Source organism: Ciona robusta, unplaced genomic scaffold, assembly GCF_009617815.1.
Source record: "Ciona robusta unplaced genomic scaffold, ASM961781v2 AP042742.1".
Classification (NCBI taxonomy): Eukaryota; Metazoa; Chordata; class Ascidiacea; order Phlebobranchia; family Cionidae; genus Ciona; species Ciona robusta.
Window position 1 is genome coordinate 171104 of NW_028323121.1, and position 72089 is coordinate 243192.

General features: G+C 35.5%; 6 protein-coding genes across 6 annotated transcripts; 2 read left to right on the forward strand and 4 right to left on the reverse strand.

The window, feature by feature from the left end:
• Positions 1-4757: 4757 nt before the first annotated feature.
• LOC149723804 (52 kDa repressor of the inhibitor of the protein kinase-like) lies at positions 4758-6194 on the forward strand. The gene is made up of 2 exons (XM_089893414.1): positions 4758-5665; positions 5731-6194. Exons 1-2 carry the CDS (start codon positions 5534-5536, stop codon positions 5941-5943), a joined length of 345 nt encoding a protein of 114 aa, XP_089749540.1. The 5' UTR covers positions 4758-5533; the 3' UTR covers positions 5944-6194.
• An 8983-nt stretch (positions 6195-15177) lies between these two features.
• LOC149723805 (uncharacterized) lies at positions 15178-18481 on the reverse strand. The gene is made up of 9 exons (XM_089893427.1): positions 18350-18481; positions 18117-18290; positions 17927-18063; positions 17737-17839; positions 17588-17680; positions 17204-17525; positions 16880-17144; positions 16659-16825; positions 15178-16597 (listed from the first exon to the last, which is right to left on the reverse strand). Exons 2-6 carry the CDS (start codon positions 18270-18272, stop codon positions 17283-17285), a joined length of 732 nt encoding a protein of 243 aa, XP_089749553.1. The 5' UTR covers positions 18273-18290; positions 18350-18481; the 3' UTR covers positions 15178-16597; positions 16659-16825; positions 16880-17144; positions 17204-17282.
• Positions 18482-18551: 70 nt separating this feature from the next.
• On the reverse strand, positions 18552-26513 carry LOC149723806 (uncharacterized). The gene is made up of 3 exons (XM_089893440.1): positions 25672-26513; positions 24980-25088; positions 18552-18787 (listed from the first exon to the last, which is right to left on the reverse strand). Exons 1-3 carry the CDS (start codon positions 26101-26103, stop codon positions 18552-18554), a joined length of 777 nt encoding a protein of 258 aa, XP_089749566.1. The 5' UTR covers positions 26104-26513.
• On the reverse strand, positions 18851-24411 carry LOC149723807 (uncharacterized). Its single transcript, XM_089893428.1, has one exon. It carries the CDS (start codon positions 24317-24319, stop codon positions 23633-23635), a length of 687 nt encoding a protein of 228 aa, XP_089749554.1. The 5' UTR covers positions 24320-24411; the 3' UTR covers positions 18851-23632.
• Positions 26514-33093: 6580 nt separating the features above from the next.
• Positions 33094-35571, forward strand: LOC149723808 (uncharacterized). Its single transcript, XM_089893426.1, has 6 exons — positions 33094-33338; positions 33520-33924; positions 34077-34263; positions 34577-34834; positions 34916-35087; positions 35221-35571. The coding sequence occupies exons 2-6, from the start codon at positions 33790-33792 to the stop codon at positions 35504-35506; spliced, it is 1038 nt and encodes a 345-aa protein (XP_089749552.1). The 5' UTR covers positions 33094-33338; positions 33520-33789; the 3' UTR covers positions 35507-35571.
• A 2007-nt stretch (positions 35572-37578) lies between these two features.
• LOC149723809 (uncharacterized) lies at positions 37579-40140 on the reverse strand. The gene is made up of 3 exons (XM_089893429.1): positions 39348-40140; positions 39215-39289; positions 37579-39160 (listed from the first exon to the last, which is right to left on the reverse strand). The coding sequence occupies exons 1-3, from the start codon at positions 39521-39523 to the stop codon at positions 38881-38883; spliced, it is 531 nt and encodes a 176-aa protein (XP_089749555.1). The 5' UTR covers positions 39524-40140; the 3' UTR covers positions 37579-38880.
• Between the last annotated feature and the right edge of the window lie 31949 nt (positions 40141-72089).

The window sequence follows — 72089 nt, forward strand, 5'->3', positions numbered from 1 at the left end:
ACTTTTTCAGCCTATGAAACAAAGTTCTGATCGGCTGTATAACGATTTTGTCCAAACACATAATAAACGCCATAAACATGTGTTTGACCATCTTTTTGGTATAAGGGGAAATAATAAATACTGTATTAGTTTATAGTGATATGTATAAATTTGTATTTTATGCTTTTGTCTATGTCAAGAATATCATATTTGCAACACATGCGTTTCAATAAATTTCAGCAAATTCAGGATAAATGACAATGCAACACTTTAAAACTAACAGACTTATTAACTTAATAAATGTCACATTTATTAAAAAATGCTGTAAGGTATTGTTAGTCGACCCAACAATTTATATTTTTAATTTGCTCAGCTTCACTTGTTTTTTGTGAAAGGCATAAACTTCTAGGGATGTGCTGAAGTTGAAAAAGCTCGGGTTCGCCGAGCGCCGAGCTTTAACGAAAAGCTTTAAAGCTCGGCACGAGCCCGAGCACCTATGACGTCATCAAGGAGAAAGGCGTACGAGAATGCGTTCCTATTCAGCCGAAAAGCGCCGCTAATCAAAATAATACAGAACAGGTGGTTTGCGGTTAAAGACGGGTCTCGCTTTTCATAATTCCTACTGTTGCAAAATGTAAAAATTCATACAAAAAATATTTAATTAAAAAATATTTATAACTGTTACAGCCAGTGGCACAACTAGCAAGTTTCTACGCATGTTCATCTTGGATAATGTAACGATTAGTTACGTCAGAATAAACCTTTACGATCGTTACATCACAAACGAGATTGTTGGAAAACAATCGTGTTTTATTCGCTTCCATACGATCTGTTGTTTGTGTATAATTTTTGTTTCTGATGATTAGTTTAATGCAGGTAAATCGCGATTATGTGAATTTTAATTGGTGCAAATATAAGAGCGAGGAGCGACGCTATCAGTAAATTGGAACCAACATATATTGTAATATGATATTACAAAGTATCGTCCCGGTCGAGCTTGGACAGAAGCCAAAAAACATCGTTTGATGGCACCGCACGAGAACCAGAGTTTCATTACGTCATTTTTCACGAGAATAAATTCACAACGATTGCTTCGTTTGTTACGTGTGGAATGTATGCTACCGCATGCGTCTTCCTTTATTTCATACGCCGGCGCAGAGTGTAAAAATGTGACTCTGATACACGATGTTTCGATCTCGTGGTTGGTTGGGCAGTTAGCACATTCCTCCCGATTGTTATATTATAAAACGTCATAATTAATAGTTACGTTGCGATAGGACACGTGACGTAACAATTGAATGAAAAATTGTTCTAATTCCAAGCGAAGGAATGTTATATTGAATGCAACGCGTGTGTGTGCGTCTTAGCACTTTCTGGCTGCGTGCGTGTCTGCGGTAAAGGTGGCATAGGGGTTGCAAAACCCTGTGGTTGCAACCATAGGGGTTGCAGCAATTTATAATATTTCATTATAAAAAAGTTTAGGAGTTTTTGGCTTTTTATTTAAAATGTGATACGAAAACATTGGGCGCTTGTGTAATTCGACACCTGCTGTAATTCGATACGGACAAATTCGCTGACGTTGCGATTCGTTACTTGCGAGAGAGCAAATTCAAAACGAACGAAAAATAATTAAGGAGAAAGCTACGCTGACTAGTCTCGTTATCTCTTAGTAGCTTCACTTTTTTCATTTTTAATATTTTTCGCTCTCGCGTGCAACATTATAGCATAAGGCTCGGCGCTCGGCCCAGTTTTCAGCCGAGCGCCGAGCGTCAAAAAAGGAGACGCTCGGGCACGAGCTTTTGAGTTCGGGCTCGGCTCGGCACATCCCTATAAACTTCTATACTTGCCGGAAGCACATGTTCTTAATAAATGTCACATTTATTAAATATTGCTGTAAGGTATTGTTAGTCGACCCAACAATTTATATTTTTAATTTGCTCAGCTTCACTTGTTTTTCGTGAAAGGCATAAACTTCTATACTTGCTGGAAGCACAGGTTCAAACTGGAAAGGAAGGCTTAAAACATATTGCAAGTGAACTAGAGAATCTTTACAAATGCCACATCATCAGATTAAGTTATTGTAAAGTTTTGAAAACCGACAAACTTAAATAATGTTATACATATACAAACAAATTTAAAAATAAAACCCGCAAAAACAAATACCTATGCCGAACTTTTATATACCTTGCATATTTTTTCATTGGAGTTGAATAACTAATCGAAATTTTTCGGTTTCCGGCTATATCCGATCAAAGCATGTATATTTTACTAAAAGCATTGATTCTCGAATCGGGCCCACAGAAATAAAAAAGAATAGAACGCGCATCTCCAATGTCTGTAAAGGAGAGAGCTGGAATGGTATACACGGCTACCGACTAAACTAGTCGCCGCCTAAATTTGATTTTACTTTTTTAGTCGCCCGACTAAAATTTAGTCCGCCGATTTCGACCGACTAACCTTTGTAATAATGCACAGAAACTTAGTCGTTATTTCGAACTCATGTAAGCATTTCGAACTCATGTAAGCAAAAAGGATCTCCCAAATTTCCGTTACTTCAAACTCATGTCATCATTCCGTTATTTCGAACTCATGTAAGCAAAAAGGATCTCCCAAAATATCATCTACTTGTTGCGTTGCGCTAACCTTTTGGGTGACTTTACTTGAACAAAACCGCTGAGTCATAGCTGTTCGTAGATTTTCTTTGAACAAAACCGCTGAGTCATAGCTGTTCGTAGATTTTCTTTGAACAAAACCGCTGAGTCATAGCTGTTCGTAGATTTTCTTTATTCCAAACCCCGGCCTCCAACCCGTAGGCCATCCCCATACGCTTTAGTACTTCGATACTGTTGCGGATCTTTGATATTAATAACAATCACTTGCGACAAACGCGGCATAAAAATCAACATCGGCGACGCAGCACGTGAAATCTAAACAGACTTTAGTTTAGAGGTAATTCAATAAAATGTGTACGTTTAGCACTAACCTCCCACAGCTTCAAAATTTCATTCGATTTGCATTCTCCAAAGTTATTGCTGGACAAACACTGCTCTCTGGCACATTGACCCTTTACGTCTCGCACGCTTACTCGAACGGGTCAAATCTGATTGCTCATACAGTGTAGACCGTCTGAGCTCGAACGACGTCTGCAATTTTTTTAAATATTTAATCTAAGTTAACAACAATTTTTTTATAAAAAAGTTACTTTTTCTAGTTTAACATTAGATATAAACATATGCTGAGTCAGCATATTCTGGTATATAATCGACACTATCGAGCACAAATGTTGGAATTGCCACCCATAAAGCATTTAAGCTCGGCTTTCCAGAGAAGTGAAAGCCTACTGTCTCTGTAATAATATGGATCAAGCATTAGGCTATATAAACAACAGGGTTCTGCCAAACCTAAAATCAAAAGTTCAATGCATCACAATTCTGTTTCAAGACCGGATTGCATATTGACTAGATATTTCTATTGCTTCAGTTATGTTTTACAAATTCTTTATGGCCACAAGGTTGTGCACACATATTAACGGTATAATAATAATTTCATTTACACACATTACCACACCTACACATGAACATCCAGCAATCACATAGGCCATACAAAAATTAAATCAGTTTCCTTCATTCTTTTAGACACATCAACATTAATTAAAGGAAAGACATTGTTTAAAGATACTGCCCCCACAAGCAGTTTTATATACTCAATGAAAGCTTTACACCTACACATGAACATCCAGCAATAACATAGGCCATACAAAAATTAAATCAGTTTCCTTCATTCTTTTAGACACATCAACATTAATTAAAGGAAAGACATTGTTTAAAGATACTGCCCCCACAAGCAGTTTTATATACTCAATGAAAGCTTTATCTGTTCTTTGTGTAATCTCGTATTGGTGATGTAAACTTTGTTTACGTTTTTAAGATAATTGCAAGTCCTAATTTTTTATTAATACGTTTCGGATTGTTACCTTCTATTGCAGCTTGCAGCTACACTGTTGGTAACAAACTTTCGATTGAACGTAGCTACATAATATGCTGGGTGACTCACAATTCTGTTTCAAGACCGGACTGCATATTGACTACGTTCAATTTCTGTCTCAACATGAAATTTTTACGGTTGTCAGACCGCGCCACTATGGTTTTTCTCCATAAAAAGTTTCACTGCTAGGAACTTTGTAATATGGCTGAAAACAAAGTATGGATGAGATAAAGGCTTTAAAGGAAATTAGTTATCATGTCTGGTGCTGTGGCACCGCCAGGTTAATTAATGAGGTTTCCAACCGAAAAGGGGGTAATTGCATTTTACCAATTTCATTTTAATACTTTTTACTTGTAGGGGGGGGGGGAAGAGTTTCAAAACCGCAAATTCGACCGCTGGAGTAAAATAAATAGGCCGTGGCGCATTTTTGCATGGGATTTCCCATTATGAAAAATACCACTCAACTTTGATCGTTTCCAGCTTCCGAAAAAGTAAAGAAAACTCAAATTGTATTTCTGATTTGGTATAATGAATGCTTCTTTTTCAAAACCGTATAAAGCAAACTTGTAAAACATTGACCTTATATTTCAATTTTTGATTGCACGTAGCTACATAATATGCTGACTCAGCACTTTTTTCTTATTAGTTTGGTATAAGCGCTTTCTTTATATAGAATGTTCATTATGCCTCACTGATACCTACTGCCAGTGGCGCAGCCAGGAAAAAAAAAAAGGGGGGGGTTTCAATCTTTTTTTTTTCAAAACCCCCCCTTCTCGCTTGAAAACCCCCCCCCCTTTCTTTATTCTGAACGGACGGAAGAAATCTCGGACACTAATTTAGAGCGATATAATGTTTCTTTATTCTGAACGGGAGAAATCTCGGACACTAATTTAGAGCGATATAATGTTTCTTTATTCTGAACGGGAGAAATCTCGGACACTAATTTAGAGCGATATAATGTTTCTTTATTCTGAACGGGAGAAATCTCGGACACTAATTTAGAGCGATATAATGTTTCTTTATTCTGAACGGAAGAAATCTCGGACACTAATTTAGAGCGATATAATGTTTCTTTATTCTGAACGGGAGAAATCTCGGACACTAATTTAGAGCGATATAATGTTTCTTTATTCTGAACGGGAGAAATCTCGGACCACGTTGTGGGAAAGTTAGCACGCGACGTCAAACATTGAGGTCAATATTGGGGACAAAAGAGATAAAATATTGTTAAATATTCTTCTGGAGATAAAATATTGTTAGATCACATTAAAACTTCCCCGCGTAATGCAACCTACATTAGTTGGCAAGTCCAGAACGAAATTATTAATTTGTACGAGAGCAGCATTCGGCAATGCATCGTGAACAAGGTGAAAGATGCGGTCTTTTACTCAGTTCTAGCAGACGAAACTAGCGATGTTTCGCTAATCGAACAACTGTCTATTTGTGTCCGTTATGTGGAGGTGGCCAACGACAATAAACCAGAAATTAGAGAAGACTTCTTGGGTTTTGTGGCTGTGGAAAATATGTCAGGACATGCGCTTGCTAATTCAATTATTGAAACGTTAAAGATATGGGGGCTGAAATAACTTTCTGGCAAAATAAGTGGAAGAATTCAGACGTTGGCAGCCTGCCAGTAGATATTTTAACTTCATTGGCTTCCGCTAATCCTCAGTTCTTTCCAAATATACATACACTTCTGAAAGTAAGTAGCGCGTTATTTCTTTTTCGTTAAGTGACCTTTATCCACGAACGATTTGTATTTTTTAGATAATAGCGACCCTTCCTGTAACAACATCATCGTCGGAAAGATCGTTTTCAAAGTTAAAACTGTTGAAAACATACCTTCGCAGCACAATCGGACAGGAACGCCTAAACGGTCTGGCATTGCTCGCAGTTCATCGGGACGTTAATATCGATTCTGACGAAATTGTTATGCAGTTTAGTCAGCAAAAAGCAAGAAGACTAAAGTTACTTGTGTAAACGTATTCTTTGTATACAAAAAACGTTTGATACTTACGTTATCGCGTAATAAAAATCTCGTTTTCGTTAAAGGTTTGTTGGTTTTGTTGGTTGAAAAACGATATTATCAGATTTCAGAAGCATAGTCCACAGCCTCGACGTAGTGCATGTTTTAATTAAAACGAACCTATACGTTTTCAAAGTCATAGCCGCATAAAAAAATTTTGTAATTCTCAAAAAAAAAAAATTTTAATTTTCAATTCTCAAAAAAAAAATTTTTTTTTTTAATTTTTTTTTTTTTTTTTATAAAAGGGGGGGGTCGCGACCCCCGAAACCACGACCCCCCCCTTGGCTGCGCCACTGCCTACTGCCCTTTTTTTTATAAAAAAGCTAGTTTTTCGTGTTTAACGTTAGGTATGAATATATGCCGAGTCAGCATATTCCGGCATTTCACCGACACTATTGAGCACAGATGTTGGCATTGCCATCTGGTATAAGCGCTTTCTTTATATAGAATGTTCATTATGTCTCACTGATACCTACTGCCCATTTTTTTTATAAAAAAGCCAGTTTTTTCGTGTTTAACGTTAGGTATGAATATATGCCGAGTCAGCATATTCCGGCATTTCACCGACACTATTGAGCACAGATGTTAGCATTGCCATCCATAAAGCAATCAAGCTCGGCTTTCCAGAGAAGTGAAAGCCTACTGTCTCCGTAACAATATGGATCCAGCATTATAGGCTGCATAAACTTCTGCCAAACCCAAAATCAAAAGTTCAATGCATCACAATCCTGTTTCAAGACCATGAACTGCGTATTGAGACTAGATGTTTCTATTGCTTCCGTTATGTTTTTACAAATATATTATGGCCACAAGGTTGCACACACATTAACAGTGTACAATACGTTGCAATTTTATTTACACACATTACCACACCTACACATGAACATCCAGCATTTTATTTACACACATTACCACACCTACACATGAACATCCAGCAATAACATTAGGCCACACAAAAGCTAAATCAGTTTCCTCCATTTTTTTGGACACATCAACAGTGATTACAGGAAACACATTGTTTAAATATACTGCCCCCACAAGCAGTATTATATACTCAATGGAAGCTTTATCCGTTCTTTGTGTAATCTCGGTAAACTTTGTTTACGTTTAAGATAATTGCAAGTCCTAATTTATATTAATACGTTTTGGTTTGTTCCCTTCTAACGCTGCTTGCAGCTGCACTGTTGGTAACAAATGATCTCAAAAATCGAATTCGTATCTTTGTTCAAGCGTTTTTTTTAGATTACTGCTTCTCCCAATGAAAGTTTTGTTTGTCACTTGTGTAATCCCGTCTTGGTGATGTAAACATTGTTTACGTCTTTATTATGTTTACAAGTCGTTATTTGTATTATTATTTTGCGGTTCTAGCGTTGCTTGCCGCTACTTAATCTCACTGCTGAATTCGTATCTTTTTCAAAGCGATTTTTGCATCACTAGTTCCTGTTTCAGACAAAACAGTACGGACAACTGAAAAGACAGAGATGTGCTTGTAATATTTTATACTGCTACAATATGGCGTTGTTGAAGTTGGTTAACGTCTCCACTGTTTTACACCTTTGCACTGCGAAGGTTCTCCTGTGAACACCTAACGATCACCCATACAAAGCGACCCCATGGGTGTGTGGGGGAACAGCTGAAATTTTCATTCCTAAACTTTAACATCCAAACCACTCTTCTAAAAAATTGTCAAACATAGACTTTATTATATTTTAACTTTCGATTGAACGTAGCTACATAATATGCTGGGTGACTCAGCACTTTTTTCCTATTAGTTTGTTTGAAGCACTTTTTTATATTAGAATGTTCATTACGTCTCACCGACTATACATGTTTTACTCCCATGGCTCCCGACCCCCAACATTAGTTTGTTTGAAGCACTTTTTTATATTAGAATGTTCATTACGTCTCACCGACTGTACATGTTTTACTCCCATGGCTCCCGACCCCCAACAATTACTCCACTGCACCCGACCTTCATCTCTATGTAAAAAATAGATTCTTTTTAATGACTTTCCAAGATACGCGCATTCAACGTGTAACAACAATTTAATTTCTGTCTCCACATGAAATTTTTGCGGTTGTCAGACCGCGCCACTATGGTTTGACTTTCCAAAATACGCGCATTCAACGTGTAACAACAATTTAATTTCTGTCTCCACATGAAATTTTTGCGGTTGTCAGACCGCGCCACTATGGTTTTTCTCCATAAAAAGTTTCACTGCTAGGAACTTTGCTGAAAACAAAGTATGGATGTGATAAAGGCTTTAAAGGAAATTAGTTATCATGTCTGGTGCTGTGGCACCGCCAGGTTAATTAATGAGGTTTCCAACCGAAAAGGGGGTAATTGCATTTTACCAATTTCATTTTAATACTTTTTACTTAAAGGGGCAAAAAAATGAGTTTCAAAACCCCAAATTCGACCGCTGAAGTAAAATAAATAGGCCGTGGTGCATTTTTGCATGGGATTTCCCATTATGAAAAATACCACTCAACTTTGATCGTTTCCAGCTTCCGAAAAAGTAAAGAAAACTCAAATTGTATTTCTGATGAAGGGGCAACGAAAAAAAATGAGGTTCAAAACCGCAAATTCGACCGCAGATGAAGTCGTCCGCTTCAAGCGCAGTCGTGTATATTTTAGTTTGAAAATCTTTTCACGTGACTTTTGATTTTGGAGCCGCAGCGAATATATTTTTAAAACCTTTTTATGGGTGCATGCTACGTTATTATAATTCTGTTTATTTTGAAAAATTAGTGTATATTTCAAAGTTTTTAATCATTTTTTTATTGTGTATTTATTTCTAATGAGGAATATGGAAATAAACAAGAATGTGGAGGAGAAGGAAGAATTTATTGTTAAAGTAAGCTAAAGATAATAAAGATTCGGTGTACTATCTTAAGTCTGTCGCAACCCTTGTTTTATATTTACACTTCTTTGTTGATATTTATATAGTTAAATAGGCTATCTGAAATTATTTTTATACTAATTCTAGGCTAATATTGAAATTTATCACCAATTACAACAAAACAAGGGGAGATTGGGCACTGAACATTAGATTTGTCTGGAAACCATTTTGCATGTATTATCACAATAGGTCCTTCCTGGATTACCTAAAACGTTTTCTCAAATTAGTTTTGTCCATTTTCTAAATGTTAATACGAATATAAACCCCATTCGTGATATTAAATATATGCAGCACTCCGTGACTTTTTCAAGTATAGGCAGACGCACAATCACAAGAATTTCTTATATTTAGTTATTGATTATTTGAATAAATACAACTTATTCTTGATGGCGGGTCAACGGCAGTCGTTCTAATACAAGTACCTTATTGCAGGGTTCTAGAGTACTCCTTTAGCTTGAACCACTTCCAATTTTAGTTTCAAAAAGTTCCATAGGCTTCACTGATACCTGCTGTCTAATTGTTTTTGCGAAAAAGTTGGACATTCGTGTCAAAAATCAACTTTAAAAATGTGCGAAAACATGCTTCGTCACATCAATTCGGCTGACTTGTGTAAGCTTAACGATTTATTACGTTACAATAGCAATATGTTGTCATTATAGTGATATATTGCGTACGTTACGGAACGTTAAAGCCTTGTTTTTCGCACTGTTTTATGCTAGTGAAAACCATGCTGTAACCCCTAACAAATTATGTAATCTGTAACGTAGAAATCAAACATAACAATGCACATTCTATGACATAATCATCTAACCTTTGTTTAATTCATTACAGCACGTGTGGAAAATACGATGACGCAGCACGTATTTGCGCATTTTTATAGTTAACTTTGCGGTAATCATAATGCTTCATAAAATAGACCTAGATAATCCTATTCTGCTAATGTTGCTGCTACACATAATGCATTTTGTTACATTTATTTTTAATACATTTCAGAATCAGTATATAAAAGGAATGAGCGGATACAATCTGTTTTGCTCAACAATTACAGGAAAAAGTAAGTATATTATATTAATAATAGTGCAGCAACTCGCTAATAAACTGTATATATGTGTATTGGCTAAAGTGCTTAATGCATTAGCTTCTCATTTTTTTCGTAAATTTTAATTTAACTGTAATAATATGATATTCTTTATAATCTTACACTTGCTCTGCAAAAGGAATTTATGAAAAGTGAAGCCAAAAAACTTCTTTTCACTATTGTCGGAACGATGTGTACTGGCGTACAATGCTGAGTACCAACAAAGCGCTTTTTGTATATAGAAATTCAACATTAAACAAGAACAACTTAAAAAACCTGAGTTGCTGGATTAGTTTAACAGAAATACTGGCGTACAATGCTGCGTACCATCAAAGCGCTTTTTGTATATAGAAATTCAACATTAAACAAGGACAACTTAAAAAACCTGAGTTGCTGGATTAGTTTAACAGAAATGTATTATGAAGTCATGAACATTAAGTGGTACTATCTAAGATAATAGCATCGAACTAGCATACTGCATAGCCTACCAAATTCACCTGGACAATTAAGAAGGGAAAATCTATGGTAGCGGGGTGAAAACTAACGAGGGACGCAATTATGTTGTCATCATTAACCAGACCATATAGAAGAACCAACCTATATGTGCAAAGTGGTCAAACTTGGTTATTTGCTTTTTCCAAGGCCTTAATAAAGAGAGATTAATGTCTGTTTAGAGCAAGAACTGAATCCAAGGGACGTTGTGTAAACATATAACGGAGTGGACTTAAACTTGGTGTCAAACAGTGATAGCAAAGTTTTAAGAAATGAAAAGTACAGTAAATGTGGCATTAAAGATTATCTATTGATTTAAAAAAGACAATTAGACTTATGCAGCAAATTTTTAGAGCATCCAACCCACACAGATCAACTCCTAATCAAATAAAATTGTACACCTCTTTCAGTTTATTTTTGGACATTTTAATATGCATACATCATTGGTTGAGTAGTAAGCAAATAGTGTGTCACAGATATTAAAGAATATGGAATATAAAGAATATATTAAAAAATGCTGTAAGGTATTGTTAGTCGACCCAACAATTTATACTTTTAATTTGCTCAGCTTCACTTGTTTTTCGTGAAAGGCATAAACTTCTATACTTGCCGGAAGCACAGGTTCTTAATAAATGTCACAGTTATTAAAAATTGCTGTAAGGTATTGTTAGTCGACCCAACAATTTATATTTTTAATTTGCTCAGCTTCACTTGTTTTTCGTGAAAGGCATAAACTTCTATACTTGCTGGAAGCACAGGTTCAAACTGGAAAGGAAGGCTTAAAAAACATATTGTAAGTGAACTTAGAATCTTTACAAATGCCACATCATCAGATTAAGTTATTGTAAAGTTTTGAAAACCGACAAACTTAAATAATGTTATACATATACAAACAAATTTAAAAATAAGACAATTAGACTTATGCAGCAAATTTTTAGAGCATCCAACCCACACAGATCAACTCCTAATCAAATAAAATTGTACACCTCTTTCAGTTTATTTTTGGACATTTTAATATGCATACATCATTGGTTGAGTAGTAAGCATATAGTGTGTCACAGATATTAAAGAATATGGAAAACTCTGGAACAGTCTAGATGAAACAGAAAAATTAGAATGGAAAAATAGAGCAAAAGCTCAGATAAAATCTGAAGAAAAATTATCAAGTAAACAAAAAGTTTCATGGCGGCGGAAGTATTTGAAACAGCTTCATGAAACGGTCAGTTGTTGTCTGTTTAAAAATTATGTATTGCCAGTATAATTTTTCACTATCTCATTAAATACTGCTAGAAGTCGATTCAGTTTTATTGTATTTATTTAAAAGATTTTCTATAGGATAGGCACTACAAAACAATAAGAAGGAAAAATATTTTTTCAGTGTGAAGTCCTTGGAAATTTAGGTGTGGAAGTTGGAGGTCTGATCTGTTTTAATGAAAATTATTCAGTTTTTGGAAGTAAAAAAGCAGAAGAATTTTTTAACAGCCACCCAGAATTTCTAAGGCAATATTTGCGCTTTTTTCATTGGAAGGTTTGTAGTTTTACGGAAGATGTAGAAAAAAACAGCCACTGCAATAAATTTTATTGTATAAATTGCTGAATTATTTTAGATAGTTCTACTAGCCGCAAACTGGATGTCAAACAATTGCAGAAAGAAGTGCAGAATATTTTCAATAAAAAGTATTGTAAGTGCTGTAATTCATAGCTGGCATCAAATGTTTTTTTTTAACAACAAATCTTCAAACCAACAGCTACTGCTTTTGGAAAAGAAGGGCTAAGAATGAAGTACAAGGACCAAACTTCTTTCAGGGTGTTTGGATTACCAGAGGGCATACCATTGCGCAAGCCAAGTTCTTATGGCATTGCAGCATGCCAAGAAATTATTAATAAAGAGGCAGATATTACTGTAAAGCCTATGTATGTATTTAACGTAGTTAAGCATCTTGTTTAAGGACAAAGTTTTTGTTAGGGTTCCTAAGTTTATTTTTTATATCTAGGTTAAAACTTTTTTAATCTTGGCTATTGCTTGTTTATGTTTGGTTTATCTGATAATAGCAATAGATATGAATTATTATTGTGATAAATGCAAGGCGTTTTTTGCAGTAGCAGTGAGAACAATTTGGAACCCCTGAATGAAGTAGAGATGCCTATATCATGCTGTTCGAAAGAAAATGTGAATCCTGGACTTTGCACGAATGATGATCGTCCAGCATCTTTCAATGATGTCTTAGCCATGTTAGAGTTGGTTTTCTTGTTTCCATCATACTTACCTAACTTCAATTCTTTCTTTTGCGGTGGCACAAGTGATGATGTAACATTGGTTCCATTAAGTCAAGAACTCCAGTTAAATGAAGATGGTGACCCGATTGTTACATGGGCTTGGAAGTACCTTCGAAAGTTGTTAACAGTAAGTAATTAGACACGTAGTAGCCATATAGATCCCTTTTTGTCAAACAGTTGTTCTTGTTATTTCGGTTCAATTTTCCGCATTAAAATATGCCTAAAATCTTAAACTATTGATGCAATATATTTGCCTAATTCTTGAAAATTAATTGTTATCGTCTTATGCCAACATAAGACAAACGATACAATAGAATTTCTCCTTACTCTAACACGAGAACTCTTCTATCTTGTTTTAACAGGCGTATCATACGAAATATAATCAACTATTTCTATTTTGTCTAAACGTTGCTGGTGGAAACTTAATTTCTGTCTTTCTTAACTTATTGCTTGGAAACTTCCATTTCAGAAACCAATACTGTACTTAAGCGAGGGAAAGAAAAACAAGCATTAAAAGCTAAAAAAGCTAAACTTTGTAAGTTTTTTTCTGAGTAAATAATGTTAACAGTATATTGCTGCAAAAAAGCGGCATCATGTTTGTCCGGCGCCCTGGCAAAGTGGTTAGCGTGCCGTAGTCACTAATGGGTTGTCCAAGTTTTCAGCCATATATAACAAAATGAAAAAATCCCCCAAAAAATAATCACCCACAAAGTAACATACATGGTAACTCGTAAGCTGGCACGAGGTGTATTAACACCGTGATAACCTACAACCCACTTTTATAATACATATTTTACGCCTAACTATTCGCCTGTTTTTTTAATTAAAACAATTTGATTCTGCTAAAATTATCAACTAGTAGTACCAGGAATGAGAGAGATAGTACATTAATTGCACCTTGTTTTATTTTAGCTGCTTCTACACTAAAAAATTTAAAGAAGGACCAAAATAATTTCTGTTCGGGATGTTGAGATTTTTATTTTATATCCGAAAAGTATTTAGATGAAGAATGGGTGGTGTGTGATTACTGTTGTAGGTATTATCATGAAGTAATCATGCACTTGCAAATGAAAAAAATAAACTTTACTTCCCTTGTTATTCTTTAATGAAATTTGTCTGAATATACGCGTCCGGCTCTGTGGTGTAGTGGTTAAGCGCCTGCTAGTGGGTACCGAGTTTAAAGCAAGGGTTGTCGCTGCCTCCATTACTGACGTGTGTGTCTTTGAGCAAGTCGCTTAACGGTAATTGCTCAAACCTAGTGGTCACATACGTGGCAGCTCGTAAGCGGGCATGAAGTGCATGCAACAAGCCACCCGTGTTAAAAAGACTACTTTTCCCGGCATGCAAGGATAAAGTAAGTTGTGTTCATTTATTCATACCCTCTTATCGACTTAAAGGTTTAATAAAATCATTCAGGTAGGTCTACAAGGTTTAACTCTATAATATTGTCGTAGGATAAATGGATATTATTTACCGCCAATGAGCATATGCTTTATTTTACAAAACAACGAAGTCTCTAAGGACTTTGTTGGGCTCTTTAATGTCCGCTAGATGTCGCACACACTTACACAGTACCCGACTAAAACACTGTCCGCTAGATGTCGCACACACTTACACGGTAGCCGACTAAAACACCGTCCGCTAGATGTCGCACACACTTACACAGTACCCGACTAAAACATCGTCCGCTAGATGTCGCACAAACTTATACGGTACCCGACTAAAACACCGTCCGCTAGATGTCGCACACACCTACAGCACGGTAGCCGACTAAAAAACCGTCCTCTAGATGTCGCACACACTTGCGCAAGGATGACACGCAAAATCGTGAAGTGTTTCATATTTAAAAGAACAGTGTTTGATTGTATCTTTTAATAAAATGCATCACCACACGTGGGCAATTTTAAATTCCGGGACAAACTGGTTAACCGGACGGGACGCCGGAACGTATGGCAAGCCTATATGGTGTTGTAGTTTGGTTGTAAAGAGAAATATTTTTCCATGCCTGTTACCAAACGTGCGTAGCCGCGACTATATCGCGCCGAACCATTCCTAACCTAACTACACATTGGTCAGTCGCACAATAGAAAGAATGTTAACGAAATTCATTTGTGACACGCACGCCGGCACGCACAATGAAATTATGAGCCACCTAGTTAAATCTGCAAGGACTCGAGGAATATGAAATAATACACTAATGTACCACTAAATGGCGCTACTTCATACAAGAACAAATTAAGTCGGATCATATCAGTATAGATGACTGACTGTTCGAGGGACCTTGGCAGTTCTCCGACGTCACTAGCTTGTTCTGAGTTTCCTACGGGCCACAGGAAATACTTCCTACGCGTAAATAATGAGGCGGAATCAAATCCTTGGTTGCAATAATAGTTGCATATAGCAAAAACATACGTGATCACACACGAGTTCTCATAAAATCTTCAGCAGTACACTTATTTTATTTAAACCAGAGTCAAAAGTATTTATCTCCGGGAATCTTTCCTTTGACATTGGCACGATACGTCGGCGAATGTTATCTTGTCACTTAAAATAACAATCGTGATCTAGAGGTTACGACTATTTCGGAACGCAAACCGGTTCGAATAATACTTGCGTCCGAAAGCTATTTCTTCGTTTAGTTTAGAATGAGTGAAAGGGAAAAGCGTCACGACTTATAGCGGGAATGGGAGACACGGTAAATTAGGGCCGTCTGAGAAAGTTAATGGGTTCGTGGGAATCGTAGCGGGACATATCCGCGCTGTGACGCCGACTCTGGGAAATGGGACAACAGGACGGAAGACGTTAATGAAATGAATAATGGACGACGTAAATAGGACGGGAACGATACAGCAATATTAACGATATGTACATTCATAACTGCCGGACTTACAACAAGTTATGTTTTGCCCTACGCTTTTTAATGTTAAAACGAAAAATTCTCGACAACGATCAAATAGAAGAAGCGGTGAACGTTCCGCAAAGGCGATAACTGAAAGAATAGCACGTTTGCTATAAAGAACGAAACCGTGTTTATATTATACATGTGAAACACTGCGCACCCCGTGCGGAAGTATTATTTTTTTACGCAACCGCCAGATGACGCACTAATAAATAAAACCATCATTCACTAGACCCCGATTATTTTTAAACATAACTTTCGATTGCCATGTACAATTATACAGAACTTCGATTGTCATTTCGTCAATACTTTCACCAGGGTATAATTTATTAAAAAAATATAAATTATAACATAAAATTTATTGCCACGTTTACTTAGTCATCATCACTGCCACTGTCATCGCTGGACTCGTGTAGTCTTTCTAATAAATTTTCTTTGTCCAATTGGTTTTCTTGCATTTCTTCTTCTAGTTCATCTTCACAAATATCTTCAAAATTTAAGTCATCCAACACTGGAGTTGTAATTAACCGCCCAGTGATTGGTTCAAACCTATGGTAGAGTTTTTTTCAGATCAAGTTCCATTCGCCACTGTTGACATCTTAAATATGGCACTAAATGTTTATAATTTGGGATTTTCTGTTTTTCCTCAAGTATTGTTACCAGACTTTGATAGTATGCAAGGCAGCTTGACATATCCCTCTTTACCATATCAATTTCTTCATTTGCTCGCTGAACCATCAGATAGGATTGTACCATTTTGTGATTGGAGATCATTTGGGGTGGTTGGCATGAAGACCAAATATCAGACGTTTGTTTAAATACTTGTTCAGAAGATAAAGAATCTGGGCTTTTTAATGACGGAATACTTTTCATTTCGTTATACTGTGCAATAATCTTCTTCATCAAGTTAACCACTCGCTTTATATTTTTTAGGACCCGATTTGAAACAGCTTGTCCAGCTAAAGTAATTTAATATTTGTTTAAATTGTACTTTCATTAAAGGAAAAATATTGTACTTACATGGATACTTTTTAACTAGACTGCACAAAAATAGTCGCTCAGTGTTTTGGGCATTTAGTTTAAAAATAAAGTTGCAGCGCTTTTTGTCTGTAGCAGATATTAGAACATCAGTTTCCTCAAATGGTATATCCGATTTTTGTTTTAGTATGTCAATTTGTCGTTCCAACCTGAATGATGATAAAATGACATCTCAAAGGTTTACAATGTAGAATATCTATTACCTTGTAATTTTCGCTGCAATTTTTAACATTTCATTTTCTTTTGAAGACTCTTTTTCAAGGAAACTTAATTGTTTTCTGTTAATCAAGCAACATAATTTATATTTTAAAAATATTAACATTAAACAAAGATTACTTTAAATCCTTCTAAGTTCATTCATTTTAAAAACACAGTCCTCAACATTTGTTAACGTATTTGATGTAACCGGATTGGCCCGAAATCCTTCTCTGTCCACAATATCTTGTATATCACATTGGCTTATATTACCTTTATAAGAACAAAGCATTAAACAGTGAAGGAATAATACCATTTAACGTATTTAAAACCTGGATGCGATGAAATCATGTTGTCCAATTCTAACTTTGAATAGGAATAAACAGCCTGAGCCTTTTTTTAGTTTTTGGGTTAAAGTAGTACCTGTAAAGAAAACTGTAATACTACATACGACACCGTGAGGTATAATAATAAAGCTTTTAATTTAAGCTTCAATCCATAATGTATTAAAGCATCCGTAAGCATGTCAGTTCTGTGTTCAGGTTTTATTTCCTTTGTTATGTTTTTAAATTTTCTTAAGTATGACCAAAGTCGTTCCACCGTTTCCTCCTCCGTTAAACCAAATCCATTTTTACGCCTTGGACTGTAAGATGCCTATTAAGTAATGTTATAATAAATATTATGTTCATATTAATTTTCCATTTGTTGTGAAATACCTGACAAACCATGTTATGTCCATAACCATGGAATACCGGAACAGCAAAACTAATATGACTCAACAATCTAGTTGCATCTGTATTTACTCTTCCCTGAGAATAAAATACATGTTACTGTCATTCCAACAAAACAAACCAAAAACTCTTACTAAATGGGCATTTAGACGACAAGCTATATCATAAAATACTTTAATACTTGGTTGTTCCATCTGCTTCACAATATTTAGAAGCAAATATACAGCAAAACCAATTCTGAAATAAATAAAGCATTTTAATCTTACTGTTTAATTACTGTAAATTTTCAATTCAAATTGATGTGAGAAGCATACTAAAACTTACCGCTCTCCATGTTGCATATCCAAAAACATTTTTGGGAACTCATGTCGGCAACATGCCCCAAATACACCTTTTATGTGAAGTTTACGATCTTTACTTTGGGATCGAATTTTGTTTCCCGCTTTAATATCACTACATGGCTGTGAAAAAATAAAATGTAAGAAAATTGAAATTTAAACTCAACAAAAAGTACTATTTTGAGCTTTGGAACTGTATCTGTGTAGCTGGATAAGTAGGTTTGAACATATTCACTATTTAAAAAAAATCTGTTAACATGATGTGGAGCCAGGCTTTGAGTCCCAAAAGCCTTTCTCCGTACAAGGCCGAAGTTGCCATCAAGACAAAACATGTTTTCACATAATGGATTCTTTAAAGCAATATCACACTTAATGAAATTCATTGATTTGATAAACCTCAACTACAAACCCCTTTGCATACAGGGCAGGATGTTTCATCGTCAAATTCCTCAAACTGGCTTGGCAATGAGTATTGTAGTTGATAAATATGTTGCCTATATGATTCTAATGTTTCATCTAGTAGGCACTTTGACAGATCCTTCACCTATAAAACAAAAATGCAATATTAATTTTGCTATACCATTTAAAATAGAATACAACAAATACTGTGTTTACATAAATGTTTGCAGTTGGTAGCCTATGTTTTCATAACGTAGCAGAAGGGAATTGCAAAGTCCTTCAGTGGACACCTGCTTCTCAAGACTGAGAATCCGTAGCCATTCCATTAATTTAACGCCAACCCCAACCTTGGGAGTAGTCGGTGAACAAGCCCAGATCTCAGATCTTAATAGTGTTACAGCTTCTTTTTCACATGCACAAAAACATACTGTAACTTTATGCTGGTATCCTGTAAAAAAATATTGCAGATATACTAGTTAAAACAGTAAAACCTAAAAAATAACAAATTGAATGAATGAATGAATGAAATTTATTTCGTCTCTTCGGTCACGATAGCGAAGAACAAGAGAGTTGATAAAAAGCGAAAAGACGGGTAGTAACGGTAAAACAACAGTTGTTAAAACACGCTTGTTGATAAAAAAGAAAGAAATAATGTTTTGGATAAAAGGCGTGACCGTTACACCCTACAGACGATACAATTTCAAAATTAATCAAATAACATTTAATTAAACATATTAAAGTTCTAATTGGAAGAAAAGTGTGCGTAAGGGCACAACCCGTACAATGGGGGGAGTCGGCCTTAAAGAAGATTGATCCAAAGATTGGAACATGATGGAAAAACAAAACCCCCAAAAAGAAATTCCACCAAAGTTTACAATAAACAGTTTCGAGTGCACACTTATATAGAATTTAGAAACAAGTGCATTACATTAATACACATCACAGTATAAATAAACATTGGAATAAGAACTTAAAAAAAAAAATAAAAAAAAGAACAAATAAATAAAAATAGTAATAAATAAGAAGCAAAAAGGAAAATGGGCAGCAAGTATAATGTCCGGTTAGTTGCAGATTGAGTTATGTTTATTGATTTTGAATATTAATCCTTGAGATGCCTGGAGCTCGAGTTCGTGAAGGGTTCCTTTTGATGTTGATTTGAACCTGCAATTTAGAGTGCTTGTGGGCAGTAAATCTGTTTGGGGTATGCTTAGGAGTTGAAAAGTTAGGAATACGATGGAAAAGATAAGAAAAGATATATAAGCAAGTATTGGAAAGAAGAGTGGACCAGCAGAATTGAATAAATGAAAAAATTAAAATATGAACAGAAATGAGTGACATGCAGAATGTGTGGTATATAAGAATAGTAATGTGAGCTACGGAAACAGTAGCTTGATGGACAGAGTTCTATTAGGGCCGGCACAGGGGAAATTAGGAAATTAAACAAACAAAACACAAGTGTGCCAACGGCTTGCCAAGTAATAGTACTCATGTCGGTGCATCAAAATGTGGTGGCAGTGAATGTAAGTGCTGTATCAATAAAGTAAAAGTCAGACCATGCAAAGTAGTAAAAGTCAGACCATGCAAAAAAGAATAAAAAATGAGAAGTATGGTGTTTCACAGTGGTCAATTTAAAATAAATCAAAGTATAAAGTGCAACAATAGAAAAATAGTGGTTATACATCCTAGTTATTTATATAGGAAAAAAAAAGAAAAAAAAAGTGGTTATTCATAGAAGAGAGGGTTATAGATTAAAAAAGAAAGGATGAAAGTGTGTGTTTGGCTAAAACGGTTTAAGTAGGTTTAAGTAGCTAAAACGGTTTAAGTAGTAATATGGTAAGTGTATTAGTCAGTATTTAAGTTAGTGTTTGTAAACATATGGTGTTTGACAGCACAGACAAATTTTTTTAAGGTCGCCATTTGGCGGATTTCTATTGGTAATGAAGACCAAAGTTTAGGACCAATATATCTAATGGATTGTTGGGAGGTAGTCTTGGCACAATAGGGGATGGAGAATTTGGCTTGACTTCTAGTTATTCGTGTAATGTGTGATGGTTTATAGGCGATGGAATGAAGCAGAGCTGTAGGTAGTTTGTAACTGTTACATTTGTACATTAGAGTGAGAATTTCCAGTTTATACATTTCCTGAATTGTAAGAAGGCCATGTTGTCTCATGATTTTAGTTGTGTTAGCCCGTTTATGTAGATTAAAGATCATTCGAATAAATTTGTTGCAGAGAATTTGTAGTTTAGCAATTAATTGATTGTTTCCATTACACCAAGTAGATATACAATATTTTATATGACTTAACATCATTGAATGGTAAAGTGTTAATAGGGATGGTTGGTTTATTAATGGTTTAATCTTTCGTACTATAGCCAAATTTGTTCGTAGTTTTTTAATTAGGTTTGTGATGTGATGTTTCCATGAAAAATTTTCACTGATTGTAACGCCAAGAAATCGAAATGAAGTTACCTGCTCAATTTTGTGATGGTTTATTTTGATTTCTATGGGAGTTTGTGATTTTTCTTTCGCAGAGTTTGAAAAGAACATAAATTTAGTTTTATCAGTATTCAAAATTAGTTTATTAGAACATAGCCAATTTAAGGTGTTTTTTAGGTCATTATTAGCATGTTGGCGAATTTCTGTCTTTGTTTTACCTGATATAAAAATACTGGTGTCATCAGCAAACATTATGCATTTGCTGTGATTTAAGCAGTTTGGGAAATCATTTATATAAATCAGGAATAATAAAGGGCCGAGTATTGATCCTTGTGGGACTCCGAGATTTATAGTTTTTTGGTTGGAGGACAAATGACTGTTAAATTCTACTAATTGTTTCCGGTCTGAAAGGTAACTACGGATCCAATTTAATGCAGTCCCTCTGATACCATAATGAGACATCTTTTGTAACAGTATTTCATGGTCTATAGTGTCGAATGCTTTTGACAGGTCCAAGAATAATCCTAGGACTGAATTTTTATTTTCTAGTTCACTAGTTATGGTATTTATTAACATGGAATTTGCATGATCAGTGGAATGACCTCTTCTGAAGCCGAATTGACAATCATGGAGTATTTTAGATCGAACTAGGTAAGAACAAATTCGTACATACATTAGTTTTTCTAACACTTTGGAGAATACCGGTAGTAGGCTTATGGGTCTATAGTTGTTTATATCCTCGGCTTTACCTTTTTTATATATTGGAATTATTTTGGAGATTTTAAAGGCTTTAAGAAAAGTTCCGGATTGTAATGATAAATTAAAAACATGCGATAGTGCTATCAAGATGTTATCAGGAGTAGATTTAATGACTTTGCCTGGAATGCCATCCATGCCACTACTAGACTTTGGTTTTATTTCATGAATTAAATTTTTAATTTCAGTTGGTGTTGTTGGAAAGATGAACATAGAGGTTGGTGAGCGGGAATGAAGGAATTCTGTATGGTGACTGTCTGATTTTGGAATACTTTTGACTAATTCTGAGGCTATGGTTGAAAAATGTTCATTGAACCTATCTGAGATTTCAACTGGATCACTTGTTTGTTTACCATCTATCATAAATGCTTTTGTGAACTGGGTTTTAATATTTCCAAGCAAATTGTTGATAGTTTTCCAGGTTGCTTTCATGTTTTTTCTGTTTGTATTAAATAGTTTTCTGTAATATTCTTTTTTACTGTTTACTACTGCATGATGATACTTGTTTCTGGCTAGTTTATATTCCGACTTACTTTGTGCTGTTTGTCTTAATATATATTTTTTGTATAACTTTTGTTTAGTTTTATTTAGTTTTGATATATTTTCATTGAACCATTTCATTTGATTGTTTATTTTTATGCTCTTCGCAGGAAAAGATTCATTAAACTCATTTAAATACTGATTTTGAAACTGAGAGTAAGCAATGTCTGGATCTGATTCATCTAATATAATACTAATATCCAGATTTAATAGGTTTTGGTTAAAACTTGCAATGTTACATGGGCTAAAACTCCTTGAAGTAAGTTTGGTCTGATTTATGTGAATTCTCGTGTTTATTGCTTGAATAACTGGCAGGTGATCTGATATTGAGTCTGTTATAATTGCTGCTTTAATGTGTGAACTGTTAACTGTAGTCCAGATGTGATCTATTGCTGTTGCACTTGTGTCTGTGATTCTAGTTGGTCTATTTATAATTGACTGATAGCAGTGATCATGCATTATCTCAATAAAATCAGATGTGTGTTGGTTGTTTTCATTAAGCAAATCATAATTAAAGTCTCCCATAACAATACATTTAGAATTTCTAGTTTCTAATTTGTCCAGTGTTGAACAAAGGTGGTTTTGAAATTCAAGATTAGATTTAAGATCTAATCCAGGTGACCTGTAGACTACTCCACAAAAAAGGGAACTTGTCTGTGACGGGTTGTTGATAGGACCAGGGTTAATATTAGTTAGGGTAACAAATAGGGATTCAAAAACTTTTTCCTCCATAATTGTACAGCATTGTTTAACTTGAAAATTTATTCTCGAATTTATGTACATCCCAACTCCACCACCTCTACTCTTAGTTCGACTGTTTGATATGAAAGTGTAACCATTTAAGTTGCTATAGGGACCTGGTTGGTTTCCTACTATCCAAGTTTCAGTCACTGCTATGATATCTGGTTTAAAATTTAATGAAGCGATTAGTGCTTCTAGTTTCAGAAAGTTGTTTGGGTTGGCCAATGATCTCATGTTTAGACTTAATGTGGTAAGTTTGTTTTTCGTTTGTATTAAGTGACGTGTACAATTTTGTGCTGTGGTGTAGATGTCCGAAGAATTTATACCATACAGCTCTTCCTCATTCTCATCATGTGGAGAATCATTATTTGTGAGGGTGTTGTTAAGTTTAACTGGATCAAGTGGGGTAATAGTTGGTGTGAGTGTAAAAAGTTCAAGAAGATCAGAATCGGATAGCAGGGAGAAGGGAAAGTCTGGGGTGATCGTACAGTATTGACAGGACCAGGCATCATTTACTTTGTTAGGGTATGTTTTTAGGTTAGATAGTGAAATATGGGTTGGGATTTTTTTTTGGCATTTTGCATGGAATCTATTGGAACAATTGCAACATTCAATAAAATTTTGATTTATCCGGATTAACTTGCTGCAACAGGAACAAAAAAACCTTTGTCGTGCATGCATTGAGTCAAGTAAGTTATAAAAACTGGCCAAGTGTCTATTAGAGTGACAGAAGCTGCCATGCCGTGGATGGTGTAATATTAATACATATATAGAAGAAAAAGAAAGTGAACACGACATACTTCAAACATTAAGTGGTTTAAGTGGAAGCTTTAGGAGAAATTAGCTTAGCAATATCATTAATATTATGTATGACTTGCCGTTTGTTGTTGAGGGTCACGTAGATGGTTCCATTTGAGGTCCAGACATTCCGGAATCCAAAAGAAGCTTTGGCCTTCTCGACGATCTGTAGTCTTCGCGATGTTAGTGACTCCGTCATCGACATTCCGGTTCCTTTCAGGTTTCTTTTCTGTCCGTAGACGTCGTTTCTGACCATCCTGCGGACAAATTTAATAATAATAGGTACCCTGTCCTTCTTTGTTGGCAGGACATGGGCAATATCAATGTCTGCCGGAGTTACTGGATATGGTAGGTGTAGTTTATTTAAAATATTTAGAACATAATGTAAAAAACTATTTCTATCCCCAGGTACTCTCCTGCTCCCATGAACGATGAGGCAATTACGGCGTCCATATTGCTCTAGATCGTCCAGCCGGTCGTCTGTCCTCTTTACAAGAGCTGTTAGGTCTTTCAATGATGTTTCTAGACCGTTAAGCATCTTGCGCATCTCTTTGAGTTCTGGTGACCCTGTAATAACAGCGACAGCAGGAGAAGCAGCATCATTGTTTTTAGAATTAGCATTATCACTTTCATACTTATCTTGCTTGTTCTTGAGCTGCAAGAACATCTCTTCAAAGGAGGCCATCTTCTCCAGGATCGCTTCCATAACTTCTTGGCAGTTCAGTGAATATATATTGGCACAGTTTTAAAACAGTTTAACCTACTCTTGCATATATATTCACCTTATTCAAATAGAATTTTATGAAATGCAAAAGTGATGTCATAGTTTATTCACATTTAAAATTATTGTACAGTCAAATTGCCTAATGTCAACGTTTAATTAAAATAATTGCTTAATCAGTTCACTTTTACTAGTCTCTAAAAAATGTTTTACTGTACAACTTTCCCCGCTTAAATAGATGTGTAACTACAGTCTCTACAGATATCATGCATATATATCCCAAGATTGCACATCTTGTGTCGAAAATTAAAGCATTTTGCAACAGGAGAACTATTTTTTTCCAAGCTTCGCAGTAAAGATCAATGCAGTAATAAAAGCAGTTATATTATGATGTTATCAACACCCAATCACTGTGTAATAGTACCTCACCATTACAATTGTATATTTATAGTATAAAATTGAAAGAAAATGGCTGCAGTAAGTCGTACTATATATTACAGCTGAAGAATATGTTCTAATTACAATTGAAAAAAATAAAATTTGTTTGCCTTGCTTTAGTTGCTTAATACAACCATTGGTTTAATCGAACCCTTTTATGGTCCCTATTAAAGTTCGATTTAGCAGGTTTAACGGTAGTTACTATACCTTGATAATCAATGACAGTCATCATTCTTTCATATCCAGTTGCACATGAATGAGAGTCATTTCTATAGATTGTCCTTGTTGGTACATCCTTTTTCACAAACATGTTGCCCTATGATTAAAGGTGGCTGTACACAGTATCGGGCATGCGAATTTGCATCGTAAGCAAACTCGCGTGCGAATTCGCATACGATTCAGAAAAACATTTTGTCCTATATCTATGTACACATTATCTGGTGTCGCGTGTGTTTGTGACAATGCTTAAGAAAGGAATTGAATTATGAATTCAGCATTTAGTATAGTAGCAATTTTAATTTAATTTCCGTATTTACCAAGACCATGCAGATGCAAAACGTATTTAACACACCAAATATACATTATTCTGGTAAAAATTAAATATAATGATTTATGTATTTCTTCGCCTAATTGCCATAACCAAAATTTTCATGCAACGACAAACCGCAAAATTCGGACAAAAGTAGAGCATGAGCTTCCTCGATACGGACGGCAAAAATCCGGTTCGGAATCGCTAATTGTGCGGAATCCGGATACTGTGTATATTACCTTTTTTTCGCGCCTTATCCTAATTCCGCATGCGGCAGCAAAATTCAGACAAAACGGACGAATTCGGATACTGTGTACAGCCACCTTAACACTATTAAGTTTTACTCACAAAATATAAATGCATTAAAAACCTGCCAAATATCGGGTCTGTGAAACCACTGAAACTTGTGTGCCTCAGTCAGACATTCATGGCAAAAATAGGCGTTGTGGCCACAATCCCGACATCTGTAAATTTCCTCAGTATAAGATGAACAGCTGTTATAGAATCTTGTCGCTGGAGAAAACAAGCTTACAGCTAAATTTAACATGGAAGGTTCAATATCTCTCCACCGCTGTCTTAATTTGGTACGCTTCTCTTGGTATGACAACGTATTCCTTGGTATCTGGTTAACACCAAAATCCATATTTGTAGGCTGATCTGCATATGTGGACTGTGTTGATGTACATTCTGACAAGTTATAATGTTCTGCAACCGGTCCAAAGCATTTCAAAAATGATGGAGTGCCAGATTTCCCTTTTTTGGTAAATGTTATTTCCTTGAACAAACTGCCTGTCTTTTTCATTCTTTTTCTAAATATACAAACAATTAATGACCTACTTAAAAATATAGACCGATAAATTTTTTATTGACAGACTGGAGTACATTGGCTAATGTATAAAATTACCATTATGTTACGCTAGTAACCATTCTTCATCTTTGCGTGGCGAAGCAACAGCAGTCATTATTTGGCCAGTACTTTCACTAATACACCACGGCATCAGACATAACATTTATTTTGGCCCAATGCATTTAAGGTCCCCGTAAAAGTAATACTAATGCAACATCATTATTTGATCTATATACCTCATTCTTTTGGGAGCCATCTTTAAACATCGGTAACTTCCATGAGGCTGATCAAGATACAGATTTGTAATAACGCTGTGGTAAATTATATCTGTACAACTGTGACAATTTATGACAAACAAACTTTTCATTAGTCTGTGATTAATTGCTACTACAATATATAGGCGTACAGGAAAACGTACATATAAAATATCACATGGGACAATACAAAGAAGGCGGAAATATTTTTCCGCTAGAGGCGGTAATTATTTAAATTAAAAAATACGGAAAAACGAACAAAACAGCACTACAAATTGTTAATAAGTGTAAAACAAATTAATTAAATAATAAAAAATACCTTTCTAAATGCATAAAACACTAGTAAGAACATATTTCCCACATTAGGTCGGTTATATACGCTCTTTCGTTGTGTTTATTGTCGTCGGGTCTGTGGTGTAGCGGTTTGCGTGCGGTCGTAAACTCTCTTTGTTTCATTTTTACCGGGTTCGAGTCCCGCACAGTGGAATACTTTTTTATATTTTTTTTCAAGTTTTTTTTGTTTGACGAGTTTGGGGTTAGGAGTTAGGGGTTAGGGGTTTATATCTTATGTGTATAAACCGTGAAACTAACTGCTCCCCATAAAATAGAGAAACGAATTTGTCATCGCTTCCTAGCGGAAAAATTTTTCCGTCTTCTCTGTATAGCTCCATGTTAAAATATCTACCTTATAACACTGGGACTAAATAAAAAACTTTAACAGACCAACGATGATATAAAGATCAGTAAATATTAAATATATATATATGGTTAAATTGTAATAAATATAAACTTTAAATAGACCGCCATATTATTTTACATTAAAGCCTCACGTGACGTGAAAAGATTTTCATACTAAAATATACACGACTGCGCTTGAAGCGGACGACTTCATCTGCTGTAATATAAAGTTCATATTACAGGACCGCTTGAAGCGCTAAACTAGACAATTTTAAGTCCGCTTGAAGCGCAAAAAAGTTGACGGATCGGGCTGATTGCCAACAAGGACATGGAATCCGGAGAACTTCCAAACTTTTGCTTTGATGCATGAAGTGGATAGCATTGATACTTTTAAAAAATCCTATATTGTAGATTACATATTTGACGTCATAACACTTTGTATTGTAGATTACGTATTTGACGTCATAACACTTTGTATTGTAGATTACGTATTTGACGTCATAACACTTTGTATTGTAGATTACGTATTTGACGTCATAACTTTTTGTATTGTAGATTACGTATTGTACGTCATAACATTTTGTATTGTAGATTACGTATTTGACGTCATAACACTTTGTATTGTAGATTACGTATATGACGTCATAACACTTTGTATTGTAGATTACGTATTTGACGTCATAACACTGTAGATTACATATTTGACGTCATAACACTTTGTATTGTAGATTACGTATATGACGTCATAACACTTTGTATTGTAGATTACGTATTTGACGTCATAACACTTTGTATTGTAGATTACGTATTTGACGTCATAACATTTTGTATTGTAGGTTACGTATTTGACGTCATAACACTTTGTATTGTAGATTACGTATATGACGTCATAACACTTTGTATTGTAGATTACGTATTTGACGTCATAACACTTTGTATTGTAGATTTCGTATATGACGTCATAACACTTTGTATTGTAGATTACGTATTTGACGTCATAACTTTTTGTATTGTAGATTACGTATTGTACGTCATAACATTTTGTATTGTAGATTATGTATTTGACGTCATAACACTTTGTATTGTAGATTACATATTTGACGTCATAACACTTTGTATTGTAGATTACGTATATGACGTCATAACACTTTGTATTGTAGATTACGTATTTGACGTCATAACACTTTGTATTGTAGATTACGTATTTGACGTCATAACATTTTGTATTGTAGATTACGTATTTGACGTCATAACACTTTGTATTGTAGATTACGTATATGACGTCATAACACTTTGTATTGTAGATTACGTATTTGACGTCATAACACTTTGTATTGTAGATTTCGTATATGACGTCATAACACTTTGTATTGTAGATTACGTATTTGACGTCATAACATTTTGTATTGTAGATTACGTATTTGACGTCATAACACTTTGTATTGTAGATTACGTATATGACGTCATAACACTTTGTATTGTAGATTACGTATATGACGTCATAACACTTTGTATTGTAGATTACGTATTTGACGTCATAACACTTTGTATTGTAGATTACGTATTTGACGTCATAACACTTTGTATTGTAGATTTCGTATTTGACGTCATAACACTTTGTATTGTAGATTACGTATTTGACGTCATAACACTTTGTATTGTAGATTACGTATTTGACGTCATAATATTTTGTATTGTAGATTACATATTTGACGTCATAACACTTTGTATTGTAGATTACGTATTTGACGTCATAATATTTTGTATTGTAGATTACGTATTTGACGTCATAACACTTTGTATTGTAGATTACATATTTGACGTCATAACATTTTGTATTGTAGATTACGTATTTGACGTCATAACATTTTGTATTGTAGATTACGTATTTGACGTCATAACACTTTGTATTGTAGATTACGTATTTGACGTCAAAACACTTTGTATTGTAGATTACGTATTTGACGTCATAACACTTTGTATTGTAGATTACGTATTTGACGTCATAACACTTTGTATTGTAGATTACGTATTTGACGTCATAACACTTTGTATTGTAGATTACGTATATGACGTCATAACACTTTGTATTGTAGATTACGTATTTGACGTCTTAACACTTTGTATTGTAGATTTCGTATTTGACGTCATAACACTTTGTATTGTAGATTACGTATTTGACGTCATAATACTTTGTATTGTAGATTACGTATTTGACGTCATAATATTTTGTATTGTAGATTACATATTTGACGTCATAACACTTTGTATTGTAGATTACGTATTTGTGAAAATTGTATAATTTTTTTTCGTAATAAAACCAATTTCGTGTTCGTTGATTTATGTATTATAATGCGATAGGTGAAATTTATTTCAATTGCTGCGAGGTTCGATATATATATCGTTAGAACAGTGTTAATTTCCGTTTTGAAATAATTTTTATTTAATAGCTCCATGCTTCCCACAAGCGGACGTAAAAAATAAAAACATGTGAAACGAAAATTGCCTCGATAACGTTTCTCTATAACGTTCAGTTTATGTTTCACGCAAAAATTAAACCGCTAGTTTTTGTTTCCGGCCGTTACATAGGAAGGTTTGTAGTTTTACGGAAGATGTAGAAAAAACAGCCACTGCAATAAATTTTATTGTATAAATTGCTGAATTATTTTAGATAGTTCCACTAGCCGCAAACTGGATGTCAAACAATTGCAGAAAGAAGTGCAGAATATTTTCAATAAAAAGTATTGTAAGTGCTGTAATTCATAGCTGGCATCAAATGTTTTTTTTTTAACAACAAATCTTCAAACCAACAGCTACTGCTTTTGGAAAAGAAGGGCTAAGAATGAAGTACAAGGACCAAACTTCTTTCAGGGTGTTTGGATTACCAGAGGGCATACCATTGCGCAAGCCAAGTTCTTATGGCATTGCAGCATGCCAAGAAATTATTAATATGCAATGCCATAGAAATTATTAATAAAGAGGCAGATATTACTGTAAAGCCTATGTATGTATTTAACGTAGTTAAGCATCTTGTTTAAGGACAAAGTTTTTGTTAGGGTTCCTAAGTTTATTTGTTATATCTAGGTTAAAACTTTTTTAATCTTGGCTATTGCTTGTTTATGTTTGGTTTATCTGATAATAGCAATAGATATGAATTATTATTGTGATAAATGCAAGGCGTTTTTTGCAGTAGCAGTGAGAACAATTTGGAACCCCTGAATGAAGTAGAGATGCCTATATCATGCTGTTCGAAAGAAAATGTGAATCCTGGACTTTGCACGAATGATGATCGTCCAGCATCTTTCAATGATGTCTTAGCCATGTAAGAGTTGGTTTTCTGTTTCCATCATACTTACCCAACTTCAATTCTTTCTTTTGCGGTGGCACAAGTGATGATGTAACATTGGTTCCATTAAGTCAAGAACTCCAGTTAAATGAAGATGGTGACCCGATTGTTACATGGGCTTGGAAGTACCTTCGAAAGTTGTTAACAGTAAGTAATTAGACACGTAGTAGCCATATAGATCCCTTTTTGTCAAACAGTTGTTCTTGTTATTTCGGTTCAATTTTCCGCATTAAAATATGCCTAAAATCTTAAACTTGATGCAATATATTTGCCTAATTCTTGAAAATTAATTGTTATCGTCTTATGCCAACATAAGACAAACGATACAATAGAATTTCTCCTTACTCTAACACGAGAACTCTTCTATCTTGTTTTAACAGGCGTATCATACGAAATATAATCAACTATTTCTATTTTGTCTAAACGTTGCTGGTGGAAACTTAATTTCTGTCTTTCTTAACTTATTGCTTGGAAACTTCCATTTCAGAAACCAATACTGTACTTAAGCGAGGGAAAGAAAAACAAGCATTAAAAGCTAAAAAAGCTAAACTTTGTAAGTTTTTTTCTGAGTAAATAATGTTAACAGTATATTGCTGCAAAAAAGCGGCATCATGTTTGTCCGGCGCCCTGGCAAAGTGGTTAGCGTGCCGTAGTCACTAATGGGTTGTCCAAGTTTTCAGCCATATATAACAAAATGAAAAATTCCCCCAAAAAATAATCACCCACAAAGTAACATACATGGTAACTCGTAAGCTGGCACGAGGTGTATTAACACCGTGATAACCTACAACCCACTTTTATAATACATATTTTACGCCTAACTATTCGCCTGTTTTTTTAATTAAAACAATTTGATTCTGCTAAAATTATCAACTAGTAGTACCAGGAATGAGAGAGATAGTACATTAATTGCACCTTGTTTTATTTTAGCTGCTTCTACACTAAAAAATTTAAGGAAGGACCAAAATAATTTCTGTTCGGGATGTGGAAATTTTTATTTTATATCCGAAAAGTATTTAGATGAAGAATGGGTGGTGTGTGATTACTGTTGTAAGTATTATCATGAAGTAATCATGCACTTGCAAATGCCAAAAATAAATTTTACTTCCCTTGTTATTCTTTAATGAAATTTGTCTGATTATTCTGTAATGAAATTTGTCTGAATATACGCGTCCGGCTCTGTGGTGTAGTGGTTAAGCGCCTGCTAGTGGGTACCGAGTTTAAAGAGCTACTTTGCGATTTTACCTATTTTTAGCAAAACATGAATTTTCTAAGATAAAATTTGGCGCTGATACTATTTTGGTGCCATATTTTGCCTAAAAACAAATACTTTTTGAGTTGTTGGTTAATTTTGAAAATCGGCCTGTTTAAGTCAGAAAAATTGGCAAAATTCCACGTGACGTCACAAGTCCTTTATTTTTCGCGCGAGTACTGCAGCATTGTGCACCAGAACGCTCTGAGGCTTTTTAAAACATGGCTACAACATCGTTACTGGAATCAGATTACAGTCAGCCATTTTGTGTTGTAATGCACTGTGATGCTGAAAGGGAAAAGGGGAAAGTTTCGTTGCACTACTTTCCTAAAAACAAAAAATTGCGACAAAAGTGGAACACGTTTGTTGGAGTGACACGAAAATGGAATGGCCCTAAGAAAAAATCGTGTATTTGTAGCGACCATTTTAAGTCATCGGATTTTAAAAATCGGATGCAGTTTGACCTGAATTTCGCTGATAAATTACTTTTGAATTCTGATGCCATTCCATCTGTGTACCCCAAATCCAGAAAATCTTCACTTCAAAACCTAAATTCCTATACAAGATGTGCTTTCTCAAAACGAGAAGTAAAACGAGTAAGTAACATTTTCCTAATGTAATAGTATGTAATTGCAGTTATTTCCAGATAAACTATAATGATCTAAAATGAGCAGTTAATTATAGTGATACAAGTTTATAGGTCAATTGTACAATAGCTACATTCAAATGCATCATTCTGTTAGTATTTTTCTAATACTTTAACAGTTTTACTCTGCAATTGTGTAGATTTTGGGGGATAGCACAGCCAGCAATGAGTCAACAGATCACATGGATAAATTTATTACTACCAGTACCAGTAGTGATTATATTGATGAAGAACAAGCAGTCATAGAAAAAGTGAAGAAAGTTATATGCTCACAGTCACAGGAATGTTTACAAGTCACAAGAAAAAATGTTGAATCTCAGTGTTCTCCTGAAAATCATTCTGTTTCTACGCAGACAAAGCCACAACTTAAAAATCAAGGTTTATTACAGATAATGATGTTGCGAAGCGGCATGACAGGGTACAAATTGGTACAGCGTACAGCTTTATTCTAGTTTATTATAGTATATCCGTCTTAGTTTGTGTTGGGAGGGTAATTAAAATTCAATCCACAGGATTCAAAATCCTCAGTGCTATTGCAGAATATGTACCTTATGGAACAGCTGAATATGTACCTACTGAAACAGCATTCTTGCTAATAATTTGACAATGAATTATAGGAACCCAAACCAAGCGTGTTTACTTGAAAGTTAAAAGAAAAAGGCATGCCTCTTCATCTCTACCACCTTGTTACGAACCAAATACCCCGGAAAAAATAAGAGTGATTGAAAGAGAGCTAGTGAACAGTCTGATTATTTCCCAAGCCCTGTAAAAACAAATAGGTAAGTACAGTACTATATCCAATTCATTACTGTTATACAAAAAAGTATCAAAGAAAAGAATTTTATAGTATTGGTATTCATAAAGGAAAATAATCCATCCAGATCAGCTGATGATTTTCTTCAAGATGCAAAGTATGTTGTCACAAAGTCGAAATTACATGAATTATTCCAAACATGTTCCATTTGTAGCTCAGATTGTGTAGTTGATTATAAGTGCAACGGAACATGGTTAACAGTAAGTTTTATTACTTTTGTTTGTGAACCATTGTCACATACTGATAATAAGATTTACACCTTAAAACTAGCCATATAAAAATACTAGTACTGTAGGTCTGTAGAGTATTTCTTGTGTTGTTTTTGGGCTTCTTTTTCATTGACAGTTTATCCTAATGCACTGCAAATTCAATCTACTTTAGGTTGATCAAAAATGCATGAAAATAGATTGTGGTAACTCCAGAACTTGGACAAGTCAACAATCATACAATGAGTGGAAGCAGCCATTGAATATCTTGTTGCCGGGACTGATACTTGCTGCTGGCATCTCTGCTACAAAATTAATCCAGGCATTTAAGGCTGTTAATTAAACCTGGATATCAGAATCCACATACTATAAATATGTAAACAATAATGCATATCCTGCTGTATTTCAATTGTGGAAAGATGAGAAGAAGGACATCATTAAAACAATGACAACCCGGCAGCAACCACTCATTATTGGAGGGGACATGCGAGCAGACACTCCAGGTCACTGTGCGAAATTTGGCACATATTCATTTCTAGAGCTGAATATCAACAAGATAATTTCTACACAACTTTTACAGGTCAGTAACATTTGCTTTCTTTGCCCTTTCGACTATCACAGTTAGTTCCTCATTCGTTACTTCTGTCCACATTCCTTTATCAACAAGAAACATGCGCTGTTTCTTGCCTTCCTAATTTTTACTGTTTGGGAATACATTTATTTCCATTCTAGAGCAATGAGGTTGGCAATTCTAATGCAATGGAGAAGCAAGGGTTCATAAGATGTCTAGAAGATCTGCAACAATATGATTTAAGACCACATACTGTTATTACTGACCGTCACCTACAAATTGCAAAATATATCAGAGAAGAGCAAAATGACATTGTTCATCATTACGATGTCTGGCACTTAGCCAAAGGTTAATATTACAGCCATTAACTAGAACTATTAATTTTAGCCATTATGTGGGATACAGTTTATTTACAACTAACTCTGTTATACAACATATACATTAAAATGTATTAGGCTTTTAAGATTTGATTTTTACTTTAAAATTTACTTTAATATCATAATATCCTAAATTGCATGTCAAAACCCCATTCCATTCCTGCATAGTGCTTTTTGGACTTGTTATCTTTTTATTTTGTTGTAAATCAAAACTTTAAAAAGTTTCTTAAGTTTGTATTGTTAATTTTGTATCTATTTTATCTTGTTTTTTTGCATTGGCTCAGGATTAGAAAGAAAACTCCTGCCTCTTTCCAACAAGCATCCGGAGTTAAGACCATGGCTTAAATCTATTATTGGTCATCTATATTGGGCTCCAGCATCGACTCCATCTGACTTGGATGAAGATTCCAAGCAAAATATTGTTTTGGCTAAATGGATGTCGTTGACCAATCATGTTGTGAATCGGCACAGTCATGACAATGAATATTACCCTTCATGTATACATAAAGAATCCCCACTGGATACAAAATGGTTGCACGAAGGTATGTGCTGCATTGTATCAAGGAAATCATTGCAGTAATGGCAAACATATTAAATAGTAAATACAGTTATATTTTTTGTAGATGACATTGGATACAAAAAGTTAAAAGAGATTACATTAAACACTCGTTTTCTGAAAGATGTGAAGAAACTTTCTACTGACCATCAAACCAGCAGCATCGAATCCTTCCACAGTCTTATTTTACAATTTTCTCCAAAGATGAAGACCTTTTCTTATAAAGGCATGCTCTGCAGGTGTGTGCTTTAACTTTTTACTCTTATTTTGTGCACATTCACCTTGGGCTAGATTTATTTGATACAACGCGCATGCCTGATTAATTGTAATGTGAATTGTGGCTAGCCTCTTAGTAATCAAAGCAATATTCAGACAACTTTTGGCGGCATTACACTACAACGAAAATAGCGACCGAGAATTCATTTTGGATGGTGATGGTGACCCTAAGCTTTATGCAACGTTTCCAAAGAAAAAACACAATGAAGGGACATACTCAATAAGGACAAAAAAACTGATCCCACGCATAGTAAGTCCCTTTCACCATTATTATTCTTCACCTTTTTGTTCATTGAATTATTACAGGAAGTACATACATACCATTTTTGTTTTAAATTATGTTTTTTGTGACACTAATGATTTAATGGGCTTTTTATCATAAAATCAACTAACTACATAATACTTATTGCTTACTTAGATTACATCATGAAAGTTGTGAAAGGTTCTTTGGAGCGCAAAAACCAAATGAAAGTGTTGGAGCAACAATTTTTCACTGAAATCAACACACCTGATCATTTAAATGCAACCTTTCATCACCCAACCAAAGAGGAACTTCAATCAAATTATAGAAAACGATTTAAATGAAGAATAATCTGTTTAATAGGCCTTTCAAGTTGCGATATGCAATGTATCTATATTTCCTAAAAATATATTCAATTAAATAAAACTTAACTTAACATTACAAAAACGTACTCATTTAATTCTCCTCTAATCTCGTCATCTTCTTTGAATCGCCAATAAGCATTTTTTAGAGAATGAACATTAAGGACAATAATTTTGAATGCCTCACTGCAAGTTATGCATTCAACTTTATATTCCTGGATTTTGTCTAAACCTTTCAGCTGTTCTTGGCAACACTGACATTCCGCAGAAGTATCCATGATACAACAATTACTGCATTTACACCTGGAAATGGACTAACTACTTAGATTTAATTTAAATTCTAAAAAAATTCAACTGACAAACCATGTTAAATTTTCCCTTCTCTCACAATAAATTTGCGTTTCTGCTGAGCGAGCTGCCATCTCCTCTTCAGTATACCTCGGATCTTGCACGTAAGGTGCAACGCTTTTTAATGTATTCATCTTACCGCTGACTACTTAAAAAATCTTCTTACGGTAGGTATGTCAACAACAATACTTTGAGGACTTGTGACGTCACCAGCCGAAATATAACATTTCTATTTCAGGTAAATAAATAAAAAATGACGAAAAATTAAACCGTTAATTTTGGTCCAAAAACACAATATATGCTATTAAATAATAATAATAATATGCGTTAATAACATTTTTTTAACAAATAGTAGCGCTTAAACCGCGATTGAAAAAACGCAAAGTAGCTCTTTAAAGCAAGGGTTGTCGCTGCCTCCATTACTGACGTGTGTGTCTTTGAGCAAGACGCTTAACGGTAATTGCTCAGACCTAGTAGTGGTCACATACGTGGCAGCTCGTAAGTGGGCATGAAGTGCATGCAACAAGGCACCCGTGTTATAAAGACTACTTTTCCCGGCATGCAAGGATAAAGTAAGTTGTGTTCATTTATTCATACTCTCTTATCGACTTAAAGGTTTAATAAAATCATTCAGGTCGCACAGACTTACACGGTAGCCGACTAAAACACCGTCCGCTAGAAGTCGCACACACTTACACGGTAGCCGACTAAAAAACCGTCCTCTAGATGTCGCACACGCTTACACGGTATCCGACTAAAACACCGTCCGCTAGATGTCGCACACACTTACACGGTAGCCGACTAAAACATCGTCCTCTAGATGTCGCACACACTTGCGCAAGGATGACACGCAAAAACGTGAAGTGTTTCATATTTAAAAGAACAGTGTTTGATTTTATCTTTTAATAAAATGCATTACCACACGTGGGCAATTTTAAATTCCGGGACAAACTGGTTAACCGGACGGGACGCCGGGACAGGACCTTAAAATCTGGACTGTCCCGGCTAAACCGGAACGTATGGCAAGCCTATATGGTGGTGTAGTTTGGTTGTAAAGAGAAATATTTTTCCATGCCTGTTAGCAAACGTGCGTAGCCGCGACTATATCGCGCCGAACCATTCCTAACCTAACTGCACATTGGTCAGTCGCACAATAGAAAGAATGTTAACGAAATTCATTTGTGACACGCACGCCGGCACGCACAATGAAATTATGAGCCGCCTAGTTAAATCTGCAAGGACTCGAGGAATATGAAATAATACACTAATGTACCACTAAATGGCGCTACTTCATACAAGAACAAATTAAGTCGGATCATATCAGTATAGATGACTGACTGTTCGAGGGACCTTGGTAGTTCTCCAACGTCACTAGCTTGTTCTGAGTTTCCTACGGGCCACAGGAAATACTTTCTACGCGTAAATAATGAGGCGGAATCAAATCCTTGGTTGCAATAATAGTTGCATATAGAAAAAACATACGTGATCACACACGAGTTCTGATAAAATCTTCAGCAGCACATTTATTTTAATTAAACCTCAGTCAAAAGTATTTATCTCCGGGAATCTTTCCTTTGACATTGGCACGATACGTCGGCGAATGTTATCTTGTCACTTAAAATAACAATCGTGAACTAGAGGTTACGACTATTTCGGAACGCAAACCGGTTCGAATAATACTTGCGTCCCAAAGCTATTTCTTCGTTTAGTTTAGAATGAGTGAAAGGGAAAAGCGTCACGACTTACAGCGGGAATGGGAGACACGGTAAATTAGGGCCGTCTGAGAAAGTTAATGGGTTCGTGGGAATCGTAGCGGGACATATCTGCGCTGTGACGCCGACTCTGGGAAATGGGACAACAGGACGGAAGACGTTAATGAAATGAATAATGGACGACGTAAATAGGACGGGAACGCTCCAGCAATATTAACGATATGACATTTATAACTGCCGGTCTTACAACAAGTTATGTTTTGCCCTACGCTTTTTAATGTTAAAACGACAAATTCTCGACAACGATCAAATAGAAGAAGCGGTGAACGTTCCGCAAAGGCGATAACTGAAAGAATAGCACGTTTGCTATAAAGAACGAAGGACGCACTAATAAATAAAAACCACCCATTCACTAGACTAGATTATTATTTTTAAACATAACTTTCGATTGCCATGTACAATTATACAGAACTTCGATTGTCATTTCGTCAATACTTTCACCAGGGTATAATTTATTAAAAAAATATAAATTATAACATAAAATTTATTGCCACGTTTAATTAGTCATCATCACTGCCACTGTCATCGCTGGACTCGTGTAGTCTTTCTAATAAATCTTCTTTGTCCAATTGGTTTTCTTGCATTTCTTCTTCTAGTTCATCTTCACAAATATCTTTAAAATTTAAGTCATCCAACACTGGAGTTGTAATTGACCGCCCAGTGATTGGTTCAAAGCTATGGTAGAGTTTTTTTCAGATCAAGTTCCATTCGCCACTGTTGACATCTTAAATATGGCACTAAATGTTTATAATTTGGGATTTTCTGTTTTTCCTCAAGTATTGTTACCAGACTTTGATAGTATGCAAGGCAGCTTGACATATCCCTCTTTACCATATCAATTTCTTCATTTGCTCGCTGAACCATCAGATAGGATTGTACCATTTTGTGATTGGAGGTCATTTGGGGTGGTTGGCATGAAGACCAAATATCAGACGTTTGTTTAAATACTTGTTCAGAAGATAAAGAAACTGGGCTTTTTAATGACGGAATACTTTTCATTTCGTTATACTGTGCAATAATCTTCTTCATCAAGTTAACCACTCGCTTTATATTTTTTAGGACCCGATTTGAAACAGCTTTTCCAGATAAAGTAATTTAATATTTGTTTAAATTGTACTTTCATTAAAGGAAAAATATTGTACTTACATGGATACTTTTTAACTAGGCTGCACAAAAATAGTCGCTCAGTGTTTTGGGCATTTAGTTTAAAAATAAAGTTGCAGCGCTTTTTCTCTGTAGCAGATATTAGAACATCAGTTTCCTCAAATGGTATATCCGATTTTTGTTTTAGTATGGCAATTTGTCGTTCCAACCTGAATGATGATAAAATGACATCTCAAAGGTTTACAATGTAGAATATCTATTACCTTGTAATTTTCGCTGCAATTTTTAACATTTCATTTTCTTTTGAAGACTCTTTTTCAAGGAAACTTAGTTGTTTTCTGTTAATCAAGCAACATAATTTATATTTTAAAAATATTAACATTAAACAAGGATTACTCTAATTCCTTAAGTTCATTCATTTTGAAAACACAGTCCTCAACATTTGTTAACGTATTTGATGTAACCGGATTGGCCCGAAATTCTTCTCTATCCACAATATCTTGTATATCACATTGGCTTATATTACCTTTATAAGAAGAACAAAGCATTAAACAGTGAAGGAATAATACCATTTAACGTATTTAAAACCTGGATGCCATGAAATCATGTTGTCCAATACTAACTTTGAATAGGAATAAACAGCCTGAGCCTTTTTTTAGTTTTTGGGTTAAAGTAGTACCTGTAAAGAAAACTGTAATACTACATACGACACCGTGAGGTATAATAATAAAGCTTTTAATTTAAGCTTCAATCCATAATGTATTAAAGCATCCGTAAGCATGTCAGTTCTGTGTTCAGGTTTCATTTCCTTTGTTATGTTTTTAAATTTTCTTAAGTATGACCAAAGTCGTTCCACCGTTTCCCCCTCCGTTAAACCAAATCCATTTTTACGCCTTGGACTGTAAGATGCCTATTAAGTAATGTTATAATATTATGTTCATATTAATTTTTGAGCTTTGGAACTGTATCTGTGTAGCTAGATAAGTAGGTTTGAACATCTTCACTATTCAAAAAAATTCTGTTAACATGATGTGGGGCCAGGCTTTGAGTCCCAGAAGCCTTTCTCCGTACAAGGCCGAAGTTGCCATCAAGACAAAACATGTTTTCACATAATGGATTCTTTAAAGCAATATCGCACTTAATGAAATTCATTGATTTGATAAACCTCAACTACAAACCCCTTTGCATACAGGGCTAACCTAGAGGTTATGGGTTCAAGGCTCGTCGCTGCTTCAACAGTGGGTGTATGTTTAATCGGGAAGACAAAGAGTTGTCCCATGGTGCTTCTTACCAGAGAGTAGCTTTAACTGTGTAGTCCATACAAACAAGCAGAACCAATGCATATTGCACCGCCAGGTTAATTAACGAGGTTTCCAACCGAAAAGGGGGTAATTGCATTTTACCAATTCCATTTTAGTACTTTTTACTTTTGAAGGGGCAACGAAAAAAAATGAGTTTTAAAACCGCAAATTCGACCGCTAGAGTAAAATAAATAGGCCGTGGCGCATTTTTGTATGGGATTTCCCATTAAGAAAATACCACTTAACTTTGATCGTTTCCAGCTTCCGAAAAAGTAAAGAATACTCAAATTGTATTTCTGATTTGGTATTAATGGAGAATGCTTCTTTTTCAAAACCGTATAAAGAAAATTTGTAAAACATAGACCCTATATCTTTCAATTTTCGATTGAACGTAGCTACATAACATGCTGACTCAGCACTTTTTTCTTATTAGTTTGGTATAAGCGCTTTCTTTGTATTAGAATGTTCATTATGTCTCACTAAAATACCTACTGCCCATTTTTTTTTATAAAAAAGCCAGTTTTTCGTGTTTAACGTTAGGTATGAATATATGTCGAGTCAGCATATTCCGGCATTTCACCGACACTATTGAGCACAGATGTTAGCATTGCCATCCATAAAGCAATCAAGCTCGGCTTTCCAGAGAAGTGAAAGCCTACTCTGTCTCCGTAATAATATGGAACCAGCATTAGGCTGCATAAACAATAGGGTTCTGCCAAACCCAAAATCAAAAGTTCAATGCATCACAATCCTGTTTCAAGACCATGAACTGCGTTTTGAGACTAGATGTTTCTATTGCTTCTGTTATGTTTTTACAAATATATTATGGCCACAAGGTTGCACACATATTAGGCCACAAGGTTGCACACATATTAACGGTGTAACAACATTACCACACCTACACATGAACATCCAGCATAACATTAGGCCACACAAAAGCTAAATCAGTTTCCTCCATTCTTTTGGACACGTCAACAGTGATTACAGGAAACACATTGTTTAAATGTACTGCCCCCCCCCCAAGCAGTATTATATACTCAATGGCAGAAGCTTTATCCGTTCTTTGTGTAATCTCGTGTTGGTGATGTAAACTTTGTTTACGTTTTTAAGATAACTGCAAGTCCTAATTTTTTAATAATACGTTTCGGTTTGTTCCCTTCTAACGCAGCTTGCAGCTACACTGTTGGTAACAAATGATCTCATTGTAAAATCGGATTCGTATTTTTGTTAAAGCGTTTTTTTTTTCGTTTAAGGCTTCTCCCAATGAAAGTTTTATTGTCACTTGTGTAATCCCGTCTTGGTGATGTAAACATTGTTTACACGTCTTTATTATGTTTACAAGTCGTTATTTGTATTATTATTTTGCGGTTCTAACGTTAAAATTTTAAACATCGTAAGAACAGGAGACGTTTTTTATTGACCTTATATAAAACAAGCACTAATTCATGTCATAAAATTATCCAAAACATACGCCCCAGCCAAATTAATTCTAAACACATAACCCTCAACCAGATTTTGAAGAGACGAATGTACAACGCATTGCGGTTTATTGGCATTTGTCAAAAGTTGGTCTGCCTTCGGTTATCAAGCGGCTCGCTGAAAATTCCATGATTCCGTTCTAAAAATTCGTTAAAACGGCCATCATTATTTTCTAAAATAAAATTTCATTACTTTGATGTGGTGGTGGTTCACGATAGTTGGAATGAGTGTAAGCAAAAGCGGTCTTGCATATTAACATTTTTTGTTGCGTTGCGTTATATTCTGCGAAAGTTGTATTCTGCTTCTGTTTCCGTTATTTCGAACTCATGTAAGCAAAAAGGATCTGCCAAAATATAATCTACTTGTTGCGTTGCGCTAACCTTTTGGGTGGCTTTACTTGACTTGAACAAAACCCCTGCGTCATAGCTGTTCGAAGATTTTCTTTACTCCAAACCCCGGCCTCCAACCCGTAGGCCATCCCCATACGCTTTGGTACTTCGATACTGTTGCGGATTTTTTCGGCTTTCCAGAGAAGTGAAAGCCTACTGTCTCTGTAATAATATGGATCAAGCATTAGGCTATATAAACAACAGGGTTCTGCCAAACCTAAAATCAAAAGTTCAATGCATCACAATTCTGTTTCAAGACCGAACTGCATATTAAGACTAGATATTTCTATTGCTTCAGTTATGTTTTACAAATTCATTATGGCCACAAGGTTGCACACATATTAACGGTATAATAATACGTTGCAATTTTATTTACACACATTACCACACCTACACATGAACATCCAGCAATCACATAGGCCATACAAAAATTAAATCAGTTTCCTTCATTCTTTTAGACACATCAACATTAATTAAAGGAAAGGCATTGTTTAAATATACTGCCCCCACAAGCAGTTTTATATACTCACAAGCTTTATCTGTTCTTTGTGTAATCTCGTTTTGGTGATGTAAACTTTGTTTACGTTTTTAAGACAGCTGCAAGTCCTTAATTTTTTAATAATACGTTTCGGTTTGTTCCCTTCTAACGCAGCTTGCAGCTACACTGTTGGTAACAAATGATCTCATTGTAAAATCAGATTCGTATTTTTGTTAAAGCGTTTTTTTTTCAATTAAGGCTTCTCCCAATGAAAGTTTTATTGTCACTTGTGTAATCCCGTCTTGGTGATGTAAACATTGTTTACACGTCTTTATTATGTTTACAAGTCGTTATTTGTATTATTATTTTGCGGTTCTAACGTTAAAATTTTAAACATCGTAAGAACAGGAGACGTTTTTTATTGACCTTATATAAAACAAGCACTAATTCATGTCATAAAATTATCCAAAACATACGCCCCAGCCAAATTAATTCTAAACACATAACCCTCAGCCAGATTTTGAAGAGACGAATGTACAACGCATTGCGGTTTATTGGCATTTGTCAAAAGTTGGTCTGTCTTCGGTTATCAAGCGGCTCGCTGAAAATTCCATGATTCCGTTCTAAAAATTCGTTAAAACGGCCATCATTATTTTCTAAAATAAAATTTCATTACTTTGATGTGGTGGTGGTTCACGATAGTTGGAATGCGTGTAAGCAAAAGCGGTCTTGCATATTAACATTTTTTGTTGCGTTGCGTTATATTCTGCGAAAGTTGTATTCTGCTTCTGTTTCCGTTATTTCGAACTCATGTAAGCAAAAAGGATCTGCCAAAATATCATCTACTTGTTGCGTTGCGCTAACCTTTCGGGTGGCTTTACTTGACTTGAACAAAACCCCTGCGTCATAGCTGTTCGAAGATTTTCTTTACTCCAAACCCCGGCCTCCAACCCGTAGGCCATCCCCATACGCTTTGGTACTTCGATACTGTTGCGGATTTTTTCGGCTTTCCAGAGAAGTAAAAGCCTACTGTCTCTGTAATAATATGGATCAAGCATTAGGCTATATAAACAACAGGGTTCTGCCAAACCTAAAATCAAAAAAGTTCAATGCATCACAATTCTGTTTCAAGACCGAACTGCATATTAAGACTAGAGATATTTCTATTGCTTCAGTTATGTTTTACAAATTCATTATGGCCACAAGGTTGCACACATATTAACGGTATAATAATACGTTGCAATTTTATTTACACACATTACCACACCTACACATGAACATCCAGCAATCACATAGGCCATACAAAAATTAAATCAGTTTCCTTCATTCTTTTAGACACATCAACATTAATTAAAGGAAAGGCATTGTTTAAATGCCCCCACAAGCAGTTTTATATACTCACAAGCTTTATCTGTTCTTTGTGTAATCTCGTTTTGGTGATGTAAACTTTGTTTACGTTTTTAAGACAACTGCAAGTCCTAATTTTTTAATAATACGTTTCGGTTTGTTCCCTTCTAACGCAGCTTGCAGCTACACTGTTGGTAACAAATGATCTCATTGTAAAATCGGATTCGTATCTTTGTTAAAGCGTTTTTTTAGATTACTGCTTCTCCCAATGAAAGTTTAGTTTGTCACTTGTGTAATCCCGTCTTGGTGATGTAAACATTGTTTACTCTTTATTATGTTTACAAGTCGTTATTTGTATTATTATTTTGCGGTTTTAACGTTGCTTGCCGCTACTTAATCTCACTGCTGAAATCGTATCTTTTTCATAGCGATTTTTGCATCACTGGTTCTTGTTTCAGACAAAATAGTACGGACATCGGAAAAGACAGAGGTGTGCTTGTGATAATATACTGCTACAATATGGCATTGTTGAAGTTGGTTAACGTCTCCACTGTTTTTACACCTTTGCACTGCGAAGGTTCTCCTGTGAACAACTAACGATCACGCATACAAAGCGACCCCATGGGTGCGTGGTGGAACAGCTGAAATTTTTATTCCTAAACTTTAACATCCAAACCACTCTTCTAAAAACAGTGTCAAACATAGACTTTATTATATTTTAACTTTCGATTGAACGTAGCTACATAATATGCTGGGTGAATCAGCACTTTTTCCTATTAGTTTGTTTGAAGCACTTTTTGTATTAGAATGTTTTCATTGCGTCTCACCGATACCGACTGTACATTTTTCACTTTCATGGCTCCGACCCCCAACATTTACTCCACTGCACCCGACCTCCATCTCTATGGGCCCCGATCTCTATGTAAAAAATACAGCGTGTAACAACTACGAACATCTAAACACAGCGTGTAACAACTACGAACATCTGGAAAGACAAAGGTTTTTCTCCATAACAATTTCCACTGCTAGGAACTTTGTAATATGGCTGAAAACAAAGTATGGATGTGAGGCTTTAAAGGATATTAGTTATCATGTCTGGTGCTGTGGCACAGAGCGTGCCTGCTTCTTCTAACCTAGAGGTTATGGGTTCAAGGCTCGTCGCTGCTTCAACAGTGGGTGTATGTTTAATCGGGAAGACAAAGAGTTGTCCCATGGTGCTTCTTACCAGAGAGTAGCTTGTGTAGTCCATACAAACAAGCAGAACCAATGCATATTGCACCGCCAGGTTAATTAATGAGGTTTCCAACCGAAAAGGGGGTAATTGCATTTTACCAATTTCATTTTAGTACTTTTTACTTTTGAAGGGGCAACGAAAAAAAATGAGTTTCAAAACCGCAAATTCGACCGCTGGAGTAAAATAAATAGGCCGTGGCGCATTTTTGTATGGGATTTCCCATTAAGAAAATACCACTCAACTTTGATCGTTTCTAGCTTCCGAAAAAGTAAAGAATACTCAAATTGTATTTCTGATTTGGTATTAATGAAGAATGCTTCTTTTTCAAAACCGTATAAAGAAAATTTGTAAAACATAGACCCTATATCTTTCAATTTTCGATTGAACGTAGCTACATAACATGCTGACTCAGCACTTTTTTTCTTATTAGTTTGGTATAAGCGCTTTCTTTGTATTAGAATGTTCATTATGTCTCACTAAAATACCTACTGCCCATTTTTTTTATAAAAAAGCCAGTTTTTCGTGTTTAACGTTAGGTATGAATATATGCCGAGTCAGCATATTCCAGCATTTCACCGACACTATTGAGCACAGATGTTAGCATTGCCATCCATAAAGCAATCAAGCTCGGCTTTCCAGAGAAGTGAAAGCCTACTCTGTCTCCGTAATAATATGGAACCAGCATTAGGCTGCATAAACAACAGGGTTCTGCCAAACCCAAAATCAAAAGTTCAATGCATCACAATCCTGTTTCAAGACCATGAACTGCGTTTTGAGACTAGATGTTTCTATTGCTTCTGTTATGTTTTTACAAATATATTATGGCCACAAGGTTGCACACATATTAACGGTGTAACAACATTACCACACCTACACATGAACATCCAGCAATAACATTAGGCCACACAAAAGCTAAATCAGTTTCCTCCATTCGACACGTCAACAGTGATTACAGGAAACACATTGTTTAAATGTACTGCCCCCACAAGCACTATTATATACTCAATGGCAGAAGCTTTATCCGTTCTTTGTGTAATCTCGTTTTGGTGATGTAAACTTTGTTTACGTTTTTAAGATAACTGCAAGTCCTAATTTTTTAATAATATGTTTCGGTTTGTTCCCTTCTAACGCAGCTTGCAGCTACACTGTTGGTAACAAATGATCTCATTGTAAAATCGGATTCGTATTTTTGTTAAAGCGTTTTTTTTTTTCGATTAAGGCTTCTCCCAATGAAAGTTTTATTGTCACTTGTGTAATCCCGTCTTGGTGATGTAAACATTGTTTACACGTCTTTATTATGTTTACAAGTCGTTATTTGTATTATTATTTTGCGGTTCTAACGTTAAAATTTTAAACATCGTAAGAACAGGAGACGTTTTTTATTGACCTTATATAAAACAAGCACTAATTCATGTCATAAAATTATCCAAAACATACGCCCCAGCCAAATTAATTCTAAACACATAACCCTCAGCCAGATTTTGAAGAGACGAATGTACAACGCATTGCGGTTTATTGGCATTTGTCAAAAGTTGGTCTGTCTTCGGTTATCAAGCGGCTCGCTGAAAATTCCATGATTCCGTTCTAAAAATTCGTTAAAACGGCCATCATTATTTTCTAAAATAAAATTTCATTACTTTGATGTGGTGGTGGTTCACGATAGTTGGAATGCGTGTAAGCAAAAGCGGTCTTGCATATTAACATTTTTTGTTGCGTTATATTCTGCGAAAGTTGTATTCTGCTTCTGTTTCCGTTATTTCGAACTCATGTAAGCAAAAAGGATCTGCCAAAATATCATCTACTTGTTGCGTTGCGCTAACCTTTTGGGTGGCTTTACTTGACTTGAACAAAACCCCTGCGTCATAGCTGTTCGAAGATTTTCTTTACTCCAAACCCCGGCCTCCAACCCGTAGGCCATCCCCATACGCTTTGGTACTTCGATACTGTTGCGGATTTTTTCGGCTTTCCAGAGAAGTAAAAGCCTACTGTCTCTGTAATAATATGGATCAAGCATTAGGCTAAATAAACAACAGGGTTCTGCCAAACCTAAAATCAAAAAAGTTCAATGCATCACAATTCTGTTTCAAGACCGAACTGCATATTAAGACTAGAGATATTTTTATTGCTTCAGTTATGTTTTACAAATTCATTATGGCCACAAGGTTGCACACATTAACGGTATAATAATACGTTGCAATTTTATTTACACACATTACCACACCTACGCATGAACATCCAGCAATCACATAGGCCATACAAAAATTAAATCAGTTTCCTTCATTCTTTTAGACACATCAACATTAATTAAAGGAAAGGCATTGTTTAAATATACTGCCCCCACAAGCAGTTTTATATACTCACAAGCTTTATCTGTTCTTTGTGTAATCTCGTTTTGGTGATGTAAACTTTGTTTACGTTTTTAAGACAGCTGCAAGTCCTAATTTTTTAATACTACGTTTCGGTTTGTTCCCTTCTAACGCAGCTTGCAGCTGCTACACTGTTGGTAACAAATGATCTCATTGTAAAATCAGATTCGTATTTTTGTTAAAGCGTTTTTTTTTCAATTAAGGCTTCTCCCAATGAAAGTTTTATTGTTACTTGTGTAATCCCGTCTTGGTGATGTAAACATTGTTTACACGTCTTTATTATGTTTACAAGTCGTTATTTGTATTATTATTTTGCGGTTCTAACGTTAAAATTTTAAACATCGTAAGAACAGGAGACGTTTTTTATTGACCTTATATAAAACAAGCACTAATTCATGTCATAAAATTATCCAAAACATACGCCCCAGCCAAATTAATTCTAAACACATAACCCTCAGCCAGATTTTGAAGAGACGAATGTACAACGCATTGCGGTTTATTGGCATTTGTCAAAAGTTGGTCTGTCTTCGGTTATCAAGCGGCTCGCTGAAAATTCCATGATTCCGTTCTAAAAATTCGTTAAAACGGCCATCATTATTTTCTAAAATAAAATTTCATTACTTTGATGTGGTGGTGGTTCACGATAGTTGGAATGCGTGTAAGCAAAAGTGGTCTTGCATATTAACATTTTTTGTTGCGTTGCGTTATATTCTGCGAAAGTTGTATTCTGCTTCTGTTTCCGTTATTTCGAACTCATGTAAGCAAAAAGGATCTGCCAAAATATCATCTACTTGTTGCGTTGCGCTAACCTTTTGGGTGGCTTTACTTGACTTGAACAAAACCCCTGCGTCATAGCTGTTCGAAGATTTTCTTTACTCCAAACCCCGGCCTCCAACCCGTAGGCCATCCCCATACGCTTTGGTACTTCGATACTGTTGCGGATTTTTTCGGCTTTCCAGAGAAGTAAAAGCCTACTGTCTCTGTAATAATATGGATCAAGCATTAGGCTATATAAACAACAGGGTTCTGCCAAACCTAAAATCAAAAAAGTTCAATGCATCACAATTCTGTTTCAAGACCGAACTGCATATTAAGACTAGAGATATTTTTATTGCTTCAGTTATGTTTTACAAATTCATTATGGCCACAAGGTTGCACACATTAACGGTATAATAATACGTTGCAATTTTATTTACACACATTACCACACCTACGCATGAACATCCAGCAATCACATAGGCCATACAAAAATTAAATCAGTTTCCTTCATTCTTTTAGACACATCAACATTAATTAAAGGAAAGGCATTGTTTAAATATACTGCCCCCACAAGCAGTTTTATATACTCACAAGCTTTATCTGTTCTTTGTGTAATCTCGTTTTGGTGATGTAAACTTTGTTTACGTTTTTAAGACAGCTGCAAGTCCTAATTTTTTAATAATACGTTTCGGTTTGTTCCCTTCTAACGCAGCTTGCAGCTACACTGTTGGTAACAAATGATCTCATTGTAAAATCAGATTCGTATTTTTGTTAAAGCGTTTTTTTTTTTCAATTAAGGCTTCTCCCAATGAAAGTTTTATTGTCACTTGTGTAATCCCGTCTTGGTGATGTAAACATTGTTTACACGTCTTTATTATGTTTACAAGTCGTTATTTGTATTATTATTTTGCGGTTCTAACGTTAAAATTTTAAACATCGTAAGAACAGGAGACGTTTTTTATTGACCTTATATAAAACAAGCACTAATTCATGTCATAAAATTATCCAAAACATACGCCCCAGCCAAATTAATTCTAAACACATAACCCTCAGCCAGATTTTGAAGAGACGAATGTACAACGCATTGCAGTTTATTGGCATTTGTCAAAAGTTGGTCTGTCTTCGGTTATCAAGCGGCTCGCTGAAAATTCCATGATTCCGTTCTAAAAATTCGTTAAAACGGCCATCATTATTTCCTAAAATAAAATTTCATTACTTTGATGTGGTGGTGGTTCACGATAGTTGGAATGCGTGTAAGCAAAAGCGGTCTTGCATATTAACATTTTTTGTTGCGTTATATTCTGCGAAAGTTGTATTCTGCTTCTGTTTCCGTTATTTCGAACTCATGTAAGCAAAAAGGATCTGCCAAAATATCATCTACTTGTTGCGTTGCGCTAACCTTTTGGGTGGCTTTACTTGACTTGAACAAAACCCCTGCGTCATAGCTGTTCGAAGATTTTCTTTACTCCAAACCCCGGCCTCCAACCCGTAGGCCATCCCCATACGCTTTGGTACTTCGATACTGTTGCGGATTTTTTCGGCTTTCCAGAGAAGTAAAAGCCTACTGTCTCTGTAATAATATGGATCAAGCATTAGGCTATATAAACAACAGGGTTCTGCCAAACCTAAAATCAAAAAAGTTCAATGCATCACAATTCTGTTTCAAGACCGAACTGCATATTAAGACTAGAGATATTTTTATTGCTTCAGTTATGTTTTACAAATTCATTATGGCCACAAGGTTGCACACATTAACGGTATAATAATACGTTGCAATTTTATTTACACACATTACCACACCTACGCATGAACATCCAGCAATCACATAGGCCATACAAAAATTAAATCAGTTTCCTTCATTCTTTTAGACACATCAACATTAATTAAAGGAAAGGCATTGTTTAAATATACTGCCCCCACAAGCAGTTTTATATACTCACAAGCTTTATCTGTTCTTTGTGTAATCTCGTTTTGGTGATGTAAACTTTGTTTACGTTTTTAAGACAGCTGCAAGTCCTAATTTTTTAATAATACGTTTCGGTTTGTTCCCTTCTAACGCAGCTTGCAGCTGCTACACTGTTGGTAACAAATGATCTCATTGTAAAATCAGATTCGTATTTTTGTTAAAGCGTTTTTTTTTCAATTAAGGCTTCTCCCAATGAAAGTTTTATTGTTACTTGTGTAATCCCGTCTTGGTGATGTAAACATTGTTTACACGTCTTTATTATGTTTACAAGTCGTTATTTGTATTATTATTTTGCGGTTCTAACGTTAAAATTTTAAACATCGTAAGAACAGGAGACGTTTTTTATTGACCTTATATAAAACAAGCACTAATTCATGTCATAAAATTATCCAAAACATACGCCCCAGCCAAATTAATTCTAAACACATAACCCTCAGCCAGATGGAATTCCGTTCTAAAAATTCGTTAAAACGGCCATCATTATTTTCTAAAATAAAATTTCATTACTTTGATGTGGTGGTGGTTCACGATAGTTGGAATGCGTGTAAGCAAAAGCGGTCTTGCATATTAACATTTTTTGTTGCGTTATATTCTGCGAAAGTTGTATTCTGCTTCTGTTTCCGTTATTTCGAACTCATGTAAGCAAAAAGGATCTGCCAAAATATCATCTACTTGTTGCGTTGCGCTAACCTTTCGGGTGGCTTTACTTGACTTGAACAAAACCCCTGCGTCATAGCTGTTCGAAGATTTTCTTTACTCCAAACCCCGGCCTCCAACCCGTAGGCCATCCCCATACGCTTTGGTACTTCGATACTGTTGCGGATTTTTTCGGCTTTCCAGAGAAGTAAAAGCCTACTGTCTCTGTAATAATATGGATCAAGCATTAGGCTATATAAACAACAGGGTTCTGCCAAACCTAAAATCAAAAAAGTTCAATGCATCACAATTCTGTTTCAAGACCGAACTGCATATTAAGACTAGAGATATTTCTATTGCTTCAGTTATGTTTTACAAATTCATTATGGCCACAAGGTTGCACACATATTAACGGTATAATAATACGTTGCAATTTTATTTACACACATTACCACACCTACGCATGAACATCCAGCAATCACATAGGCCATACAAAAATTAAATCAGTTTCCTTCATTCTTTTAGACACATCAACATTAATTAAAGGAAAGGCATTGTTTAAATATACTGCCCCCACAAGCAGTTTTATATACTCACAAGCTTTATCTGTTCTTTGTGTAATCTCGTTTTGGTGATGTAAACTTTGTTTACGTTTTTAAGACAGCTGCAAGTCCTAATTTTTTAATAATACGTTTCGGTTTGTTCCCTTCTAACGCAGCTTGCAGCTGCTACACTGTTGGTAACAAATGATCTCATTGTAAAATCAGATTCGTATTTTTGTTAAAGCGTTTTTTTTTCAATTAAGGCTTCTCCCAATGAAAGTTTTATTGTTACTTGTGTAATCCCGTCTTGGTGATGTAAACATTGTTTACACGTCTTTATTATGTTTACAAGTCGTTATTTGTATTATTATTTTGCGGTTCTAACGTTAAAATTTTAAACATCGTAAGAACAGGAGACGTTTTTTATTGACCTTATATAAAACAAGCACTAATTCATGTCATAAAATTATCCAAAACATACGCCCCAGCCAAATTAATTCTAAACACATAACCCTCAGCCAGATTTTGAAGAGACGAATGTACAACGCATTGCGGTTTATTGGCATTTGTCAAAAGTTGGTCTGTCTTCGGTTATCAAGCGGCTCGCTGAAAATTCCATGATTCCGTTCTAAAAATTCGTTAAAACGGCCATCATTATTTTCTAAAATAAAATTTCATTACTTTGATGTGGTGGTGGTTCACGATAGTTGGAATGCGTGTAAGCAAAAGTGGTCTTGCATATTAACATTTTTTGTTGCGTTGCGTTATATTCTGCGAAAGTTGTATTCTGCTTCTGTTTCCGTTATTTCGAACTCATGTAAGCAAAAAGGATCTGCCAAAATATCATCTACTTGTTGCGTTGCGCTAACCTTTTGGGTGGCTTTACTTGACTTGAACAAAACCCCTGCGTCATAGCTGTTCGAAGATTTTCTTTACTCCAAACCCCGGCCTCCAACCCGTAGGCCATCCCCATACGCTTTGGTACTTCGATACTGTTGCGGATTTTTTCGGCTTTCCAGAGAAGTAAAAGCCTACTGTCTCTGTAATAATATGGATCAAGCATTAGGCTATATAAACAACAGGGTTCTGCCAAACCTAAAATCAAAAAAGTTCAATGCATCACAATTCTGTTTCAAGACCGAACTGCATATTAAGACTAGAGATATTTTTATTGCTTCAGTTATGTTTTACAAATTCATTATGGCCACAAGGTTGCACACATTAACGGTATAATAATACGTTGCAATTTTATTTACACACATTACCACACCTACGCATGAACATCCAGCAATCACATAGGCCATACAAAAATTAAATCAGTTTCCTTCATTCTTTTAGACACATCAACATTAATTAAAGGAAAGGCATTGTTTAAATATACTGCCCCCACAAGCAGTTTTATATACTCACAAGCTTTATCTGTTCTTTGTGTAATCTCGTTTTGGTGATGTAAACTTTGTTTACGTTTTTAAGACAGCTGCAAGTCCTAATTTTTTAATAATACGTTTCGGTTTGTTCCCTTCTAACGCAGCTTGCAGCTACACTGTTGGTAACAAATGATCTCATTGTAAAATCAGATTCGTATTTTTGTTAAAGCGTTTTTTTTTTCAATTAAGGCTTCTCCCAATGAAAGTTTTATTGTCACTTGTGTAATCCCGTCTTGGTGATGTAAACATTGTTTACACGTCTTTATTATGTTTACAAGTCGTTATTTGTATTATTATTTTGCGGTTCTAACGTTAAAATTTTAAACATCGTAAGAACAGGAGACGTTTTTTATTGACCTTATATAAAACAAGCACTAATTCATGTCATAAAATTATCCAAAACATACGCCCCAGCCAAATTAATTCTAAACACATAACCCTCAGCCAGATTTTGAAGAGACGAATGTACAACGCATTGCAGTTTATTGGCATTTGTCAAAAGTTGGTCTGTCTTCGGTTATCAAGCGGCTCGCTGAAAATTCCATGATTCCGTTCTAAAAATTCGTTAAAACGGCCATCATTATTTCCTAAAATAAAATTTCATTACTTTGATGTGGTGGTGGTTCACGATAGTTGGAATGCGTGTAAGCAAAAGCGGTCTTGCATATTAACATTTTTTGTTGCGTTATATTCTGCGAAAGTTGTATTCTGCTTCTGTTTCCGTTATTTCGAACTCATGTAAGCAAAAAGGATCTGCCAAAATATCATCTACTTGTTGCGTTGCGCTAACCTTTTGGGTGGCTTTACTTGACTTGAACAAAACCCCTGCGTCATAGCTGTTCGAAGATTTTCTTTACTCCAAACCCCGGCCTCCAACCCGTAGGCCATCCCCATACGCTTTGGTACTTCGATACTGTTGCGGATTTTTTCGGCTTTCCAGAGAAGTAAAAGCCTACTGTCTCTGTAATAATATGGATCAAGCATTAGGCTATATAAACAACAGGGTTCTGCCAAACCTAAAATCAAAAAAGTTCAATGCATCACAATTCTGTTTCAAGACCGAACTGCATATTAAGACTAGAGATATTTTTATTGCTTCAGTTATGTTTTACAAATTCATTATGGCCACAAGGTTGCACACATTAACGGTATAATAATACGTTGCAATTTTATTTACACACATTACCACACCTACGCATGAACATCCAGCAATCACATAGGCCATACAAAAATTAAATCAGTTTCCTTCATTCTTTTAGACACATCAACATTAATTAAAGGAAAGGCATTGTTTAAATATACTGCCCCCACAAGCAGTTTTATATACTCACAAGCTTTATCTGTTCTTTGTGTAATCTCGTTTTGGTGATGTAAACTTTGTTTACGTTTTTAAGACAGCTGCAAGTCCTAATTTTTTAATAATACGTTTCGGTTTGTTCCCTTCTAACGCAGCTTGCAGCTGCTACACTGTTGGTAACAAATGATCTCATTGTAAAATCAGATTCGTATTTTTGTTAAAGCGTTTTTTTTTCAATTAAGGCTTCTCCCAATGAAAGTTTTATTGTTACTTGTGTAATCCCGTCTTGGTGATGTAAACATTGTTTACACGTCTTTATTATGTTTACAAGTCGTTATTTGTATTATTATTTTGCGGTTCTAACGTTAAAATTTTAAACATCGTAAGAACAGGAGACGTTTTTTATTGACCTTATATAAAACAAGCACTAATTCATGTCATAAAATTATCCAAAACATACGCCCCAGCCAAATTAATTCTAAACACATAACCCTCAGCCAGATGGAATTCCGTTCTAAAAATTCGTTAAAACGGCCATCATTATTTTCTAAAATAAAATTTCATTACTTTGATGTGGTGGTGGTTCACGATAGTTGGAATGCGTGTAAGCAAAAGCGGTCTTGCATATTAACATTTTTTGTTGCGTTATATTCTGCGAAAGTTGTATTCTGCTTCTGTTTCCGTTATTTCGAACTCATGTAAGCAAAAAGGATCTGCCAAAATATCATCTACTTGTTGCGTTGCGCTAACCTTTCGGGTGGCTTTACTTGACTTGAACAAAACCCCTGCGTCATAGCTGTTCGAAGATTTTCTTTACTCCAAACCCCGGCCTCCAACCCGTAGGCCATCCCCATACGCTTTGGTACTTCGATACTGTTGCGGATTTTTTCGGCTTTCCAGAGAAGTAAAAGCCTACTGTCTCTGTAATAATATGGATCAAGCATTAGGCTATATAAACAACAGGGTTCTGCCAAACCTAAAATCAAAAAAGTTCAATGCATCACAATTCTGTTTCAAGACCGAACTGCATATTAAGACTAGAGATATTTCTATTGCTTCAGTTATGTTTTACAAATTCATTATGGCCACAAGGTTGCACACATATTAACGGTATAATAATACGTTGCAATTTTATTTACACACATTACCACACCTACACATGAACATCCAGCAATCACATAGGCCATACAAAAATTAAATCAGTTTCCTTCATTCTTTTAGACACATCAACATTAATTAAAGGAAAGGCATTGTTTAAATGCCCCCACAAGCAGTTTTATATACTCACAAGCTTTATCTGTTCTTTGTGTAATCTCGTTTTGGTGATGTAAACTTTGTTTACGTTTTTAAGACAACTGCAAGTCCTAATTTTTTAATAATACGTTTCGGTTTGTTCCCTTCTAACGCAGCTTGCAGCTACACTGTTGGTAACAAATGATCTCATTGTAAAATCGGATTCGTATCTTTGTTAAAGCGTTTTTTTAGATTACTGCTTCTCCCAATGAAAGTTTAGTTTGTCACTTGTGTAATCCCGTCTTGGTGATGTAAACATTGTTTAACTCTTTATTATGTTTACAAGTCGTTATTTGTATTATTATTTTGCGGTTTTAACGTTGCTTGCCGCTACTTAATCTCACTGCTGAAATCGTATCTTTTTCATAGCGATTTTTGCATCACTGGTTCTTGTTTCAGACAATATAGTACGGACATCGGAAAAGACAGAGGTGTGCTTGTGATAATATAATGCTACAATATGGCATTGTTGAAGTTGGTTAACGTCTCCACTGTTTTTACACCTTTGCACTGCGAAGGTTCTCCTGTGAACAACTAACGATCACGCATACAAAGCGACCCCATGGGTGCGTGGTGGAACGGCTGAAATTTTCATTCCTAAACTTTAACATCCAAACCACTCTTCTAAAAACCGTGTCAAACATAGACTTTATTATATTTTAACTTTCGATTGAACGTAGCTACATAATATGCTGGGTGAATCAGCACTTTTTCCTATTAGTTTGTTTGAAGCACTTTTTGTATTAGAATGTTTTCATTGCGTCTCACCGATACCGACTGTACATTTTTCACTTTCACGGCTCCGACCCCCAACATTTACTCCACTGCACCCGACCTCCATCTCTATGGGCCCCGATCTCTATGTAAAAAATACAGCGTGTAACAACTACGAACATCTAAATACAGCGTGTAACAACTACGAACATCTGGAAAGACAAAGGTTTTTCTCCATAACAATTTCCACTGCTAGGAACTTTGTAATATGGCTGAAAACAAAGTATGGATGTGAGGCTTTAAAGGATATTAGTTATCATGTCTGGTGCTGTGGCACAGAGCGTGCCTGCTTCTTCTAACCTAGAGGTTATGGGTAACCTAGAGGTTATGGGTTCAAGGCTCGTCGCTGCTTCAACAGTGGGTGTATGTTTAATCGGGAAGACAAAGAGTTGTCCCATGGTGCTTCTTACCAGAGAGTAGCTTGTGTAGTCCATACAAACAAGCAGAACCAATGCATATTGCACCGCCAGGTTAATTAATGAGGTTTCCAACCGAAAAGGGGGTAATTGCATTTTACCAATTTCATTTTAGTACTTTTTACTTTTGAAGGAGCAACGAAAAAAAATGAGTTTCAAAACCGCAAATTCGACCGCTGGAGTAAAATAAATAGGCCGTGGCGCATTTTTGTATGGGATTTCCCATTAAGAAAATACCACTCAACTTTGATCGTTTCCAGCTTCCCAAATTGTATTTCTGATTTGGTATTAATGAAGAATGCTTCTTTTTCAAAACCGTATAAAGAAAATTTGTAAAACATAGACCCTATATCTTTCAATTTTCGATTGAACGTAGCTACATAACATGCTGACTCAGCACTTTTTTTCTTATTAGTTTGGTATAAGCGCTTTCTTTGTATTAGAATGTTCATTATGTCTCACTAAAATACCTACTGCCCATTTTTTTTATAAAAAAGCCAGTTTTTCGTGTTTAACGTTAGGTATGAATATATGCCGAGTCAGCATATTCCAGCATTTCACCGACACTATTGAGCACAGATGTTAGCATTGCCATCCATAAAGCAATCAAGCTCGGCTTTCCAGAGAAGTGAAAGCCTACTCTGTCTCCGTAATAATATGGAACCAGCATTAGGCTGCATAAACAACAGGGTTCTGCCAAACCCAAAATCAAAAGTTCAATGCATCACAATCCTGTTTCAAGACCATGAACTGCGTTTTGAGACTAGATGTTTCTATTGCTTCTGTTATGTTTTTACAAATATATTATGGCCACAAGGTTGCACACATATTAACGGTGTAACAACATTACCACACCTACACATGAACATCCAGCAATAACATTAGGCCACACAAAAGCTAAATCAGTTTCCTCCATTCGACACGTCAACAGTGATTACAGGAAACACATTGTTTAAATGTACTGCCCCCACAAGCACTATTATATACTCAATGGCAGAAGCTTTATCCGTTCTTTGTGTAATCTCGTTTTGGTGATGTAAACTTTGTTTACGTTTTTAAGATAACTGCAAGTCCTAATTTTTTAATAATACGTTTCGGTTTGTTCCCTTCTAACGCAGCTTGCAGCTACACTGTTGGTAACAAATGATCTCATTGTAAAATCGGATTCGTATTTTTGTTAAAGCGTTTTTTTTTTTCGATTAAGGCTTCTCCCAATGAAAGTTTTATTGTCACTTGTGTAATCCCGTCTTGGTGATGTAAACATTGTTTACACGTCTTTATTATGTTTACAAGTCGTTATTTGTATTATTATTTTGCGGTTCTAACGTTAAAATTTTAAACATCGTAAGAACAGGAGACGTTTTTTATTGACCTTATATAAAACAAGCACTAATTCATGTCATAAAATTATCCAAAACATACGCCCCAGCCAAATTAATTCTAAACACATAACCCTCAGCCAGATTTTGAAGAGACGAATGTACAACGCATTGCGGTTTATTGGCATTTGTCAAAAGTTGGTCTGTCTTCGGTTATCAAGCGGCTCGCTGAAAATTCCATGATTCCGTTCTAAAAATTCGTTAAAACGGCCATCATTATTTTCTAAAATAAAATTTCATTACTTTGATGTGGTGGTGGTTCACGATAGTTGGAATGCGTGTAAGCAAAAGCGGTCTTGCATATTAACATTTTTTGTTGCGTTGCGTTATATTCTGCGAAAGTTGTATTCTGCTTCTGTTTCCGTTATTTCGAACTCATGTAAGCAAAAAGGATCTGCCAAAATATCATCTACTTGTTGCGTTGCGCTAACCTTTTGGGTGGCTTTACTTGACTTGAACAAAACCCCTGCGTCATAGCTGTTCGAAGATTTTCTTTACTCCAAACCCCGGCCTCCAACCCGTAGGCCATCCCCATACGCTTTGGTACTTCGATACTGTTGCGGATTTTTTCGGCTTTCCAGAGAAGTAAAAGCCTACTGTCTCTGTAATAATATGGATCAAGCATTAGGCTATATAAACAACAGGGTTCTGCCAAACCTAAAATCAAAAAAGTTCAATGCATCACAATTCTGTTTCAAGACCGAACTGCATATTAAGACTAGAGATATTTTTATTGCTTCAGTTATGTTTTACAAATTCATTATGGCCACAAGGTTGCACACATTAACGGTATAATAATACGTTGCAATTTTATTTACACACATTACCACACCTACGCATGAACATCCAGCAATCACATAGGCCATACAAAAATTAAATCAGTTTCCTTCATTCTTTTAGACACATCAACATTAATTAAAGGAAAGGCATTGTTTAAATATACTGCCCCCACAAGCAGTTTTATATACTCACAAGCTTTATCTGTTCTTTGTGTAATCTCGTTTTGGTGATGTAAACTTTGTTTACGTTTTTAAGACAGCTGCAAGTCCTAATTTTTTAATAATACGTTTCGGTTTGTTCCCTTCTAACGCAGCTTGCAGCTGCTACACTGTTGGTAACAAATGATCTCATTGTAAAATCAGATTCGTATTTTTGTTAAAGCGTTTTTTTTTCAATTAAGGCTTCTCCCAATGAAAGTTTTATTGTTACTTGTGTAATCCCGTCTTGGTGATGTAAACATTGTTTACACGTCTTTATTATGTTTACAAGTCGTTATTTGTATTATTATTTTGCGGTTCTAACGTTAAAATTTTGAACATCGTAAGAACAGGAGACGTTTTTTATTGACCTTATATAAAACAAGCACTAATTCATGTCATAAAATTATCCAAAACATACGCCCCAGCCAAATTAATTCTAAACACATAACCCTCAGCCAGATTTTGAAGAGACGAATGTACAACGCATTGCGGTTTATTGGCATTTGTCAAAAGTTGGTCTGTCTTCGGTTATCAAGCGGCTCGCTGAAAATTCCATGATTCCGTTCTAAAAATTCGTTAAAACGGCCATCATTATTTTCTAAAATAAAATTTCATTACTTTGATGTGGTGGTGGTTCACGATAGTTGGAATGCGTGTAAGCAAAAGTGGTCTTGCATATTAACATTTTTTGTTGCGTTGCGTTATATTCTGCGAAAGTTGTATTCTGCTTCTGTTTCCGTTATTTCGAACTCATGTAAGCAAAAAGGATCTGCCAAAATATCATCTACTTGTTGCGTTGCGCTAACCTTTTGGGTGGCTTTACTTGACTTGAACAAAACCCCTGCGTCATAGCTGTTCGAAGATTTTCTTTACTCCAAACCCCGGCCTCCAACCCGTAGGCCATCCCCATACGCTTTGGTACTTCGATACTGTTGCGGATTTTTTCGGCTTTCCAGAGAAGTAAAAGCCTACTGTCTCTGTAATAATATGGATCAAGCATTAGGCTATATAAACAACAGGGTTCTGCCAAACCTAAAATCAAAAAAGTTCAATGCATCACAATTCTGTTTCAAGACCGAACTGCATATTAAGACTAGAGATATTTTTATTGCTTCAGTTATGTTTTACAAATTCATTATGGCCACAAGGTTGCACACATTAACGGTATAATAATACGTTGCAATTTTATTTACACACATTACCACACCTACGCATGAACATCCAGCAATCACATAGGCCATACAAAAATTAAATCAGTTTCCTTCATTCTTTTAGACACATCAACATTAATTAAAGGAAAGGCATTGTTTAAATATACTGCCCCCACAAGCAGTTTTATATACTCACAAGCTTTATCTGTTCTTTGTGTAATCTCGTTTTGGTGATGTAAACTTTGTTTACGTTTTTAAGACAGCTGCAAGTCCTAATTTTTTAATAATACGTTTCGGTTTGTTCCCTTCTAACGCAGCTTGCAGCTACACTGTTGGTAACAAATGATCTCATTGTAAAATCAGATTCGTATTTTTGTTAAAGCGTTTTTTTTTTCAATTAAGGCTTCTCCCAATGAAAGTTTTATTGTCACTTGTGTAATCCCGTCTTGGTGATGTAAACATTGTTTACACGTCTTTATTATGTTTACAAGTCGTTATTTGTATTATTATTTTGCAGTTCTAACGTTAAAATTTTAAACATCGTAAGAACAGGAGACGTTTTTTATTGACCTTATATAAAACAAGCACTAATTCATGTCATAAAATTATCCAAAACATACGCCCCAGCCAAATTAATTCTAAACACATAACCCTCAGCCAGATTTTGAAGAGACGAATGTACAACGCATTGCAGTTTATTGGCATTTGTCAAAAGTTGGTCTGTCTTCGGTTATCAAGCGGCTCGCTGAAAATTCCATGATTCCGTTCTAAAAATTCGTTAAAACGGCCATCATTATTTTCTAAAATAAAATTTCATTACTTTGATGTGGTGGTGGTTCACGATAGTTGGAATGCGTGTAAGCAAAAGCGGTCTTGCATATTAACATTTTTTGTTGCGTTATATTCTGCGAAAGTTGTATTCTGCTTCTGTTTCCGTTATTTCGAACTCATGTAAGCAAAAAGGATCTGCCAAAATATCATCTACTTGTTGCGTTGCGCTAACCTTTTGGGTGGCTTTACTTGACTTGAACAAAACCCCTGCGTCATAGCTGTTCGAAGATTTTCTTTACTCCAAACCCCGGCCTCCAACCCGTAGGCCATCCCCATACGCTTTGGTACTTCGATACTGTTGCGGATTTTTTCGGCTTTCCAGAGAAGTAAAAGCCTACTGTCTCTGTAATAATATGGATCAAGCATTAGGCTATATAAACAACAGGGTTCTGCCAAACCTAAAATCAAAAGTTCAATGCATCACAATTCTGTTTCAAGACCGAACTGCATATTAAGACTAGAGATATTTTTATTGCTTCAGTTATGTTTTACAAATTCATTATGGCCACAAGGTTGCACACATTAACGGTATAATAATACGTTGCAATTTTATTTACACACATTACCACACCTACGCATGAACATCCAGCAATCACATAGGCCATACAAAAATTAAATCAGTTTCCTTCATTCTTTTAGACACATCAACATTAATTAAAGGAAAGGCATTGTTTAAATATACTGCCCCCACAAGCAGTTTTATATACTCACAAGCTTTATCTGTTCTTTGTGTAATCTCGTTTTGGTGATGTAAACTTTGTTTACGTTTTTAAGACAGCTGCAAGTCCTAATTTTTTAATAATACGTTTCGGTTTGTTCCCTTCTAACGCAGCTTGCAGCTACACTGTTGGTAACAAATGATCTCATTGTAAAATCAGATTCGTATTTTTGTTAAAGCGTTTTTTTTTTCAATTAAGGCTTCTCCCAATGAAAGTTTTATTGTCACTTGTGTAATCCCGTCTTGGTGATGTAAACATTGTTTACACGTCTTTATTATGTTTACAAGTCGTTATTTGTATTATTATTTTGCGGTTCTAACGTTAAAATTTTAAACATCGTAAGAACAGGAGACGTTTTTTATTGACCTTATATAAAACAAGCACTAATTCATGTCATAAAATTATCCAAAACATACGCCCCAGCCAAATTAATTCTAAACACATAACCCTCAGCCAGATTTTGAAGAGACGAATGTACAACGCATTGCGGTTTATTGGCATTTGTCAAAAGTTGGTCTGTCTTCGGTTATCAAGCGGCTCGCTGAAAATTCCATGATTCCGTTCTAAAAATTCGTTAAAACGGCCATCATTATTTTCTAAAATAAAATTTCATTACTTTGATGTGGTGGTGGTTCACGATAGTTGGAATGCGTGTAAGCAAAAGCGGTCTTGCATATTAACATTTTTTGTTGCGTTATATTCTGCGAAAGTTGTATTCTGCTTCTGTTTCCGTTATTTCGAACTCATGTAAGCAAAAAGGATCTGCCAAAATATCATCTACTTGTTGCGTTGCGCTAACCTTTCGGGTGGCTTTACTTGACTTGAACAAAACCCCTGCGTCATAGCTGTTCGAAGATTTTCTTTACTCCAAACCCCGGCCTCCAACCCGTAGGCCATCCCCATACGCTTTGGTACTTCGATACTGTTGCGGATTTTTTCGGCTTTCCAGAGAAGTAAAAGCCTACTGTCTCTGTAATAATATGGATCAAGCATTAGGCTATATAAACAACAGGGTTCTGCCAAACCTAAAATCAAAAAAGTTCAATGCATCACAATTCTGTTTCAAGACCGAACTGCATATTAAGACTAGAGATATTTCTATTGCTTCAGTTATGTTTTACAAATTCATTATGGCCACAAGGTTGCACACATATTAACGGTATAATAATACGTTGCAATTTTATTTACACACATTACCACACCTACACATGAACATCCAGCAATCACATAGGCCATACAAAAATTAAATCAGTTTCCTTCATTCTTTTAGACACATCAACATTAATTAAAGGAAAGGCATTGTTTAAATGCCCCCACAAGCAGTTTTATATACTCACAAGCTTTATCTGTTCTTTGTGTAATCTCGTTTTGGTGATGTAAACTTTGTTTACGTTTTTAAGACAACTGCAAGTCCTAATTTTTTAATAATACGTTTCGGTTTGTTCCCTTCTAACGCAGCTTGCAGCTACACTGTTGGTAACAAATGATCTCATTGTAAAATCGGATTCGTATCTTTGTTAAAGCGTTTTTTTAGATTACTGCTTCTCCCAATGAAAGTTTAGTTTGTCACTTGTGTAATCCCGTCTTGGTGATGTAAACATTGTTTAACTCTTTATTATGTTTACAAGTCGTTATTTGTATTATTATTTTGCGGTTTTAACGTTGCTTGCCGCTACTTAATCTCACTGCTGAAATCGTATCTTTTTCATAGCGATTTTTGCATCACTGGTTCTTGTTTCAGACAAATAGTACGGACATCGGAAAAGACAGAGGTGTGCTTGTGATAATATACTGCTACAATATGGCATTGCTGAAGTTGGTTAACGTCTCCACTGTTTTTACACCTTTGCACTGCGAAGGTTCTCCTGTAAAAACAACTAACGATTACGCATACAAAGCGACCCCATGGGTGCGTGGTGGAACAGCTGAAATTTTTATTCCTAAACTTTAACATCCAAACCACTCTTCTAAAAACAGTGTCAAACATAGACTTTATTATATTTTAACTTTCGATTGAACGTAGCTACATAATATGCTGGATGAATCAGCACTTTTTCCTATTAGTTTGTTTGAAGCACTTTTTGTATTAGAATGTTTTCATTGCGTCTCCTGTACATTTTTCACTTTCATGGCTCCGACCCCCAACATTTACTCCACTGCACCCGACCTCCATCTCTATGGGCCCCGATCTCTATGTAAAAAATACAGCGTGTAACAACTACGAACATCTAAATACAGCGTGTAACAACTACGAACATCTGGAAAGACAAAGGTTTTTCTCCAAACAATTTCCACTGCTAGGAACTTTGTAATATGGCTGAAAACAAAGTATGGATGTGAGGCTTTAAGGATATTAGTTATCATGTCTGGTGCTGTGGCACAGAGCGTGCCTGCTTCTTCTAACCTAGAGGTTATGGGTTCAAGGCTCGTCGCTGCTTCAACAGTGGGTGTATGTTTAATCGGGAAGACAAAGAGTTGTCCCATGGTGCTTCTTACCAGAGAGTAGCTTGTGTAGTCCATACAAACAAGCAGAACCAATGCATATTGCACCGCCAGGTTAATTAATGAGGTTTCCAACCGAAAAGGGGGTAATTGCATTTTACCAATTTCATTTTAGTACTTTTTACTTTTGAAGGGCAACGAAAAAAAATGAGTTTCAAAACCGCAAATTCGACCGCTGGAGTAAAATAAATAGGCCGTGGCGCATTTTTGTATGGGATTTCCCATTAAGAAAATACCACTCAACTTTGATCGTTTCCAGCTTCCCTCAAATTGTATTTCTGATTTGGTATTAATGAAAATGCTTCTTTTTCAAAACCGTATAAAGAAAATTTGTAAAACATAGACCCTATATCTTTCAATTTTCGATTGAACGTAGCTACATAACATGCTGACTCAGCACTTTTTTTCTTATTAGTTTGGTATAAGCGCTTTCTTTGTATTAGAATGTTCATTATGTCTCACTAAAATACCTACTGCCCATTTTTTTTATAAAAAAGCCAGTTTTTCGTGTTTAACGTTAGGTATGAATATATGCCGAGTCAGCATATTCCAGCATTTCACCGACACTATTGAGCACAGATGTTAGCATTGCCATCCATAAAGCAATCAAGCTCGGCTTTCCAGAGAAGTGAAAGCCTACTCTGTCTCCGTAATAATATGGAACCAGCATTAGGCTGCATAAACAACAGGGTTCTGCCAAACCCAAAATCAAAAGTTCAATGCATCACAATCCTGTTTCAAGACCATGAACTGCGTTTTGAGACTAGATGTTTCTATTGCTTCTGTTATGTTTTTACAAATATATTATGGCCACAAGGTTGCACACATATTAACGGTGTAACAACATTACCACACCTACACATGAACATCCAGCAATAACATTAGGCCACACAAAAGCTAAATCAGTTTCCTCCATTCGACACGTCAACAGTGATTACAGGAAACACATTGTTTAAATGTACTGCCCCCACAAGCACTATTATATACTCAATGGCAGAAGCTTTATCCGTTCTTTGTGTAATCTCGTTTTGGTGATGTAAACTTTGTTTACGTTTTTAAGATAACTGCAAGTCCTAATTTTTTAATAATACGTTTCGGTTTGTTCCCTTCTAACGCAGCTTGCAGCTACACTGTTGGTAACAAATGATCTCATTGTAAAATCGGATTCGTATTTTTGTTAAAGCGTTTTTTTTTTTCGATTAAGGCTTCTCCCAATGAAAGTTTTATTGTCACTTGTGTAATCCCGTCTTGGTGATGTAAACATTGTTTACACGTCTTTATTATGTTTACAAGTCGTTATTTGTATTATTATTTTGCGGTTCTAACGTTAAAATTTTAAACATCGTAAGAACAGGAGACGTTTTTTATTGACCTTATATAAAACAAGCACTAATTCATGTCATAAAATTATCCAAAACATACCCCCAGCCAAATTAATTCTAAACACATAACCCTCAGCCAGATTTTGAAGAGACGAATGTACAACGCATTGCGGTTTATTGGCATTTGTCAAAAGTTGGTCTGTCTTCGGTTATCAAGCGGCTCGCTGAAAATTCCATGATTCCGTTCTAAAAATTCGTTAAAACGGCCATCATTATTTTCTAAAATAAAATTTCATTACTTTGATGTGGTGGTGGTTCACGATAGTTGGAATGCGTGTAAGCAAAAGTGGTCTTGCATATTAACATTTTTTGTTGCGTTGCGTTATATTCTGCGAAAGTTGTATTCTGCTTCTGTTTCCGTTATTTCGAACTCATGTAAGCAAAAAGGATCTGCCAAAATATCATCTACTTGTTGCGTTGCGCTAACCTTTTGGGTGGCTTTACTTGACTTGAACAAAACCCCTGCGTCATAGCTGTTCGAAGATTTTCTTTACTCCAAACCCCGGCCTCCAACCCGTAGGCCATCCCCATACGCTTTGGTACTTCGATACTGTTGCGGATTTTTTCGGCTTTCCAGAGAAGTAAAAGCCTACTGTCTCTGTAATAATATGGATCAAGCATTAGGCTATATAAACAACAGGGTTCTGCCAAACCTAAAATCAAAAAAGTTCAATGCATCACAATTCTGTTTCAAGACCGAACTGCATATTAAGACTAGAGATATTTTTATTGCTTCAGTTATGTTTTACAAATTCATTATGGCCACAAGGTTGCACACATTAACGGTATAATAATACGTTGCAATTTTATTTACACACATTACCACACCTACGCATGAACATCCAGCAATCACATAGGCCATACAAAAATTAAATCAGTTTCCTTCATTCTTTTAGACACATCAACATTAATTAAAGGAAAGGCATTGTTTAAATATACTGCCCCCACAAGCAGTTTTATATACTCACAAGCTTTATCTGTTCTTTGTGTAATCTCGTTTTGGTGATGTAAACTTTGTTTACGTTTTTAAGACAGCTGCAAGTCCTAATTTTTTAATAATACGTTTCGGTTTGTTCCCTTCTAACGCAGCTTGCAGCTGCTACACTGTTGGTAACAAATGATCTCATTGTAAAATCAGATTCGTATTTTTGTTAAAGCGTTTTTTTTTCAATTAAGGCTTCTCCCAATGAAAGTTTTATTGTTACTTGTGTAATCCCGTCTTGGTGATGTAAACATTGTTTACACGTCTTTATTATGTTTACAAGTCGTTATTTGTATTATTATTTTGCGGTTCTAACGTTAAAATTTTGAACATCGTAAGAACAGGAGACGTTTTTTATTGACCTTATATAAAACAAGCACTAATTCATGTCATAAAATTATCCAAAACATACGCCCCAGCCAAATTAATTCTAAACACATAACCCTCAGCCAGATTTTGAAGAGACGAATGTACAACGCATTGCGGTTTATTGGCATTTGTCAAAAGTTGGTCTGTCTTCGGTTATCAAGCGGCTCGCTGAAAATTCCATGATTCCGTTCTAAAAATTCGTTAAAACGGCCATCATTATTTTCTAAAATAAAATTTCATTACTTTGATGTGGTGGTGGTTCACGATAGTTGGAATGCGTGTAAGCAAAAGTGGTCTTGCATATTAACATTTTTTGTTGCGTTGCGTTATATTCTGCGAAAGTTGTATTCTGCTTCTGTTTCCGTTATTTCGAACTCATGTAAGCAAAAAGGATCTGCCAAAATATCATCTACTTGTTGCGTTGCGCTAACCTTTTGGGTGGCTTTACTTGACTTGAACAAAACCCCTGCGTCATAGCTGTTCGAAGATTTTCTTTACTCCAAACCCCGGCCTCCAACCCGTAGGCCATCCCCATACGCTTTGGTACTTCGATACTGTTGCGGATTTTTTCGGCTTTCCAGAGAAGTAAAAGCCTACTGTCTCTGTAATAATATGGATCAAGCATTAGGCTATATAAACAACAGGGTTCTGCCAAACCTAAAATCAAAAAAGTTCAATGCATCACAATTCTGTTTCAAGACCGAACTGCATATTAAGACTAGAGATATTTTATTGCTTCAGTTATGTTTTACAAATTCATTATGGCCACAAGGTTGCACACATTAACGGTATAATAATACGTTGCAATTTTATTTACACACATTACCACACCTACGCATGAACATCCAGCAATCACATAGGCCATACAAAAATTAAATCAGTTTCCTTCATTCTTTTAGACACATCAACATTAATTAAAGGAAAGGCATTGTTTAAATATACTGCCCCCACAAGCAGTTTTATATACTCACAAGCTTTATCTGTTCTTTGTGTAATCTCGTTTTGGTGATGTAAACTTTGTTTACGTTTTTAAGACAGCTGCAAGTCCTAATTTTTTAATAATACGTTTCGGTTTGTTCCCTTCTAACGCAGCTTGCAGCTACACTGTTGGTAACAAATGATCTCATTGTAAAATCAGATTCGTATTTTTGTTAAAGCGTTTTTTTTTTCAATTAAGGCTTCTCCCAATGAAAGTTTTATTGTCACTTGTGTAATCCCGTCTTGGTGATGTAAACATTGTTTACACGTCTTTATTATGTTTACAAGTCGTTATTTGTATTATTATTTTGCGGTTCTAACGTTAAAATTTTAAACATCGTAAGAACAGGAGACGTTTTTTATTGACCTTATATAAAACAAGCACTAATTCATGTCATAAAATTATCCAAAACATACGCCCCAGCCAAATTAATTCTAAACACATAACCCTCAGCCAGATTTTGAAGAGACGAATGTACAACGCATTGCAGTTTATTGGCATTTGTCAAAAGTTGGTCTGTCTTCGGTTATCAAGCGGCTCGCTGAAAATTCCATGATTCCGTTCTAAAAATTCGTTAAAACGGCCATCATTATTTTCTAAAATAAAATTTCATTACTTTGATGTGGTGGTGGTTCACGATAGTTGGAATGCGTGTAAGCAAAAGCGGTCTTGCATATTAACATTTTTTGTTGCGTTATATTCTGCGAAAGTTGTATTCTGCTTCTGTTTCCGTTATTTCGAACTCATGTAAGCAAAAAGGATCTGCCAAAATATCATCTACTTGTTGCGTTGCGCTAACCTTTTGGGTGGCTTTACTTGACTTGAACAAAACCCCTGCGTCATAGCTGTTCGAAGATTTTCTTTACTCCAAACCCCGGCCTCCAACCCGTAGGCCATCCCCATACGCTTTGGTACTTCGATACTGTTGCGGATTTTTTCGGCTTTCCAGAGAAGTAAAAGCCTACTGTCTCTGTAATAATATGGATCAAGCATTAGGCTATATAAACAACAGGGTTCTGCCAAACCTAAAATCAAAAGTTCAATGCATCACAATTCTGTTTCAAGACCGAACTGCATATTAAGACTAGAGATATTTTTATTGCTTCAGTTATGTTTTACAAATTCATTATGGCCACAAGGTTGCACACATTAACGGTATAATAATACGTTGCAATTTTATTTACACACATTACCACACCTACGCATGAACATCCAGCAATCACATAGGCCATACAAAAATTAAATCAGTTTCCTTCATTCTTTTAGACACATCAACATTAATTAAAGGAAAGGCATTGTTTAAATATACTGCCCCCACAAGCAGTTTTATATACTCACAAGCTTTATCTGTTCTTTGTGTAATCTCGTTTTGGTGATGTAAACTTTGTTTACGTTTTTAAGACAGCTGCAAGTCCTAATTTTTTAATAATACGTTTCGGTTTGTTCCCTTCTAACGCAGCTTGCAGCTACACTGTTGGTAACAAATGATCTCATTGTAAAATCAGATTCGTATTTTTGTTAAAGCGTTTTTTTTTCAATTAAGGCTTCTCCCAATGAAAGTTTTATTGTCACTTGTGTAATCCCGTCTTGGTGATGTAAACATTGTTTACACGTCTTTATTATGTTTACAAGTCGTTATTTGTATTATTATTTTGCGGTTCTAACGTTAAAATTTTAAACATCGTAAGAACAGGAGACGTTTTTTATTGACCTTATATAAAACAAGCACTAATTCATGTCATAAAATTATCCAAAACATACGCCCCAGCCAAATTAATTCTAAACACATAACCCTCAGCCAGATTTTGAAGAGACGAATGTACAACGCATTGCGGTTTATTGGCATTTGTCAAAAGTTGGTCTGTCTTCGGTTATCAAGCGGCTCGCTGAAAATTCCATGATTCCGTTCTAAAAATTCGTTAAAACGGCCATCATTATTTTCTAAAATAAAATTTCATTACTTTGATGTGGTGGTGGTTCACGATAGTTGGAATGCGTGTAAGCAAAAGCGGTCTTGCATATTAACATTTTTTGTTGCGTTATATTCTGCGAAAGTTGTATTCTGCTTCTGTTTCCGTTATTTCGAACTCATGTAAGCAAAAAGGATCTGCCAAAATATCATCTACTTGTTGCGTTGCGCTAACCTTTCGGGTGGCTTTACTTGACTTGAACAAAACCCCTGCGTCATAGCTGTTCGAAGATTTTCTTTACTCCAAACCCCGGCCTCCAACCCGTAGGCCATCCCCATACGCTTTGGTACTTCGATACTGTTGCGGATTTTTTCGGCTTTCCAGAGAAGTAAAAGCCTACTGTCTCTGTAATAATATGGATCAAGCATTAGGCTATATAAACAACAGGGTTCTGCCAAACCTAAAATCAAAAAAGTTCAATGCATCACAATTCTGTTTCAAGACCGAACTGCATATTAAGACTAGAGATATTTCTATTGCTTCAGTTATGTTTTACAAATTCATTATGGCCACAAGGTTGCACACATATTAACGGTATAATAATACGTTGCAATTTTATTTACACACATTACCACACCTACACATGAACATCCAGCAATCACATAGGCCATACAAAAATTAAATCAGTTTCCTTCATTCTTTTAGACACATCAACATTAATTAAAGGAAAGGCATTGTTTAAATGCCCCCACAAGCAGTTTTATATACTCACAAGCTTTATCTGTTCTTTGTGTAATCTCGTTTTGGTGATGTAAACTTTGTTTACGTTTTTAAGACAACTGCAAGTCCTAATTTTTTAATAATACGTTTCGGTTTGTTCCCTTCTAACGCAGCTTGCAGCTACACTGTTGGTAACAAATGATCTCATTGTAAAATCGGATTCGTATCTTTGTTAAAGCGTTTTTTTAGATTACTGCTTCTCCCAATGAAAGTTTAGTTTGTCACTTGTGTAATCCCGTCTTGGTGATGTAAACATTGTTTAACTCTTTATTATGTTTACAAGTCGTTATTTGTATTATTATTTTGCGGTTTTAACGTTGCTTGCCGCTACTTAATCTCACTGCTGAAATCGTATCTTTTTCATAGCGATTTTTGCATCACTGGTTCTTGTTTCAGACAAAATAGTACGGACATCGGAAAAGACAGAGGTGTGCTTGTGATAATATACTGCTACAATATGGCATTGCTGAAGTTGGTTAACGTCTCCACTGTTTTTACACCTTTGCACTGCGAAGGTTCTCCTGTAAAAACAACTAACGATCACGCATACAAAGCGACCCCATGGGTGCGTGGTGGAACAGCTGAAATTTTTATTCCTAAACTTTAACATCCAAACCACTCTTCTAAAAACAGTGTCAAACATAGACTTTATTATATTTTAACTTTCGATTGAACGTAGCTACATAATATGCTGGGTGAATCAGCACTTTTTCCTATTAGTTTGTTTGAAGCACTTTTTGTATTAGAATGTTTTCATTGCGTCTCCTGTACATTTTTCACTTTCATGGCTCCGACCCCCAACATTTACTCCACTGCACCCGACCTCCATCTCTATGGGCCCCGATCTCTATGTAAAAAATACAGCGTGTAACAACTACGAACATCTAAATACAGCGTGTAACAACTACGAACATCTGGAAAGACAAAGGTTTTTCTCCAAAACAATTTCCACTGCTAGGAACTTTGTAATATGGCTGAAAACAAAGTATGGATGTGAGGCTTTTAAGGATATTAGTTATCATGTCTGGTGCTGTGGCACAGAGCGTGCCTGCTTCTTCTAACCTAGAGGTTATGGGTTCAAGGCTCGTCGCTGCTTCAACAGTGGGTGTATGTTTAATCGGGAAGACAAAGAGTTGTCCCATGGTGCTTCTTACCAGAGAGTAGCTTGTGTAGTCCATACAAACAAGCAGAACCAATGCATATTGCACCGCCAGGTTAATTAATGAGGTTTCCAACCGAAAAGGGGGTAATTGCATTTTACCAATTTCATTTTAGTACTTTTTACTTTTGAAGGGGCAACGAAAAAAAATGAGTTTCAAAACCGCAAATTCGACCGCTGGAGTAAAATAAATAGGCCGTGGCGCATTTTTGTATGGGATTTCCCATTAAGAAAATACCACTCAACTTTGATCGTTTCCAGCTTCCGAAAAAGTAAAGAATACTCAAATTGTATTTCTGATTTGGTATTAA

Coding starts and splice junctions, on each gene's coding strand:
- LOC149723804 (XM_089893414.1), top strand. CDS start 5,534: ATGGGGGCTGAAATAACTTTCTGGCAAAATAAGTGGAAGAATTCAGAC. Junction 5,666..5,730: donor ATATACATACACTTCTGAAA/GTAAGTAGCGCG, acceptor TGTATTTTTTAG/ATAATAGCGACCCTTCCTGT.
- LOC149723805 (XM_089893427.1), bottom strand. CDS start 18,272: ATGTTTTGTCTTGATGGCAACTTCGGCCTTGTACGGAGAAAGGCTTTT. Junction 18,064..18,116: donor CAGTTCCAAAGCTCAAAATA/GTACTTTTTGTT, acceptor ATTTTTTCACAG/CCATGTAGTGATATTAAAGC. Junction 17,526..17,587: donor GACATAACATGGTTTGTCAG/GTATTTCACAAC, acceptor ATTACTTAATAG/GCATCTTACAGTCCAAGGCG.
- LOC149723807 (XM_089893428.1), bottom strand. CDS start 24,319: ATGGAAGCGATCCTGGAGAAGATGGCCTCCTTTGAAGAGATGTTCTTG.
- LOC149723806 (XM_089893440.1), bottom strand. CDS start 26,103: ATGAAAAAGACAGGCAGTTTGTTCAAGGAAATAACATTTACCAAAAAA. Junction 25,089..25,671: donor ACAGACCCGATATTTGGCAG/GTTTTTAATGCA, acceptor CTTTAATCATAG/GGCAACATGTTTGTGAAAAA. Junction 18,788..24,979: donor GACTGTCATTGATTATCAAG/GTATAGTAACTA, acceptor ATTTTTTTACAG/GATACCAGCATAAAGTTACA.
- LOC149723808 (XM_089893426.1), top strand. CDS start 33,790: ATGACAACCCGGCAGCAACCACTCATTATTGGAGGGGACATGCGAGCA. Junction 33,925..34,076: donor TTTCTACACAACTTTTACAG/GTCAGTAACATT, acceptor TTTCCATTCTAG/AGCAATGAGGTTGGCAATTC. Junction 35,088..35,220: donor TATAAAGGCATGCTCTGCAG/GTGTGTGCTTTA, acceptor AGCAATATTCAG/ACAACTTTTGGCGGCATTAC.
- LOC149723809 (XM_089893429.1), bottom strand. CDS start 39,523: ATGGTATTATTCCTTCACTGTTTAATGCTTTGTTCTTCTTATAAAGGT. Junction 39,290..39,347: donor AATGAACTTAAGGAATTAGA/GTAATCCTTGTT, acceptor CTTGATTAACAG/AAAACAACTAAGTTTCCTTG. Junction 39,161..39,214: donor ATTGCAGCGAAAATTACAAG/GTAATAGATATT, acceptor ATCATCATTCAG/GTTGGAACGACAAATTGCCA.